The sequence below is a fragment of the Abramis brama genome, assembly GCF_963993115.1.
Source record: "Abramis brama genome assembly, chromosome: 13".
Classification (NCBI taxonomy): Eukaryota; Metazoa; Chordata; class Actinopteri; order Cypriniformes; family Leuciscidae; genus Abramis; species Abramis brama.
This window is the reverse complement of record NC_139975.1, coordinates 1,278,707-1,350,795: the sequence shown is the minus strand read 5'-3', so window position 1 is coordinate 1,350,795 and position 72,089 is coordinate 1,278,707. Positions and strand designations below refer to the sequence as shown.

General features: G+C 42.1%; 3 protein-coding genes across 3 annotated transcripts; 1 reads left to right on the top strand and 2 right to left on the bottom strand.

Moving 5' to 3' along the window:
* Window positions 1-36,690: 36,690 nt before the first annotated feature.
* LOC311095513 (uncharacterized protein) lies at window positions 36,691-39,991 on the top strand. Its single transcript, XM_084134045.1, has 2 exons — window positions 36,691-36,745; window positions 38,482-39,991. The coding sequence occupies exon 2, from the start codon at window positions 38,493-38,495 to the stop codon at window positions 39,171-39,173; it is 681 nt and encodes a 226-aa protein (XP_083990171.1). The 5' UTR covers window positions 36,691-36,745; window positions 38,482-38,492; the 3' UTR covers window positions 39,174-39,991.
* Window positions 39,992-47,013: 7,022 nt separating this feature from the next.
* Window positions 47,014-50,472, bottom strand: LOC311094958 (uncharacterized protein). The gene is made up of 4 exons (XM_084133219.1): window positions 50,405-50,472; window positions 50,220-50,327; window positions 49,384-50,139; window positions 47,014-49,146 (listed from the first exon to the last, which is right to left on the bottom strand). Exon 4 carries the CDS (start codon window positions 48,889-48,891, stop codon window positions 47,809-47,811), a length of 1,083 nt encoding a protein of 360 aa, XP_083989345.1. The 5' UTR covers window positions 48,892-49,146; window positions 49,384-50,139; window positions 50,220-50,327; window positions 50,405-50,472; the 3' UTR covers window positions 47,014-47,808.
* Window positions 50,473-55,010: 4,538 nt separating this feature from the next.
* Window positions 55,011-68,735, bottom strand: LOC311094850 (uncharacterized protein). Its single transcript, XM_084133027.1, has 4 exons — window positions 68,567-68,735; window positions 57,686-58,362; window positions 57,362-57,522; window positions 55,011-57,188 (listed from the first exon to the last, which is right to left on the bottom strand). Exons 2-4 carry the CDS (start codon window positions 58,346-58,348, stop codon window positions 56,288-56,290), a joined length of 1,725 nt encoding a protein of 574 aa, XP_083989153.1. The 5' UTR covers window positions 58,349-58,362; window positions 68,567-68,735; the 3' UTR covers window positions 55,011-56,287.
* Window positions 68,736-72,089: the final 3,354 nt, after the last annotated feature.

Sequence of the window (72,089 nt, the reverse complement as noted above, 5' to 3'; positions counted from 1 at the left end):
TATGTTTAAATTATATGTTAAAGGCAGTGTTGGAAATAGCAAATGTAATTTATATTATTGAATTTGAATTATATTTTTTATCAAAACATTGCATATGGAATAAAAACTGTAAATTTAAATACAGAAATGCATTGTCATTTTACAAATTACATTTCAAATTATATTTTGCTGCCCACATGCCTCCATAAAAGTGCTAAAGAAAACAGCAAATCACACCTATTACTGTACATACACACTGCTGCACTACACTATATTTACACTGTTTACAGGAGTGCATCTTCACATGTGACCTTGACTATTTTTAAGAGTGTGAAAAATAGCTCAAAACCATCTATAAAAAAATTATGATTAAAACAAACCATTCGATCTGAACATTTATTTATTTATTGATTGATTTGTTATCCTGTGTTGCAGGTTAAGGCAAAATGGCAGGCATTATTCCCAAGCGCAAAATAAAAGGTGTTGATTTCTGTGGATGTAGGACCAACTATTTCATAATCCGCTCTGATCTCGGCTGCTATATGAGGTCAAGTGATTTCAAACAAGGGTTAGACCTCAGTATTCATGCTCTACACCCCTCCTGCCAACATGGAGACCATTACTTTGGTGACTATGATTGGTTTTACATCATTAAGGGTGATGAATACCGCAGAGTCACTGACCTGACAGAAGACTATGAGTCCTCGGTCTTCACCCTTCATCCCAACTGTCGGGGCGGAGACCATTACCTGGCAGCTTTTGGCTGGTTTTACATCATCTTCCAGGGAAAGGGCACTTACAGAAGAACAGCAGACCTGAGTAATGACTCCAATTCTGAAGAATTTCCCCTGCATCCCAATTGCAGAGATGGTCTCTATTACTGGGGTCTGCCAGATCACTACTACTTCCTCAAGCCAGCCTCAGATTGGGGAGTTGAATACTACAAAGGGACCAACTTCAACAAAGATGAGTGCACTGCTGTCTATTCCATTCACCCCGATGTTCTGAACTTCCTGCCAGGCGGGCTGTCCATAACCAACGGCTCAGCATTCAGCAAGTGGGTGAGCATTAAAACGGCAAGTAATGACAGTCCCACACCAGTGACATGGCAAAGGAAAGTTACTAAAAAGGTTGGATACAGTAAGGAGAAGATGTCCCAGATCACACACAACTGGAAGATAGCAGCGTCAGCCACGATCTCATCTGGAGACCTCACAGGGTTAATTGCAAAGTGGCAGCTCTCCTTTTCGGCAGAATACGGAGGTGCAAGTGTGAACACTGAGAAGGAAAACTGGAATGAAGAGACTGTGGTGGAAGAGCTACTGTCATTTCTGCTGCAGCCAAAGGATCGTCTGTATGTGTGGCAGTTCCAGATGGGTTTCGGATCAGAACCGGTGTTGTTCTGCAAGGATTTGAAGATTACCGATAAGCCGGACACTCCGACTGAAGTCCCGCTGCCGTCTGCCTAAACACCGGCTACAAGAAAATACCTTAACTCTGACTTCTTAAGCAATCATTCATATATCTGCTGCAAGCATTGCTTTAATTACAGTACATACAAAGTATAAAATACAAAATTACTCATTATAGCAAATAAAAAAAACTGGCAAAATGCAGCTTTAAAAATAACTGCAGAAAGATATGCCACGTCATTAAAAAAAAGGCTATGTTAAAGTCGACATGAAATCAAAATTGACCCTATTTACTTTGTTTACCTTGTGGTGAACAATTAATCCGTGCAAGTTAATACAAAGAAACAAATTGTTTGCCGTGTTAATCTTTAATCAAAATCTGAAAAGTTACTTCCGGTCTGGAATGGCGTTCCTATTCTGATGACGTAGGTTTGACGGCTTGGGTTGAAAACGCTTACCCATTCCCCTCAAACCGCTCACACCAAACGCGAATAGAGCGACAAATTTGCGTCTATCACGTCTAGTTGGACGCTTGAACATTTTAAATCCATTCGCTTGTCCAGAGCCTCCCCTGACATGGTCTTATAGGCTTCATAAAACGCATAATTTTAGAGATATCATCCTCAGATTTGAAAAGAAGCATGACCACAAATGTGGCTACACTTTAGTTGTGGTTATAAGTTGCAATACTACATTCACATAATACTTTTATACATTTAATAAATATATTCTTAATATTTGTTGTTTATGTTTGAGCTTATATATCTCAATATTAATAACAGTCTGATTAATTTTGAGTCTTGAACTGTAAACTCTCAAGGGTTGGCTTTCTAAATATATGTTGGTTGTGTGTCTATTCAGAATGACTTATGAGCAGCAACCTTTTTATTTTAAGTATGGCATTTATGCTCCATTTGCCAAAATGGGGGTGTAGAGTAAGGGGTATAGTATATTAGTTGTCCCTATATATGTACAATCGAGTTAAAATGTTTGATGCATAAGTCATAAAAAAAAAAAAGTACTTTTTTTTTTTTGTGTGTGTGTAAAACTTTGGGCTTCACCTGTATCCAGCATAATTAATAATCTACTGTTAATAATCTGCATTAAATAATTATATTAATAATTTTGTAATCATATTTTTGATCATCATAAGATTTTTATTCATTACTTTGTGTCACACACCCTTCCATGGTAGCACATCAATTAATTCATAGTTTATTATTAATAGTGCCGTTAACACACTAACAGGCCATAAGCAAATACTGGTAGTGAGTTCTTCATTCATTGTCACTGTGATTAACAATTCATTTTTTAATTAGCTCATATGTAAAGATTTAAATAATGTTTTTTTTATCCTTTGTTAACAACTTGATAAATACACCTATATGATGTATTTTAAACCATGTATTAAAGTTGTTAATGTTCATCAAAACATTAAGAAGTTATTAATTCATAGTAAATAAATGCTCACGTATAAAGGGAATTGATGCAAATTGAAAGCTTAATTAGTGTCTAACTGTCATCTATGTGTCCTCTTTTTATTCTTTTAATTACATTTTAAATCAAATTTAATCAGTCTTATTCTTTGTTCTTCTTATTTCCTAAGCACTTGTTGTGATTAGTTTATGATTCTTTTTAAATCCTTTTTATGTAAAGCATTGAATTACCATTGTGTATGAAGTGTGCTATATTAATAAACTTGTCTTGCCTTGATGTTTGTGTGACTGAATCTAAAGTGAGAAGTGCCCTAATAAAACATTTATTAAGGATAAATACGAAAATCCTTATTCCTGACACCCAAACACTTCTTCCTCTTCTGTACTGCCAGAAAAAAAAATCAATCTTTATTAAAATGCATTTGTCACAATGATGATGTTCGTGGGCCCAACTGCGGAATACAACGTAGTCAGCGAAGGTATAATGCGTATGTCTTTTCAGCGCTCCAGTGAAGTTCACATAATTTTTAGAATTTAGTTTAAATTCTTTATCGCTGTGCTTAATCTGACTCCAATTTCAAATGATTATCACATTTAGATTGTGTTTCTTATTAGAAAATAATCATAAATATTGTTTATGATTTAATTGAGATATTTGATTATTCTGGGTATCCCATACTTTCAATTATTCGTTCATTAAGGGATCAGTCAATAAAGACGGTGAGTCATGTTATCTTGTCCTGTTATTGTCACTTGCACTTCATGCCACATGTATAGCATAGCCTTCTCTGTCAGCACTGAGGGCTTTACATGTGATAAATGCAGGGAGACAGTCAGGCTGACAGAGAAGATTTCAGAAATAGAGACACACATCCAAACTTTAATTGAGGATAGTAAGAGTGCAAGGGCTTTAAAACTGCTTTGGATGCGACTAGCTTAGTGAACTCTGTACATTGTTCAGTTCCGGCTGTAGAGCCCGTGCAGCAGGGCAACTGGGTGACCGTGAGACGCTGTAATCGTGGGACAAAACACCGCTCTTACATTCCGATTACAACATTAAACAGGTTCTCCCCAATCCTGCTGATTGTGCACTAGTTATTGGCGATTCTATTACACGAAACAATAAAATAGAGACACCAGCCTCCATAGTCACATGTTTGACGGGAGCCAGAGCGCAATTCCCGTTTCTCTTGTTTGTTTTCTGTATTTACAGTAATCTGTTTGCCGGGTCTCCGGAGGAGGGGCCTGCAACATGCACGTAATACAGAATACACACAATATAAATATACACAGGATTTATGCAGTACAATATACTGTACACATAATATACACAAAGTCTACAAATATGCACAATAATGTTCGATGTAGAGTATTGTCATAACACAGGACAGGAGGCACAGTGGATCTTTATTAAGTCAAATCACCTTATAGATTGTTTCACAGCAGCTTTACAGTGATAACAGGAAATTACTGTAACAGAGAGTGTTTTGGCTTTACAGCAGCTCTAGAATAAAGTTATTGTCCAGCTAAAGTTAGTTTTAATTGACTGATTTACTTGCATTGCAAAGATCATTAGTTATTAACTTAAGGGGCCGCTCACACGACACCGTTCTAACTGAAAACCGTCAACGTGATCCGGCTGCTCATCCACACAAAACAGTGCCTGGTGTCTCGAGAACGCAAAGCCTTGATTTGTGCGTTCAATTTAGAATTTTGCACGCGTAAGTTGAAAGGCATTTGGTTGTGGATAGTAAAACATATCTGCAACATTTATGAATAGTTACAAGTTCATGAATAATTGTGCTTGCAGTTGTTAATCATTTTGATACTATTCATCCCATAGTGATCTGGAGGATCTTCAGATAGGTGAGTGATGAGCATAAGCAGCTCAAATGATAGTCACAGTGGTGGACCAGGAAGGATTCTGGGAAATGTAGTGCTGAAGGCACACTGCTTTGTGCAGAGGTCCTGAAGGGAGGGATGCTCACATCCAACAATGTGAGGGTGCTGTTCCTACACCAGGCAGTGATGAAGCCAGTCAAGATGTACTGATGTAGAACGAGCTGAGGATTCAGAGGCTCATTCCAGATTTCCTCAGCCGTCTCAGGAAGAAGAGACACTGCTGTGCTTTCTTCACCACTGCCTCTGTGTGGACTGGCCATGTGAGGTCCTCTGTGATGTTAATGCCAAGGAATCTAAAGTGGCTGACCCCGTCTACTGTCGAGCCATTGATGGTGATGGAGGTGTGCGCTCTGTCTCCTGAAGTCCACCACTAGCTCTTTGGTGTTTCTGACATTGAGTGAAAGGTTGTTCTCCTGGCACCAATGTGTCAGGGTGCTCACTTCTCTCTGTAGACTGTCTCATCATAGTCGGTGATCAGTCCTACTACAGTCATATCGTCAGCAAATTTGATGATGACATTAGAGCCGTGCAGTCGTAGGTGTAGAGGGAGTACAGGAGTGGGCTGAGAACGCAGCCCTGAGGAGAAGAAGTCGTCTTGTTATCCTTTCTGATCAATTGCCGTCTGCCTGTCCAGAATCCAGCTGTTCAGACTTCAGACAGTGTGTAATGTGTAGACTATGTGACATCAGTAGATGCCATGATATGTAAACTGCAGTGGATCCAGTGTAACAGGGAGAGGGGGAGATTGAAAATGTCAGTAAAAACAGCTGCTGTGCGCATGCTCTGAGTATGGACCTGCGGTTATGTGGATATTTACTCACTGGAAGGATCAGGTTACATCAGCTACAGAGACCAGGAAAGTCTGGCGTATAATGTATTTAGCTTCTTCCCCTTTAAACCTGTGATATTGTTGATCCCCTGCCACATGCCTCTAGTGTTGTTGCAGTCAAACTGTCTTTTCACCTTATCCCTGTACTTGTGTTTGGTTGTTTTGATGGCTTTCCTGAGGGTATATCTGGTATGTTTGTGTAACCGGTGGCTCGCGACACCAGTTATAAACACTTGTCTACGTTGTGTAGTAGTGAGACAGACACGGGACAACAGGCGGCGGTTTCACTGAATTTGATCTGATGTAAAGAAACAAATAGAAACAGCCTCTGAGTATAATCACCCTTATTTTTCTCTATAAAACAAATGTGATGTAGATTTAATTACCATGTGCTTTTCATCTCCACATATAGGCCAAAGACACAAATATAACTTAAATTGGGCAAAATGACAAAAATAACCACACAGGTAAGTAAAATAACATAATACACATAATGAACATAAAAAACCTATCAGTGTGTTGTTTCCTACATAAAATTGTCATTTTAGGCCAATAAAGTCAGCAAAGGGGCAGCTGTGGCCTACTGGTTAGGGCTTCGGGCTTATAACCGAAGGGTTGCCGGTTTGATCCCCGACCAGTAGGAAAAATGTGGGTGGATAAAGTAGAGCACTGCTCTCCCATGTCCACATCCATGGCTGAAGTGGTCTATCTATAAAATAAATTGAAATTGTGTTGTTTGTTTGTGAAAATGTTAACTTGGTCCATATATCAAACACACTTGCACATTGTCGGCAATTTTGATGAGTGTCCTTCCATTGTAAATTCCCTGGGCAAAGAAAAAACTAGAACAAACAAGCTTGAGATTAATTTGGATGATTTATTTGTAGCAAATCTTCAGAAAAGACAAAGCAAATGTGGCAGTATGAGTTAACTCGTAACGAGCTGGCACTCTTTTGGCCAATCACTGCCACAGGCTTCCCCCCATAAATACAGGTAGTGGGCCTCTTGACTGCTCTCTTGCTCGCTGGTGACGGAAGTGCGTCATACTTCCGGGTCACTCACTCCATGCGTTGCTCTGCTGTTCTACAGGTAAAGTAGTGGCTCTGCTGTTGCTGCCTTTATTCCATTGTTATCAGCTGCCGTTATGTTCACTATGCATTGAACGCTCATAGATCTCCGGTTGGCGGGCTAGTCCTTCACTCCGTCGTTCAACGCATTCAAAAGCGGATGTTACTGAAAGCTGCCTGTACTGTTTGTACCCTTTGAGCTGCCTCCTCCTGGGTGATACAAAACGCTGCTTGATCGGTATGTAGGATATATAGTGCAGGATTTATTTGTTTGATTTGGGGTTAATTCATTTTTTTTAATAAATAACAGGAACCGGGCTGGTTCAACGGGAGATCGACTTCAGTTGCAGAGCATTCATTCTCTAGCTGCTGTTTTGCCTGGATTGCTGTTTGTTTAACGCACATTTTGAATATTGTACAATCAACCTTAACGTCATCTGATTTCTGCACGTCCGTCCTGGAGTGTTGCTTGTTTAACGTGTATATTTTGAACATTGTATCAGCAACTTTACTCGATCGCGCTACCTGCTCGTCCTGGACGGCTGTTTCCTTGTGTGTTTTGAACATTACGTACCAGCAACTCTAACGTCACTTGACCACTGTACAGCTGTCTCTTTAATGCAGATTTTGAACATTGTATCATCAACTCTACTCGATCGCTGCATGCCTGCCCTGGACAGATGTTAATGTGTACGTTCTGAACATTCATACCAGCAATTTTACTCGATTGCACTACCTGCTCGTCCTGGACAGCTGTTTCCTTGTGTGTTTTGAACATTATGTACTAGCAACTCTAACGTCACTCGATCACTGTACAGCTGTCTTTTTTTTAATGCAGATTTTGAACATTGTATCATCAACTCTACTCGATCGCTGCCTGCCCGTTCTGCCTTCACGGCCACTGGGCAATCACGGCCACCGGACACTCACGGCCGTACGTTTGACTGTGCAAGCCTCTAGTTTGACGTGGGCCAGTGTTTTAATTGTTTGAAAGCAGTTGAAGGGGTTGGCTCTTTACAGTTATAATTTGAGTTAAGTGTTTATATTTCTTTTTTATTATTTTGTTTTTAATTTAGTTAATTTGTGTTTCTAGTTTTTTTTCTTTATCAGTGATTTTAGTTTATCTCGTTAGATAAACTAATCCAGTTAATAGATTTTATTTATATTTTGTTTTCTTCTGTCTTATTACTGAATTCGTTTTCCTTGTCCAAGGTTTCATTGTACTTTAATCCATGTTTATTTTGTCTTTTTTTTGTTTGAGTTGAGTGAATCTCCCTTGATCGTGTGTGTCTGTTTCAGTTGCTGAGAGCCGAAGGTGGTGGTGTTGGTGTCTGGGTGGTGGTATCCCCCTCCTGTGTGCTGTGTTGTCTACCCCGTTTTCTTTGCTGTGTTCACTGTGTTTTTCAGTGTTTGTGTGTGTTCACGTGGTGACCTTTCCTGGGATTCTTTCGTGCCTTGTGACTCCTTTCTCCTCCACTGGTAAGCCTCAGCAGCAAGTATGAATGTGTTCTGAATTGTTTTATTTTATTGAATAAAATTTGTTATCTCTTTTAAAAATTGAACCTCGTCTCTGGCTGAATTGTTTACTTACCTGTGTGTCCTTAAGGGATTAATAGTATTGCAATTAGGAAATAAAGAATCATTCTCTGGGTGAAATTCCCAGGGTGGCGTAGTCGGTGTTTTTGGGGCAGGTTCCACTTAGACTATAACCTCCTCAGTACTGTTTGGCTCTCTGTATCGCCACACAAAGAAGAAAATAAAGAAGCCAAGAAACGACGAAGACAGAAGACGGGGAGTTCCTCCTCAGGAGACAACCGTTTCCACAGCAAGAGATGCGAATAATTAAACAAGAGCGATTGAATATAAGGATGATGAATCTTATAAAACAATCAATTGATGAAGAACATTTTGAGGAAAATAGTTTGAAATATAGAACGGACAAACTAGTGGAGGGTGTGGACTTTCATTTGAAACTTGACACCGCCGGCTGAGTTTGTTTCTGGTAAATCATGAAGAAAGTGTGATGGGTAACTCATATATGCTGATAAATGTGTTTTTTTACATATACCATGTTGCTTAAAGAGAGATGAAGTTTGCAAAACTGCTGATAAGGGATTTTTACATATAACATGTTGCTTAAGAGAGAGTACTAAACTGCTGATAGCCGCAAGTGCGTTTCGGTAGAAGAGTATATGAAGCAACCGAGACAAATATAACTTCTGCTTTGCTGATAAACATGTAGGCCTACTGTATATGTTACAAGTGTGAAGGCCAGGAATTGTTGTCATGAAACCTCCAGCAAGAGGAGGTCAGACACATAAAGTTGGTTTTATATTTGCACTTTCGCGGATTTCCGCGTTCAATAACTCGCAAACTAAGCGTTGTTGCAACACAAATAACGCCTAACACATATAACTACACATATAACACCAGCAGCAACAACCTAATTTTCCTCGAAACGAGCTTTCCTTAGCCATGGACAAAATACATTGATCTCTATGCGCAGGCTGCTGGGAAGGGTCCGTCTGCAAAGTGCAAACCCCGAAAAGTGTTACTACAAAATATTTTTTTATTTGCTCTGACTTTACTCCAGTTTTGTGATCTAACAGACACCCTGTAGAAAGTAACATGATTAAGGTACAGCAATAAAGAATACGAAAACTTTATGGCGCTTTATAATGTTTGTGTGCCTTTTGTGGGGCTTAACAATAACACAGAATAGTAGCCTATAGGCTACGCACAATATCGGATTTGGAGATACCCGATCCGGCAAAAATGGCAGTATCGGAAAATAATGTAACAAAGCTTGTTTCTAGAAGAAAACATCGTCCACCTTAAGTAAGGCAGATCAATAATATTGTTGAATATTAAATGTCCCCAAATAAGCAAGCCAGAAGCCAAGGCAACAGCACTCACAGAACTGATAATTTCTCGTATGGCACTTCCTGAACTCTCCGCATTAATCCCGTAGCAAAATTACATTTGAAATGTAATATGTATATGTCAATGCATTTCTGTATTAAATGTACATTTTCCATAGCCTTCCATGTGCCTACCATGTTTGGAGCAAAATGATAATTCAATTTCATTAATATTATTTATTTTTTGCTATTTCCAACACTACATTTGCCAAATAATTTAAGCATATATTTTAACAAATTATTTGCTAAATTAAAATGTATTACAGAAATTATTTGATATGTTTAGCAAACATTTTTGCAAAATCACTTAAATGTTATTTTTCTTTATTGCATTTACAGTCACAGTTAAGACACTTGCGATTGCATTTTCATTATATGTCCTGCAATGAATGTAGCCAAACTCAATGGAGAATTGAAAATGAAAATTGAAAATGCTTTGCAGCAGCTTACTTTACTCACAGAAATAAACTTAGACAACTGTCTCAGATTATTGCTTGCTCTATCAGTATGTTTTTATTGTTTTAATTTTTTTAATTCTCCATTCAATTTTACTACATTCATTGCAGGACATATAATGAAAATGTAATCGCAAGTGTCTTAACTGTGAGTGTAATTGTAATAAGGAAGAATAACCTTTAAATCATAATTTTGCTATTTTTGCTTGAACATGTTGAACATATTTAATCATTTCTGTAATGCAATTTCATTTGAATTTTGCAACTTTTAAAATGTTAAAATATATGTTTAAATTATATGTTAAAGGCAGTGTTGGAAATAGCAAATGTAATTTATATTATTGAATTTGAATTATAATTTTTTATCAAAACATTGCATATGGAATGAAAACTGTAAATTTAAATACAGAAATGTATTGTCATTTTACAAATTACATTTTGCTGCCCACATGCCTCCATAAAAGTGCTAAAGAAAACAGCAAATCACACCTATTACTGTACATACACACTGCTGCACTACAGTATATTTACACTGTTTACAGGAGTGCATCTTCACATGTGACCTTGACTATTTTAAAGAGTGTGAAAAATAGCTCAAAACCATCTATAAAAAAATTACGATTAAGAGCAAACCATTCGATCTGAACATTTATTTATTTATTTGTTTTGTAGGCCCCCCATCCCCTCCATTTTTTAAAAAGTGTAATATCTAGGTAATCTACATCACAGAATGCATTAGTTTCTTTCGAGACCTACAACAGTGAGTTTTTTAAATAATGTTTTCAATTTTAATATTGTTATTAACATATCACTGAGGACATAAACACAAGACACTTTATTTAACAACCACACGCAGCAACTAAATTTCAACTTTATGCAAATGAGAAGCGATTTTCGTGAGCGACAACCAATAGGAAAGAAGCCTTTCAGTGGAGCTCAGCTCCCGTCACCGTCTCGAGTGCAGTGCAGGCAAGACAGAAGAGTTCAAGGGCGATTTCACTGTTTTATATGATTTGACTGTAACTAACCACAAACATGGATATAATAAAATGATGCACGGAAAAGAAACTATCGACAGTCTCAGTGAGTTTATGCTGGATTTAGTGCGTAAATCATTTTGTTTACAAATTAGATGCTTTGCAGTTGTTATATAGCCTACATGTTAAAGATTTTATTTTGGATGTGTTCATTGTGATTATATTGGCTGGGTTTATAAAAGTTAATACAATTTAAAGGATCATTGCTTGGTGCATTTGGAAACAAAGCTTGTCTATTTCTAAATGTAATCGCGTGCATCGCTGATGATTATACTGTCCGTGTGTTGAAAAAAACTTCGATTAAACACACTTGCAACAGACACACCACAAAGCGGAGACGTTAGGCACTGAGAGGACTTTTGCCACTGTAGTGGACACGCACCGTATCGCCTCATTCGCGCCGCGGGACCTCTAGACGCGCGTAAACGTGTCTTTGCATTGACTTAACATTGAAATCACTCGCGCCAGACGCTCTATTCGCGTTTGGTGCGAACGCACCATAACAATAACATTAGAGCGACAGCACTACCAACGTCCACAAGCGACTAGCGACATACTGCGACAAAATCTGACAAGTTAAAACAATATGACCTTTTCAGCTCATCATAAACTTGAACATGGGACTGAGGCCCCTTGATTTGGGAGGCCCCTGGGCTTCAGCCCAGGTAAGCCCGTGCATTAATGCGGCCTTGTTAAGGGTAATGAATACCGCAGAGTCACTGACCTGACAGAAGACACTGAATCTGCAGTCTTCACCCTTCATCCCAACTGTCGGGGCGGAGACCACTATCTGGCTGCCTTTAGCTGGTTTTACATCATCTTCCAGGGAAAGGGCACTTACAGAAGAACAGCAGACCTGAGTAATGACTCCGATTCTGAAGAATTTCCCCTGCATCCCAATTGCAGAGATAGTCTCTATTACTGGGGTCTGCCAGATCACTACTACTTCCTCAAGCCAGCCTCGAAGTGGGGAGTTGAATACTACAAAGGGACCAACCTCAACAAAGATGAGTGCACTGCTGTCTATTCCATTCACCCCGATGTTCTGAACTTCCTGCCAGGCGGGCTGTCCATAACCAACGGCTCAGCATTCAGCAAGTGGGTGAGCATTAAAACGGCAAGTAATGACAGTCCCACACCAGTGACATGGCAAAGGAAAGTTACTAAAAAGGTTGGATACAGTAAGGAGAAGATGTCCCAGATCACACACAACTGGAGGATAGCAGCGTCAGCCACGATCTCATCTGGAGACCTCACAGGGTTAATTGCAAAGTGGCAGCTCTCCTTTTCGGCAGAATACGGAGGTGCAAGTGTGAACACTGAGAAGAAAAACTGGAATGAAGAGACTGTGGTGGAAGAGCTACTGTCATTTCTGCTGAAGCCAAACGAGCGTCTGTATGTGTGGCAGTTCCAGCTGGGTCTCGGATCAGAACCGGTGTTGTTCTGCAAGGATTTGAAGATTACAGATAAGCCGGAACCTCCGACTGAAGTCCCGCTGCCGCCTGCCTAAACACCGGCTACAAGAAAATGCCTCTGACTTCTTAAGCAATTATTATATATCTGCTGCAAGCATTGCTTTAATTACAGTACATACAAAGCATAAAAGTAAGTAGTTTGATGCATAATTCATAAAAAGCTTGTTTTTTTATTTGCTTTCTGTGTAAAACTTTTGGGCTTTATCTGTATCAGCATAATTAATAACCTACTGTTAATAATCGGCATTAAATAATTATTTTAATCTTTATTAATTCATTTTGTATTCATCTTTTTGATCATCATAAGTTTTTTATCCATTACTTTGTGTCTTACACCCTTCCATGGAAACACATCAGTTAATTCATAGTTTATTATTAATAGTATCGTTAACACATGAAGAGGCTAAATACACGTTAGTGAGTTCTTCATTCATTGTCACTGTAATTAATTAATTTTTTTATTATATTAGCTCATATGTAAAGACTTAATATTTTTTAATACGTTGTTAATAACTTGACAACAACTTTAACAAACAACTTTAAATGTATTTTAAACCATGTATTAAAGGTGATAATGTTCATCAAAACATTAAGAAGTTATTAAATCATAGTAAATAAATGCTCATGTATAAATGGTTTTAAATTTAAGGTTTAACTGTCATCTATGTGTCCTCTTTTTATTCTTTTAATTACATTTTAAATCAATTTTAATCAATGTTCTTCTTATTTCCTATTCACTTGTTGGGATTCGTTTATAATTTTTTTTAAATCCTTTTTATGTAAATCACTTTGAATAACCAGTGTATGAAATGTGTTATATTAATAAACTTGCCTTGCCTTGACTTTTGTGTGACTTAATCTAAAGTGAGAACTATTTACCCCTAATAAAACATTTATTAAGGATAAATGTAAAAATCCTTATTCCCATAATTTCAATTCTACATTCATTAAGGGACCTGATATTGCATAGTATGGAGGGATTATTGGGTCAGATTTAAAACTAAAAGTCTAAATTTGAAACTAAAAGTCTAAGTCGAAAATGAATTTGGTATTTAGGATTGGGTTAGGAGAGGAGAGGAGAGAATGATCAGATATCTTGAAGAGACACCACCCAAAAAGGAGAACAGAATTCTCCTAACAATTTAGAAGACATTTAAAATGATACCAAACATGAAAGGGAATTAACAATAGATTCACAATATACATCATATGTAATGTATAGATATTCTCAGTGAACTTTTAATGACTTGAATCAGGGGGAAAGGATAGGAGTTTCCTTCTTTTTTTGATCACATGCCTACACTTCTTTTTGTATTAAATTATTTATGTTTTAATTATTGTTGAGCTGCAGTGACTGCATTTATTTTAATTAAGAAGAATTCAGTTATTTATTTTATGGCATACATTTTGTTCCAAATATTCTATATTTTTGTTTTATACTTGTAAAATTGTTTTAACCTATTTTGGCGTCAAAATACTACCAGTGCAGAAAGGAAGTCGTCCTGCGAAGCCGTAGCCCAGGAGTAAGCTGGGGAACAATAGTCCAACAAAGGTGGGGAAGAAGGGTTCGAATCCAGCTAAAGCCAACTTTTTGTAATATTTATTTTTTAATTAAATAAGCATTCTTTTTGAATGCATACTGTTCCAGTGTTAATAAAATATACATATGTAATTTGTTTGTTGTGTTTTATTGATATTCTTTCATGAAAAATAATGTTATTTGCATTATTATGCAATAAACAAAGATGCAACCCATTAAATAGTAACTAATAGGCTGAAAAATGTCTGTCACAAGAATAACAAAATGTACAAATTATCTGTTTATATACAAATGTTATATTGCTGCAGTGTACTTATGAAATAGTGTTATATGAAAGTAAAAGTCAAAAAGCAATTACTTGCCAATTTGTTTTTATTTTACAATCATGCCAACAGAACAGTAATGAATATTAAAATGTTAAATAACATGTTTTAAAAATAAATAAATAAATAAAATGAAATAAAAAAAATAAAAAAACAAGAAATAAAATGTTAAATAACGTTTAAAAAAACATAAAAACATAAATTAAAATGTTAAATAATATTCTACACAAGTAATTACCAATTGTGAACTATTTAAACAACTGTTCACATGATATACACGATGCTATATACATTATTTGGAAAAGGTTCTCCACATTTCCTCTAGCCACTCCTCTTTTGAAAGCGTCTCGGTCTGTGGGCAGTGCACCAGTTCACCCTGCCCCTGTGCTGGCTATGTCCTGTTGCACTTGTTTTGAATTGGCCACATTTTTTACAAGTGTTGGCCTCAACAGTTCTCCTGTAGGGTCTCTTGGGCATGGCGTCTGGATTGGCAGCTGGTGCAGCGGGTAAGCGGGTGCCCTGTACAGCTGTTGGTTGTAACAGTGGCTGTATCAGTTGCATTCCCTAGACCATTGGGATTCCCTGGGTCATTGGCACACCCTGAAACAATGGCACACCCTGAAACAATGGCACACCCTGGAAACCTGGTGCTGCTGGCATAAGTACATTTGGCACCATCTGCAGTGATGCTCCAGGTGCTGATGGTGTCAGCAACATCTGACTCTGCGCTGGTGCCTTGGGTCTGAGAGGGGCTCGCCCAACAGAAGTCTGCCTCTGCTTTGCCTGACCAGCTGGGCTCTCTGGTAGCTTGTACTGGTGCTGCTCCCCTGGTTGTTCTAGCCCAGTCCGTAGACGTTTGGCAACCTGGAGAGGTTCATGAGCTTCAGGGAGGGGCTGAGGCAACTGAATGCCCTGAAGCAGCACAGACAGCTCCGTCTGAATCAGGGTGTTCTGGTTAACCTCCACCAGCTGCATGGATGTTCCTCCCATCCCCAAGCTGTTGCCCAGTACAAGCTGCCTTATCCTGCGATAGTCTTGCAGGATCAGAGACCATCTCGACAGGGATCCCTTGCCTTTTCTTTTGGGGCTTGGGTGGACAGTGCAAAGTCTGATGAAGATGGTCTCCACCAGACGGCAACAGTCAGGCCACTGAGCAGGAGTGCACACATCTGGTGGTGCTCTCGACTCCAGGGTGAGTGGACCTCTTGGGTACTTTGAAGCGTCCACTCAGCAGTCTCTTACGGCATCTCTGCTTGGAGGTCTTTTGGAATGCACTTTGGCAGCCTCTCGAGGCAGGTTTCCATCCAAGGCATACCATGCTCTCTGTATTTCACCATATTCCTTGAGTACGACAGGTCTAGCTCTTCAATTTTTGCACATACGTCACCAAGACAAGCTGCGGCACGTGATGCAGCTGATGGCACTTGGGTAGGACGGTACAGCTCTACATAGTCCTTAAAGTTCCACCGTGCTTTTTTGTTACGATTCTCGTCCCAGTACTTTATTTTGGGGAAAAACTTGAGCTTAGACAACCCAAATTCTAAGCTCCGTACTGGATCGAGACTGAAGGACGTGACCATCTCCACAGCCCTGCCGAAGGTGTGTGGATATCCGAATCCTCTGCTATCACAGACCTCGCGTGACAGCTCCCCAACCGACCGGCAGTCAATCAAACGTCCAATAGGGCGGTTAGGCCCTTTCCACGTGTCCATAGGAACACGATCATTCCTCTCATGTAAGTCACATAGAAGTATCTTCACCAGCTCTTCTCCAACTATCTGTGCACCGGCCAGAAGACAGTCTGAGAGTGGAAAGAGGCGCAAAACTCTTTGACGCTGGAATTCATCCTTAATCCATGTATCCAGTGGAGGAGGACCCTCACCGACACTGGCTGAGCCTATGGGACTAAGGCCAAGAACTCCCCTCATCCGGGACAAGCTATTTGAATTTGTAGAGCAGACACCAAGCGGTGAGGCATACTGCCTCGATGTTTTACACATGGGCCGTCCGAAAAACAAACACTCTAGGGCCAATTCAAGTTGGAAGGCCTTCCACGAGTTCTCGAAGCCCCCGAGCCCCTTCTGGTGGTGCAGAAGATCATGGAGCGTGCTGCTCAGGTACGCAGCAATGGGCTGGACAACATGCCTTAAACCAAGGCCATCGTTGTTGTCTTTAAACGGTACCAGCATTGGTACGGTCTCAAGCAAATTGTCAAGCATCATTACGTCGAAAAAACTGAGAGCATCCACAACCTCAGGGAACCCTGGCCAAACAAGGAAAACTCCCTCCAGTCGCACAAAGGTCCTTGCACTAGTTTTGATTGTGAGATCGTCCATGTGGTCCACATATGCCTTTGCATCCTTGAGAAGCATCCGCCGATGCTTCTCGATGTGGAGATCGCATGTTGTTATCACCCGGCTCACAGGGTGTTTGGCAGGGCTGGTCTGGTGGCAGTGAGGAGTGACTGCATACAATTGTAAAAAATTAAGCTTACAATTGTCATGTCGCACGACCTGGTTGAGGATATCGCTGACATCCATTGGCATGTGGTCCAGGTTACTTTGAAAGTTGGCACTTTCAGCATTGGAGTATACTGGAAACAAAGTGCCACGTTCCCCAACCACCTCCTGGAGCCCACATCTTGACCACATGAGGTCAACACTTGGATCCTGACAATGAATGTTGCAAGCAACATGGTACGATACATTGACTATGCCATTAGGATGCACTAGCTTACTGAGATCAAAGGGGCGTTCATCCTTTTGACCGAATTTACTGATTGTGAGAATGATCGCCATATCAATATCCTCATTCACAGCCAGGAGTGATTCGTGGAAAAGCCGTAGGATGAATGTTTGATCCTCATGCAGAATATTCATCTTACATAAGTTTGTGAGAGGATTCTTCATTATGGTAGGTCGCTCCAAATCTCGTGGCGACAGACTTTTGAGTCTCAACGAGAAGTGATTGAATACGGCATTAATAAGGCCAATGGCATGGGCCTTCACAACCAACTCACTCCTAAACATAGGGTGAGCGGTGTTCGGATTAGCAGGGACACAGGTTAGGTTGAGGAAATATCCTCCGTCAACAAACGCCAAGACAGTCCCAACACTTTTTCGGAGCGCACTGACCCCGTCAGAACTGTAGTGTGTAAGGTCCAGATGTTTCTTCAACAAGTGCCAATGGTTGGACACTTTGGACCCGTCAACTTTTCCGACAAACAGGTAATGAACCCCAGCAGTGATATAGCTAACATCTGCAACCTGAACCACAATCCCGTCAAAGTCGTACCTGTAGTGTAGCGACTCTGAAGCATCATCAACAATTGAGGCGAAAACTGGAATCTGGACTGACTCATCCCTCAAAAATTCTTCAGCGTTTCTGAAGATGTAGTAAGAAGTCATCAATCCCTTTGTATTCTCTCGGGAAGCCACATTAAATGGCTCATTTTCGTCGCTAAAGGACAAATTAAACATGAATTAACAACAAATGTTGTTACACTACACTATTAAAAAAAAAAAAACACTAAACATTTAATTTATAGTGTTAAACAACCTTTGAAAGATAGCTGATATGTTTACTTTTACTTTCATTTTCAATTTGGGCTTAAATCAACACAAGCCACAGAAAAACAGCTCATTTTCATCCATAATACGCAAATTAAACACGAACTAGATGAGAAAGTTCATCGATTCAATTTAGAGTTTATAAGTCTATAAATTGATGACTTTATAATTAAATAAAGCAGTTATTAACACACTAGTAAACCACAAGTACCTATTACTGTATGTCTGAATAATAATATGTATTTAAACAGTTTATTTATCATTTACTTACACTTTTTAAGTAATGTTATGAACCACTGACAACACCTAAACAACTACTTTGTAAATAATGCAATACTTCAATTAGAAATGATAAATTGATCATTAATAAAGTATGAAAATACAATTACTAAACACATTATAGATACACTTATACATCTAGAATAAAGCATTTATAGCTGTATTTATAAACTGATTATTAATGTCTATTAATGCTTTATAAATGATGAATTAACTGTTTACTAATGCTTAACTAATGATTAATAGCGTGCAGTTATTATAAAGTGTTACCAAAAAATGTAATATAATTTTACATAAAGTGTTATAATTGAATGAATTGCATTTTTTGTTACAAATTCTGTAAAAAAAATAAATAAATGTGTCCATAAGCAGATGGGGAATTCACATGCCTCTCCATAGAGAACTGTAGATGCCATCTAGTGGTTACACCATGGTTCTACGCTTTCTCACCAGATGGTTCTCACCAGATGGTGCTAATCTGCTTCAAACACTTTTTTTTTTGAAGGCCTAGACTCTATATTAAACCAAAATACTACATAAATAAAAAATTAAAAAATACATATATTTATATATTTTTTTATTATTAATTTCAATTGCAAAAATAGAACATAAATATTGCATAAATATTAATAAATTAAATAAAATGATCTCAAAATACAAAATTAAAAAGAATAAATATTATAGTACAAAAATAAATTGCATTGGGTTTACTGGGATGGAGGAAGTTTCATTTTTAGGCCTCCAGTCACTTCTGACTGATGTGACTCTGAAACGAAGACCGTCTGAGGGTTAATTAACAACTGGGTTTGTCACACTAAACTAATCCTACCCTTAACCTTTTCATTATTGATGTTATTCACCCTTTGAAAGATCGCTGATATGCTTAATATTTTTTTCCATGAGTTGGTCACAATACACTATTACATATGATATGTAATTATTTTCATCATTTTCTGTCAATCATCATTGTATTGCATTTCATTTAATGTTTTTCCCGCCATAATTAAAGGTTTTGAATTAACATCCAGTGCTTTAAATCCAGACTTTCCACATATTTTAAATTTTAAGTACAACCTAAATTAATTTGTAAGCTGCAAATACACATCAAGTCAAGTCATCTTTATTTCTTTGGTGCTTTGTAAAGAACATGTTAAGAAAATGCCAAGAATGGCGCTCTCTGCTTTGTACTATACAGATTGTGTTAAAGAAGCTTTACGGTGATAAACAGCAAAACAACACAATCAGTTATGGAATTATGCATTAGACAGATGTGATGTAATAATTGTGTTGCGTGTTTGTGTTTTTTAATAGGCTGTTGACTACCAAAATGTCCCGGTTATCAACATGTGGACCAGCTGGCAGAATATCTGGTGGATCTCCGGGCCCACACAGCCCTCAGCCTGACCAACCAGAAGCCAACACCATAATCGCTCTTTGGCAGAACCTGGACGACCGGGACAAGGAACGGGTGATGTATGGCAGTCGATGCCGTAAGAGACGTAATGCTCTTTCTTTACACATGCACAGTGTGTGTGACAAAGACATACCTGGGATGAAACGGTTCAGGGCTCGAGAGAGCCTCTGGCACATCTGTATGTCTTCAGAAGCACGCCTCCCTTGGTTAACCCTCTGGGGTCTAAGGTGTTTTTGGGGTCCTTTAAAATGTTCTGACATGCCCTGACATTTGTGCTTTATTCAGTTGCTTATAAACATATTAATGGCAAAGGTGTAATTACACTCTATTTAGCACAAACAGGGCTACCATAATATGTGAGCAACATATATGTACATGTTTGTATTTTTGAGAGAATAATGTTTATGCATGGTTATTGAAAAAACTAAAAATGAAAGTTTCTGAAATAAGGCCACAAAACACATACTAAATATGTGTCAATAAGACTTTTGAATAATGCATTTTGTCGCCTAGAGTTTTTTCTTCAAAATGATGTGAAAATCGTCCTTCCTAATCATTCACATAAAACAATACATTGATTTAAATTTTGCAAGACACTTTTTGTTTGTTAAGGCAATATGCGAGTGGACGTCAGCGATCCAACACCATCATGCATATAGAGTAGTTCACACCTGAGAATACAATGCCCTGCATAATGGGGCTGCATACTTAATGAGCCTTTCATTCAGGTGTGTCACTGAGCTACAAGAAAGAATGCAAGGACAATATATATATATATATATATATATATATATATATATTGTTTTATGGTGTTCAATTTAATTCTCTCTATGGTTATTAAATATTCACACCTTCTACCTTATTTTAATTATTCTCAGGTTAAGGTAAAGTAAGTCAAATTCGTTCTAAATAATAAGTATTTAAATGTCCATACTCACAATTCAGACGAAAGACTTCTCCGTGGTTTAGTTCAGCTCAACTCTTTTATAAAGCAGAGACTTGTGGCAAGTTGGTTCTTTTTATATCAATTATTAGTATTTTATTTTTCCTATAACAATTGTTTTACATACAATATCAAAAATCAATATAAAGTTCAAAAGTTGTCAGTTCACAAGCTTCGTCAGCAGGTGGCAGGCTTGGACCATCAAACAAGGGAGAGGCTGTCTTCCTTCACAGCATCTCCCTCTCATATGTCTCACTGTACTTTTTTATAATTCATTTCATCACACCCCTTCATTACATATTCAATCACATATAGACAATTTATCCAATCCCAGATCTGGAACTATTGTCAACTCCTTCAGTCTTTTTACAACTTCCATAAAATACGCCTTCCTTTGCCTTGTTTTCCTCTTATGAGCTCGGACCCTCTGCCGTCTTCTCCTCTTGGTCTAGAACACAACAACCAGGTAATACTTTTTCTCATTGAATACATGCTTTCTAATACATATTATTATTTCTATCTATCCTATTTCTTCCTTTAATAAATGCTTAACACACAGTATACATTTCAGTCATTTCAGTATTGTATTACTTCAATAAATGATTTTTCCACAAATGGTTTACATTGTCTTTTTTCTTTAACCAATCAAATTTATCAATAAAACAATTTTATAAAACATGTCTCAGTGTCTTTTCTATAAACCAATAAAACAATTTTAAATAAAAACATTTCTCAGTGTCTTTTCTATTAACCAATAAAAGATTTCCCTTATAAGAAATCTATTACAGTGTTTTCCTTTACATACAGATTTCCCGGTAACACTTTAGAATACTGTTCCTTCATTAATGAATAACTACACAGGAACAAACGAGTAACGCATTATTAACATTCTAGTAACTACTATTAACTAACAAGAAACTCTGATTAACGAATTAGTAAGTAATAGCGCTCAGATGAATGTAGTAGTTCACTATTAGCTAATCAATAACTACTATTTTTTTCATACCTCCCAGAGAACTACTATCTACAGGTTCATAATTAACATGAATAATGCATAATTTATAATAAAAGGTAACGTAACCCACTAGTAATGACTCAAGTATTACTACATCATTTAAAAGGAACTACTAATTATTTGGATCAGTATCTAAAGTGAAGATCATGGGAACACACTAGTAATGACTAAAGTGTTACCAAATCCATTGGAAGGAATTGATATTCAAAATCTTACAAAAATCTCAAAAGCTTACAATGACTTCAGTCAATATTAGGTAGTTATCATGTTTTTCACTTTAGATACTGATCCAAATAATTAGTAGTTCCTTTAGAATGATGTAATAATACTTGAGTCATTACTAGTGGGTTACCATTACCATTACATTATTCATGTTAATTATGAACCTGTAGATAGTAGTTCTCTGGGAGGTATGAAAAAAATAGTAGTTATTGATTAGCTAATAGTGAACTACTACATTCATCTGAGCACTATTACTTACTAATTTGTTAATCAGAGTTTCTTGTTAGTTAATAGTAGTTACTAGAATGTTAATAATACGTTACTCGTTTGTTCCCGTGTAGTTATTCATTAATGAAGGAACAGTATTCTAAAGTGTTACCGATTTCCCTTATAAGAAATCTATTACAGTGTTTTCCTTTACATACGGGCATTATTATAGCCAATATAAGCCTGTTTATATAAGTCATAACAGAATCAATTGCATGTTTCACACAACAATATATATATATAATTGGTTCACAGTTGGAAACACAGTTGTTGTTGTTTTTTCACAAATTGTGCTTGCAAATTGCATAATATCCAAGGTAAACATTTCTAGTAATTGTGCAGTTAATTGTTCTCATACTGTATTTTCAGAAAGTTTTGGAATATATTCTCTACTCAAATGTGTCACTAATAAAACACAATAAAAATTATTTAAAGAGAAGGCTTATATTGACCTTTTAAGAGTTTATTTACATCTATCCTTGTGTATATATATATATATATATATATATATATATATATATATATATATATATATATATATATATATATATATGCTATTTTATTAAAAAGGTTATACAATTACAACAATTAAAATTTTAACAACAACAATTTTCCAGTGTAATCTTTCTTTGTAAAAACTAAAGTATACATTTTATCATATTAACAAACACTATAACATCTTAGTTGATGACTTTATTTTTAACAACAAAACATTTGCGTTTGAATAGTGCGCGCTCTCCGTGGGCGGAGTCACATTAAAACATAATGACCTTAGATGAGAACGACTGACATCTCTCTCTTTTCATACATATTACATAAACTGTGAATATTTGTTTTTTTTATAAAAATTACTTCATTTAAAAGAAGAGAATTCAAGCTTCATGCCTGTGTGTCTGTATGCAGTTACAGAGTTACAGTTCATTTTCGGACGCGTTTCAGAATTGACTTCACTGACACAGAGTAGGCAGAACTCGCATCATGTTTATTTTTCTTTATTTTTTCAAAAAGCACAACACTTTGTTTTTATTGTGAGTATACACAAAAATAATACACACTTAACAGGATCGATTGATGTGTGAAATTTGTTTGTAAAATCAAAGTCAACAGAGTATTTTTGAATCTCTTTTGAACTGATAAGAAAAAAAGCGAGCTGGTATCGCCGGCGATACCGCCGACCCCAGGGGCTTAAGCTCCCCGTCTCTATATAGAGCACAACACCAGGGGGGTCTTAAATGCATTTCACATGCTTCTTCTGGACATTCCAGATGTGCTCCATCCTTTCTCGGTCCAGGAGAGAAACACCCAGGGAGTCTTTGCCCTTGCTGCTCAGGAGTTCTGTAAGCAGCCGCTCAAGGAGAAGGATGGTAGTCTCCTCTCCACAGGTCCTCCTCCGGCAATGGAGTGGCAGATCCTCCCTGGTAAGATGCTTGATGACATCTTCATCTGACAGCACAGGCCAACCCTGGGATACTAACAGCTCTCTCTTTGCTTTGCGAAGCAAAGAAACATCAGCCGCATCCCACTCAAAAATGCACGCTGACAGCCGTGACATGAAGATGGGATACAGCTGATGGGCATCAGTGTTACACCCCATGGCAATCCTGCGCATAAAATGCCAGATGTCCAAGCGGATCATGAGATCAGGCCAACCTCTGAATCTGGTCTTGAGCTTGGTCTCACCCACATCAGTGCAGCAGCCACAGTCCACGTACAAAACAGCAGGTGGATCCACACTAGCCTGCTGGTACCTTTTCACCAGACCATCTACCATCATGTCCAGTCCCGCTCCTTCCTGCGCTGTCAGCACACTTATGAGTACCTGACCAAACTCATTGCCAACAGAAGTAAGCCAGAGTCCTGTTCCCCTCGCCGTCCCAGCCAGCTTCTTAGTGATCTGCAGTAGATGACAGGAAGCATGCAATGTAATGAAACATCACACCATGTAGAATAATACGCATGCTCTGATAATGATATAACAGTAAACACTTTCTCTCAAGTGCTAACCTTTTTAGTGGAATCCATCTTCAAGACTGAACCATACGTGGATGTTTTCCTTGCATGGATTTCATCCAGCCTTGTCAGGATGTCTTGGCTGTAGACGGTGAGCAGCCACTTGCAGCTTTTTGCAGAATTTTATTTGCGAAACCCCGGGTCCTTTGAGGAAGTCCACACATTGGGTGGTGTACCGGGCCAGACGCTGGAGCCACTCCTCGCTGTGGTTCTCACGCAGCTGTTTAATGACCCGTGTGGGACTGTTGCCTAGACCAGGAGCCGAATGACTCTCATATCACAGGCATACCTTAGGAAAAGCAAAATTCACACATTCATATATTTTACATATTTGATTTGTAAAGTATTTGCAAACATATGTGATATCGGGCTATCAACTGGCTGTGGAATGAAAGTGTACTTACTTCCGCGTGAGGATGACCCGAAACTCAGAGCGATGGCCCAGATCCAGCTGTTGCAGGACAGTCTGACTCCAGGACACATGCGAGGCTTTACACTTGGTACAGATGAGGGTTTCTGTGACCATGTTGTACATCCTGTCGATGTCCAAAACCTGCCGAGCCCTTTTGTGCAGACGCCTCCTGTCAGCTGATGCTGCCCGCAGGCAGAATTGGGACAGAGTACCTTGACCTTCCACAGCTTGTACAGCATCCACAGCAACAGAGCATGGCAAAAAAATCTGTCTGGAGCTGGAGCCTGATTTAATATAAGTGCTGGCTGTGGTGGGTAATACCAGAGCTGTAGGTTGTCTCGAAGCTCTGGTTTTCCCTTGGGCCCCTGTTACGGAAAAATTCAGTATTTCTTATATTCATTTGTTTTCAAACTGTTAATTCCATTTAATCATATGTTTCTGTGAGGTTTTCCAGCAGCTGAGGAGGGGACAGGAAAGAGCAGGCCAATAAAACAGATAGATGGGAAGATAGTGAAATACCTGAGCACGAGAAAGAGTTTGGTTAGAAGAATACAGGGTTATTTAACTAATAAAAGAAGCACCAGGCCCTCTCCTTAGGGAAGCGGGAGGCAATTTAGGTCATGGATGAAGGCCTTTGGGTGTCTCAGGGACAAAGAACAGTGTGACCTGCACCGGGGGGTAGAAACCAGTCCGAACTAGCTGAAGATAGGGGGTATCTTTCTGGAAATTTACAAGAAACCTGGAAGGAGGAGTTTTTTTGCCAAGAAACTGTATAAAATGTCTATGCTTTATTGAGTCTACAGGTATTCTGTTTCAAAGCTGGGTAGCTGCGGCTTTTGTGAAAAGAATCCTCATTGAAATAAACCTTTTCTCTTTAAAACAATTTTGCCTCTTGAAAGTTCTTACACCATTGATGCTGTTTGTTATTAACTTCTGAAAATTGCTATTACACCCCATTTTAAAAAGCCTGCTGGCAATCCACCTGTGATCCTCTAGGGGCAACGTCTCCGACCACAAGCGATGCAGTCGAACTGCAGATGAAGATTGCAATATTGCCCCCGAAGGAGCAGTTTGTGAAGGAAAAAGACAAAACATTTAGTCTAGCAGGTCATTTATTTAATTAGCGCATTATCTATCCAAGACTACCCTCACATAAAACAGAAAATATTGGATGTCAAATACATACTTAAGGTAATAGAATAAAATGTATACATTTGTTCCAAAAGTTTTCAGAATTGTGTCAGCTGCTAGCACTATTTTGTGTGACTCTAGTGAGTTGTGACAGTTAATATGCAAATTCAATTATTTTTATTTGATATAATATATAATCTATATATATATATATATATATATATATAATCTATTTCATTCAAACATTCTATAGTACTGTATAGTATTGCTCTTACTTCATTATGATAAGATTTCCTGGAATACAAATGTTTCTAAAACATGCACAGATGTGGAATGTGTCTTCATAGAATACAACGTGGATTATGCCACTAACGGTACTTACAGAGACAGTGGTGCTTGGTGTAGGGGCGCTGGACACTGCTGTGCTGGGCTGGTGTAGGGGCGCTGGACACTGCTGTGCTGGGCTGGTGTAGGGGCGCTGGACACTGCTGTGCTGAGCTGGTGTAGGGGCGCTGGACACTGCTGTGCTGAGCTGGTGTAGGGGCGCTGGACACTGCTGTGCTGGGCTGGTGTAGGGGCGCTGGACACTGCTGTGCTGGGCTGGTGTAGGGGCGCTGGACACTGCTGTGCTGGGCTGGTGTAGGGGCGCTGGACACTGCTGTGCTGAGCTGGTGTAGGGGCGCTGGACACTGCTGTGCTGAGCTGGTGTAGGGGCGCTGGACACTGCTGTGCTGGGCTGGTGTAGGGGCGCTGGACACTGCTGTGCTGAGCTGGTGTAGGGGCGCTGGACACTGCTGTGCTGAGCTGGTGTAGGGGCGCTGGACACTGCTGTGCTGAGCTGGTGTAGGGGCGCTGGACACTGCTGTGCTGGGCTGGTGTAGGGGCGCTGGACACTGCTGTGCTGGGCTGGTGTAGGGGCACTGGACACTGCTGTGCTGGGCTGGTGTAGGGGCACTGGACACTGCTGTGCTGGGCTGGTGTAGGGGCACTGGACACTGCTGTGCTGGGCTGGTGTAGGGGCACTGGACACTGCTGTGCTGGGCTGGTGTAGGGGCGCTGGACACTGCTGTGCTGGGCTGGTGTAGGGGCGCTGGACACTGCTGTGCTGGGCTGGTGTAGGGGCACTGGACACTGCTGTGCTGGTCAACAACCTGAGACGGTCTCCTAGCCACACTCAGATTTGGCTTTGCAGCAGCAATGTGGGACCCACCAAATCGTGGCTTGGTAAACTAAAAAAGGGCAAAACATTTCAACGAAAAGACAAATTTAATGTAACAGCACATTGGCAAAAAATATATAAAAATGTAAAATTAGTAAATGAGAAAATATCTATTCTTCCTATATTTCATTGTATAACTAAAGGAACTGCTTTCTTTCTTTGTCTTAATCTTCTTCTGTGTATGACCACCCTCTGCTATTTATACAGATTGAAATAAGCACAGTTAGAATAGAAAAATGTGTGGAAAGGTATTGCTAGAATGTGAGTATATTGTAATTCAACAGGAACCTTTTAAAATGACTTAAAATCAAAACTAGTATGCACATAGTTTGTAAGATAAAGCATTTATTAACAGTAATGAAGGTTACACTTGAAATGGCTACAAAGCAGATGCATGATGACTTAATTAATAATACGTGTATAATTAAATGTGCATAAGTGGAATATTACCTGAGAGATACAGAATGAAAGACGTAGCTTCAATAGCCAGTTGAAAAAGATCAAGAGTGAGTGTCCTTTAACCAATAATGGCAGAGCCCAATTAGAGAGGAAGAGGAGAATACGAGAGCAGAGCCCAGAGAAGAAAGAGAGATCACATAGGTTACATTGTTCTTTCACCATTTTACTTGATCATGTGACTAAACCCACCTGAGACGGTGAAACTGACCAATAAGCAGACTACAGTCGCCCCTGTACAGCTGGCAGGTAGGTGTAAAAACAGGTTAAATCGTTTTGGACAAAAATTGTATTAATAAAAATGATTTCTTAAAAAGAAAGCACACACGACATATTACATTATGTGTTCTTACCTGTTGTCCAAAAATACAGTAAAAGTTACAGAAAAATATGTTTCGCGGTCCGCCGTTAAAATGATGCTGTCTGACTTCCGTGAGAGTGATGCTCAACGTCTACTGAACTTTTTGACCTCTGACACGCCCCTGAGGATTATGTCTTTACTTCGTACACCTTCGGCTCAGTTCGGCAACTTGACTGACACTTGGCTAGCTTCCTGACTTCACCTAGCGGTGATAAACGTAAACGTGCCGTCGACATTTCCTTGTAATCCGATTGGTCAAATGTTGAAAATGATAAGAAAATCTTGTACTCTGATTGGTCAAATGTTGAAAATTATAAGAAAATGTTAAGAATGGCGCTCTCTGATTGGCTGCAAATGTTATAGCGCTTCGACGTGATTGGCTGTGGCGTTCAACATTGTTCAACATTAGCCCCATATTGTCGGACTATCCTTCGGCAGCATTTGAAGGGAGGGAATTGTACTGAGACTTCAACTGTTCGAACACAAGAAGACAGGCATGACCTGCGTTGCGGTAGGTAGAGATCTAAATTACGCGTCCTTCACGTCAAACGCTGCAGACCAATCTCGGGGACGGAGCATGGAAAATGCGTTTCTGTGTTTGCAACTTGAACGAAAGCTTTGAAAATGGCCCGATTTTTAGAGACACAGGTCCAAGATGGTCGTAACTCACCACATACTTGAGTACAATGAAGTACGGGCTACAGAAGCCAGTCTTCATATTGGCTGGAGGGACGGCTCAATTGCATCCTTCGGCAGTAGGATGGACACCGAAGTGTAACGAATAGCACTGAGCATGGGCGGACGCCGTGCGAACTGAATCGCCTAGCCGAGTCTTCTGCTACGGTGGAACCGGCTGGATCGTTCAGGAGCACCTTTTAGTGCTTCAACGAACCGGCCCAGGGGTACCAAGGGTACAACAGACATACTCTCGGGTGAGGCAGCGAGGTATAGAACAGGGACCCGACTCGGAAGGCCCGAAGGCGGCACGAAGGGAGTGTGTAGTGCAACACTTACCTGTCTCTACATGACGGCAGAGAGTGCGTGAGAAGGCATGACCGGGTCCTCGAACCGCACCCAACAAGTGTGGGAACTCATTGCATTTTCGTGAGCCGAGCCGCTTTTTTGAGAGCCCCCGGCGGAACAGACACACACATAAACAATGAACTCCTCCCGGCCCTCCACCGAGGGGAGGGTGTGGATTGGTGACCTTCTCCAAGAGCTCTCTCCTCAATCCCTGAGTGGCCTGCTCTTAGCGCTTGCGCTGACTCTGGTCACCTGGCTTGGCAGCGCCTGGCTGGGTGCCCCGTCTGCGGCCGGGTCCACGCTGAGGCCTAGGTGGAGGCTGCTGACGTGGCTGCCCCAGGCGGACAGGTGGAGGCAGCAGCGGGCCGCCGAGGCAGGACCTTTGTGCCCCGGAGAGGGGAGACAAGGATCCCCCTTCCATGAGGTAGCGGTTCCAATCCGCCCAGCTCTCCCTCCGATGCTGCGATGGATATCCTGTCCTCTGCAGGGGCCCCGAATGAATCGGCTGGTCGGTCCACTACAGAGGGACCAGCGCGTTCATAGGGGAGCTCCACCAGTTGCGGTGTGAAGGAGGAGTGAGGGATCCACAGGGCTTTGCTGGGCGGATTACTCCTCACTGTATTCCTCAGATCACCCAACTTATGCAGCGACCCAGCTTTCTTCTGGGAAGTTGGCCCAGAAGAAGCACTAGAGCGGGGCATGGGAGTGGGGACTCCACCTTCACGTTTAACGAAGGCGAGTCTCGATCTCAACACCGAGATGACCATATTCCCTCAGTGGGAACATGAGTCATCCACGAGAGCTGATTCAGTGTGCTGTAAGCCCAAACACGTGATGCAGGTATCGTGACCGTCAGAGGGGGACAGAGCCCTACCGCACCAGTGCCATAGCACACAGGGGAATGAGCGCGGCAACACTGAAACAGCGAACTGAAACAATGAAGCACTCACTTCTATGCCCTCTAACCAACCATCAACAACTCATAAATTTGATGCTGTTAAAACAGCAGCTGAGAGCCAGAAGCTCGCGATCACCGCTGCACTCGCTGTAGAAACACCAGCACTGGGAGAGTCTTCCAGTAGAACACAGACACACTCGCTCGTTGTAAACACAACACTCTTCAGAGACATCAGAAACCCGATCGGCTCCGAACCGAAAGACAACTGGTGTGTGCATCCACTTCCGTATTTATACCCGCTCTGCGGGGCGGAGCGTGTGATGCAGTTCACGCACGCCAATGTGCATTGGCTCGTTTTTACAATACTTGAAGATGACAGGCTCTCTAAGCGTGATCCCAATCACTCTGTGTGTCCGACTACGTCGAACGTGACTGAATTGAAAGGGAACCAACGAGAAAACTTAAAAGTGCCTTACCACTTCTTCTTCTTGCTCTCAACGAAGGCAGTCGCATTTTCTTACCCTCCTCTCCCTTATCTCCCCTGCTTTGCTCCTCTCGTCTCGTATAGTCTACTTGTACTTTGAGAGACTCTCTCGGCACTGCTCTCCAAACTAAGAAATTATGGATTTGATCAACTGGTCTCTCAACGCAATTGACACCATCTTCTCGACGAGAAGCTTGGGTTCGGGGGAACCTGACTGCCCTGCCGGAACGTTCGCAGCTGGCTACACGATTGACGCGTGGGAGAGGTGGCGGGTCGTGTGTCTGGCGGCTCTTTCCGTGGAGGACATTGAAGATATCTACCTATTTGGAACCATGATAATAGGTTTTCTGCTGTTTGGATTAGGCATTGCCCTGGTTTATCGAGGAATTAAGAAGACGGTGACAGCTGTCCAAAACCCCATAAGGCTGCCCGTCATGATTGAAGCAGTGGGCAGAGCTGTCAGCACTCAGACTGTGACTTTGGTGACTATGAACCAAAATATGGATAACATCTTGGAGAAGCTGACAGCTTTGCAAAGGCAAATGGATCGTTTCGGAGACCAAAATGGGCCAGGAGAATAGCCGTGTAAATTGAATGCAGCTTCTCGTCTCAAGACCAAACAACCACAATCTTATCTGCTTTCGGCCCCCCTCAACCAGCACTGGCCTTGGACGAGGCTGCTGCTGGGACTACAACTCCCCCGGTGGAGCACTGCAGCGTGACGCTCTTGCGTTCCTTCCCCCATCCCCCACAAACACCTGCTGATAGTTGACTCTGTCTGGGACCTGATCAAGGCTGTCTCCATAACAATTGCTGTGTTTCGCAATGACATCCTGCGGACTGAGGCTACATTAGGATGCCAGACGCAGCGGCTCTCCAGGCCTACACATACACGCACTACATATATACAGATATGCAATCACCACCCCATACCCCCATCCCTCGCCTTCGACGCTACATACCACCAGTCTGGCAGGCGGGTCCGACCAGCGCCGAAGAATGGCTGCAGGAACCGGATGGCTGCTTGCTTGTGCTGGGTTACCTCCATCCCCCACTACCCTCCCCTGTTGCAAGTCTTGTGTGTTCATGTTGTGTACTGATTATGTGCAAATGTTGCTGAGGTGTTTTTTACTGTCCCCAAACTGGACTCCTTACAGGAGCGTAGTCTGGGGGTGGCCTTTTTTTCTCCTCACCTCTCCTCATGTTTATGCTGTATTCTTTCCTAAAATGCTCTGTCTTCCTGTCCTGTCTACCCCCTTGTCATATTGTATGTATGTTTGTATGGACAGGTTGATGGCGGAATTTCGCTGGTACTTGTGACTAGTGACCAATAAAGTTATTCATTTATTCATTCATTCATTCATTACCAATGCTGCAAAATGAATGGCTTACCGTTCACACTTTCCCATCAAATGATCGTCTCAGTTTCTCGCACATGGCTCTCATGATCTCACTCAGTGGCCCACGGAAGAAAATTAATAGTTGAATAAAGTCGTTATTTATTTATTTTTGCGCACAAAAAGTATTCTCGACGCTTGATAAACTTAAGGTTGAGTCACTGTAGTCACTTGGACTATTTTAATGATGTCTTTACTAACCTTTCTGGGATGACAGATCTCGATTACCTAGAAGCCTATGAAGGAGTGAGCCAGCTCTCAGATTTCATAAAAAATATCTTAATTTGTGTTCCGAAGATGAACGAAAGTCTTACAGGGTTGGAACAACATGAGGGTGCGTAATTACTGACAGAATTTTCATTTTTGAGTGAACTAACCCTTTAAGACTTTCAGTGGCAATCCTGATATTACTCAGAATGATGTCAGATTTAAGACTGCTTTGATTTACAAATGTGACACATTCACCCGTTCTGCTGTGACAATGTTTGTGACACCTCTCTGAATATAGTTACATTATTACTAATATGACACAGTTTTACAACAATAATGCTAATGGGGAAAAAATGCATCCTGTGTCAGTAATAAATGTTAAAAAGCATAGATTAGAACAGATTTCTATTAGAAAAAAGAAGACCATGATACTGGAGATATAGTGGAGAGACCACCTCCTTATAATGCCTGATAATCTCCCAGTATGTTACTAATGAGCAAAGAGGGCCATATTTCTAGAGTATGCAAATTTCCCCTCAAAAGAACAGGTCCAAAAATATATTTAAATCAATTAAAGCCACAGTAAATAGATTAAGGAGAATGAGGAACTGAGTTCTAATATGGAGAAGCAGAGCTCCCAAGCCAAGTCTTCTTCAGCATACACTCTAAATAACACTGGGTTAAAAACAACCCAAGGGCTAGGTAAATATAGGACAGAACACATGTTGGGTTAATTTTACCCAGCAAATTGGGTAGTTTATTTAACCCAGCATAATGGGTTGATTCATTTTTACTTTAGTAGTATTTTTTATATATACAGTATATATTTTACTTCATACATGAATTAATGTTTACAGATTAATCCTCTAAACTAAAAAAAAAAAAAAAAATGCTCCACACAACCACTGGTTTGCATGATAATTCCTTTATTTTTGATCATATTTTACAGTATAACATATTTTATATAGTTTTGAATACATATTGCCTACATTTAAGCTTGTTTAACAAATATTAGAAGTAAAACATTAAACATTTATAAGGGACAGTTCTGTATTTATGGACCACCGGAGGAAAATAGGGGAGGGTCATGTCTTTTTATTCTTTGTAGAGGGGAGGGTCATCCAACTTTTTTAGCCTAGGGGGAGGGTCACCCAACTTTTGTATTCATGAAAACAGCAAAATTTCAAAGTGGCTTGTTTGGTGCATATTTTTCCATGTAGCTCCATAGCTCTCTCAGTCTCGGCTAGCAGATGGGTCTGACCCAACAAAAATCAGACGCAAGTCCAGTTTGGCGCTGTTTGACAGTTTGCGCGCACGCACTCAGAAAAAGTGCATCATGCCAGAACAGAACACCAATGAAATGTTTACCCGGCAAAGCTTTAAAGCACGAGCAAATAATGAACTTTTGTGATTGCGAATAAGTGCAGTGTCCTGTGAGTGTAACTCTACCGCTGCATTAACATGTGATGTGAATGTACGTGGAGTTTTACAGTATTGGGACTGAGGTGCCAGAACTGCAGCTGATAGAATGTGCGCTGTAGCGCGATACTACCATATTTCTTCAAAAGCAGATCGTGGAGACATTAAATCATCCATGATCAAAAATTGTGATATCGCTTTACTACAAGTATAAAACGACTGTTATCATGTCTGAAAACAAACACAAGTAACGGAGTTTAGAAAACTGTATCGCATGCGTGCTACAGTGGCACATTTATTCATCGCACAGACCAATCTTTTGGTAGATATATGTCGCACTGTACAGCCCTGTACAGGACACTTTTTAATGAACGTTTGGTGTAGGTCTACTAGGCATAGAGATATCTGAACATCTTTGTCAAGCACAAACCAGTGCAGAAGTAATCAATAAATTATCGGGGAGGGTCATGCCTTTTTTCACAATCATTTTGGAGGGTCATAGAAAAATGTATTGCTGGCGAAGGGAGGGTCAAGTCTATCAGACTATAGATCTCAAAACTCCTCCAGTAGCCCCTTAAATAAAAAACAAACAGGCCCTAAATAATTCAAATGTAATGGACCAGTCTCTGTTGTCCTGTCTCCACCGTAACGACACTGGATCTCATGCCGGAGCTTGTGTCATGTTCAGCGGAGGAACTTCTAACTTCAGACGCCGCCCTGCGTTTCACTCGTAGCTGAAATATGCTGTGACTCCATAACCTGTCCATAAACAGTCTGTCACAGTCACTAGCTGGTGTGCCTAGGTTGACCACTAGAGGGCACTCCTTCTCTGACCTTTGCCACTCAGCCATGAACTTCAGTCCCCATAATCCTTTGCCCGGACTCATCATGAATTATTGCATTCACCTGTTTGTCATTACATTGTTTGTCTCCCGCTACTTATACCATGTTCTCTCTGTCATTTCTCATCAAGGTTTTGTTATTGTCACACTGCATGTCTGAGCACTCTCCCTTGTCTCTTGTATTTTTTGTCACGGATTCGTCTGAGGCTTAAGTAAGATCCAAGTGCACCTTTATTGGAAAATCCAGAATCGTAGTCATGCCAGGCAGAGTGTCAAAACACTTGCAAACAATCCACGTAAAATATAGGAGACAAGGAAGAGTGCCTTACGAAACAAAAATATATGTGAATATATTAGAGGATATAAAGTGATATCTTAAACAATACATTTACAATATTCTGAAATATATGCATGAACCATGTATGGCAATATAGTAATACATATAAAAAATGTATAGCAATAAGACAAAAACTGTACAACATCTGTACAACATCTAATAATGCAAGGCAAGGCAAGTTTATTTATATAGCACATTTCATACACAATTGTAATTCAAAGTTCTTTACATATAAGAAATTAAAATAACAAAAGAAATAAGAATAATTAAAACAGTTTAGAATTAAGAATAAAATAAATGGCAGTACAATCAGTCAGACGAACAGTGGCACAGTGCTCATTCAGTAAATGCACAGCTAAACAGAAGTGTTTTGAGTCTGGATGTGAATGTGACTGTAGGAGCACATCTGATCTCCTCTGGAAGCAGTTCCAGCATAATAGCTAAAGCGGACTCGCCATGCTTAGAGTGAACCCTTGGTGTTTCTAGCTGACGTGATCCTAATGATCTGAGTGATCTGCTGGGTTTATATTCAGTGAGCATATCTGCAATGTATTGAGGTCCTAGGCCATTGAGTGATTTAAATACCAGTAATAATACTTTAAAATCAATCCTAAATCTAACTGGGAGCCAGTGTAAAGACCTGAGGACTGGTGTGATGTGTTCATATGTTCTGGTTCTGCTCAGCGTTCCGTATGAGCTGCAACTGTCTTATGGTCTTTTTGGGAAGGCCAGTGAGGAGTCCATTACAGTAATCCACCCTGCTGGTGATGAAAGCATGCACAAGTTTCTCTAAGTCTTGTCTGGAAACAAAGCATCTAATTCTTGCAATATTTTTCAGATGATAGTATGCTGATTTAGTTATTGCATTGACATGACTACTGAAACTAAGGTCTGACTCTAGTGTCACACCAAGATTCCTGACTTGATGTTTAGTTGTTTGACCCCTAGAGTGAAGGTATGCGTTCACCTTGAGAACTTCATCTTTGTTTCCAAACGCAATGACTTCAGTTTTGTCTTTGTTTAACTGAAGAAAGTTTTGGCACATCCAACTGTTGACTTCATCAATGCATTGGCACAGGGAGTCAATCTATATCATTTATTTAGAATACATACAAATGTAATTTACGTCTTTTAGTTTGTCAAGAGATTTAAAGCATAGTTTTTGAAGAGTGTGCATGAGCTCTAGTGAGTAAGAACCATAAGAACAAGCCTATGATTGAATCTGGAAGTAAAGCAAAATAACTGAGAAAAATGAGAAATAGTCCTCAGATTCCATGTCCGTATTATTCTAACACCTGCATGACACATTAACCGTCGTGGTTGAACAACCAGTTTGTGACAATATGGTATTGGGCAACAGTCGAGGCTATCCAGTTGATTTCTTCAACGATGCATCGTAGCCTACTATAGTAGTGAAGCAGCGAGTGTAAGGGAAACACACCTGATCCGCACTTCTCTTGCCAGATTGAAGCCACGATAGCAGTTTCATTCAACTTTACATCATTTCATCATACACCAGAAACATTCATTTATATTTAATTATAAACAGAACCAACGAGTCCAGAACCAACGAGTCCAGAACCAACGAGTCCAGAACCACTGAGTCCAGAACCACAGAGTCCAGAACCACCGAGTCTCTGGATGATCTTGTCTTTCACAGTCTCTGGTTTGGTGGATCAGTCTGGTTCCTGCACCTTCAGAGGAACCTTTTTTTAAGGGGTAATAAAATAAATAATCAAAAATGTTTTTATTTAACTTTTGTAACATTTTAAATGATTATTATATGATATCAATATCAACCGTTCACCCTCCAACTATTTAAGTCTGTCCCATGACCAAAAATGGATAAAAAGGAGAAGGTAAAATGATAAGCTTAACCTATTATTTTTATCACTGTAAGTCTTTAATTTGATCAACACATTTAACAACGGCTATCTTTGGTTCAACTTTGCATTTCAGGGCTTGACATTAACGCCTGTTTGATTGTCTGGGACAAGTTTTTTTTTTTTTGAAGGGGCAAGAGTGTGAAAGTGAATTTTACATGCCCGACTGGACAAGTAGCTTAAAACTTTATTGATAAAAAATAACTAGGGAAGCATGGAAACGCAAATGATTCTTATTTTACCAGCTACTTACAGTGTAAAAAAGCGATTGATAATGGATAGTAGGCCTATATCTGGTAACAAGGTTGCACTGATGTCTGTCTCTTTATGAGAGAGTTTTTTTTAATTTATAGCAACACAACAGCCATAATGTAGTAATAATCTGTGTTCTCGAGTAGGTGCGCAGAAAACTATACGGAAACTCCCGAGTTGGAATAAGTTGTGCATGTAGTCCACTGTTCTGCCTTGAGGCTCGTGGGTGTGTTTGCCTCTCTGGAGTTGTATTTAAGGCAGCAGTCAGATATCTCTCTCTCAGACTGAAGCTGTCCGTCAGATCCAGTGCTGATACACGCGTCCAGGTGAGTGTGTTTCTAATAAAGAGCATTAGGAGCTCATATGAAGACCTGTATTTGTGTTCATGTGCTTGTGGGTATAGGCCATTTTTACATGACATATTTCATTAAAAAAAAAATGTACTCAGAAATATTAAATGCCATTTTGTTACCATATTTTTTAAACAGATATGTATTTGTTGTGTAACTTTGTAAGCAAGGAGTCGACAGGGCATCTAACATATGTATGGAGGGCAGACATTCTTAATGTACAGATGAAAAAGGATTTCTGGGGAAGTGATTGCATTCCTTATATTAAAAGGACAAGACGATATTGAATACAAATAAAGTGCTGTAGAAAAGACAAACAAATGAGCTTTTCGTTGAAATGTTATTTACAAACATTAACAGGCACAGCAGCCTACAAGTCAAGTCAGCTTTATTTATACAACGCTTTTTACAATACAGAATGTTTCAAAGCAGCTTTACGAAGATAACAGGAAAATAATACAACAAAGTTTGTTTCCAGAAGAAAATTGCATCATCGTCCACCTTAAGTAAGGCAGATCAATAGTATTTTTGAATATTAAATGTCCCCAACTAAGCAAGCCAAAAGCCAAGGCAACAGCACTTATATTTTCTCATACGGCACTTCCTGAACTCTCTGCATTAACCCCGTAGCAAAATTAAATTTGAAATGTAATATGTAAAATGGCAATGCATTTCTGTATTTAAATGTACATTTTCCATAGCCTACCATGTTTGGAGCAAAATGATTATTCAATTTCATTAATATTATTTATTTTTTTGCTATTTCCAACACTACTTTTGCCAAATAATTTAAGCATATATTTTAACGATTTATAAGTTGCAAAATTAAAATGTATTACAGAAATTATTTAATATGTTTAAGCAAACATTTTTGCAAAATTATCACTTAAGTGTTATTTTTCCTTATTGCATTTACAGTCACAGTTAAGACACTTGCGATTGCATTTTCATTAGGCTAAATATCCCGCAATGAATGGAGAATTGAAAATGCTTTGAAGCAGCTTATTTTACTCACAGAAATAATCTTAGACAAACTGTCTCAGATTATTGCTTGCTCTATCAGTATTTTTTTTTTTACAGTTTTTTTTTTTTTTTTTTTTTTTTTTTCAAGTCTCCATTAAGTTTTGCTACATTCATTGCGGGATATATAATGAAAATGTAATCGCAAGTGTCTTAACTGTGAGTGTAATTGTAATATAAATAACCTATAAATGATAATTTTGCTATTTTTGCTTGAACATGTTAAACATATTTAATAATTTCTGTAATGCATTTTCATTTGAATTTTGCAACTTTTAAAATGTTAAAATATATATATGTTAAAAGCAGTGTTGGAAATAGCAAATGTAATTTATATTATTGAATTTGAATTATCATTTTTCTCAAAACATTGCATATGGTTTGAAACCTTAATTTAAATACAGAAATGCATTGTCATTTTGCAAGTCACATTTTAAATTATATATTGCTGCCCACATGCGTCCATAAAAGTGCTAAAGAAAACAGCAAATCACAATTATTACATACATACTGCTGCGCTACACTATATTTACACTGTTTACAGGAGTGCATCTTCACATGTGACCTTGACTAATTTAAAGAGTGTGGGAAAAATAGCTCAAAACCATCTATAAAAAAATGATGATTAAGAGCAAACCATTCGATCTGAACATTTATTTATTTATTGATTGATTTGTTATCCTGTGTTGCAGGTTAAGGCAAAATGGCAGGCATTATTCCCAAGCGCAAAATGAAAGGTGTTGATTTCTGTGGATGTAGGACCAACTATTTCATAATCCGCTCTGATCTCGGCTGCTATATGAGGTCAAGTAATTTCAAAGAAGGATCAGACCTCAGTATTCATGCTCTACACCCCTCCTGCCAACATGGAGACCATTACTTTGGTGACAGTGATTGGTTTTACATCATTAAGGGTGATGACTACCGCAGAGTCAGTGACCTGACAGAAGACACTGGTTCCTTAGTCTACACCCTTCATCCCAAGTTTCAGGGCGGAGACCACTATCTGGCAGCCTTTGGCTGGTTTTACATCATCTTCCAGGAAAAAGGCACTTACAGAAGAACAGCAGACCTGAGTAAAGACTCACATTCTGCTGAATTTCCCCTGCATCCCAATTGCAGAGATGGTCTCTATTACTGGGGTCTGCCATATCACTACTACTTCCTCAAGCCAGCCTCGAAGTGGGGAGTTGAATACTACAAAGGTAAGGACTTCGAGTATGACAACTGTGTTGCTGTTTATTCCGTTCACCCCGATGTTCTGAACTTCCTGCCAGGCGGGCTGTCCATAACCAGCGGCCCCGCATTCGGCAAGTGGGTGAACATTAAAACTGCACATAATAAAACTCTCACACCAATAACATGGACAAAGGAAAGTTACTAAAAAGGTTGGATACAGTAAGGAGAAGATGTCCGAGATCACACACAACTGGAAGATAGCAGCGTCAGCCACGATCTCATCTGGAGGACTTGCAGAATCAATTGCAAAGTATCAGTTCACCTTTTCGGCAGAATATGGAGGTTCAAGTGTGAACGCTGAGAAGGAAAACTGGAATGAAGAGACTGTGGTGGAAGAGGAACTATCATGTGAGCTGAAGCCAAACGAGCGTCTGTATGTGTGGCAGTTCCAGCTGGGTCTCGGATCAGAACCGGTGTTGTTCTGCCGGGATTTGAAGATTACCAATAAGCCGGACCCTCCGACTGAAGTCCCGCTGCCGCCTGCCTAAACACCGGCTACAAGAAAATGCCTCTGACGTCTTAAGCAATTATTATATATCTGCTGCAAGCATTGCTTTAATTACAGTACATACAAAGTATAAAAGTAAGTAGTTTGATGCATAATTCATAAAAAGCTTGTTTTTTTATTTGCTTTCTGTGTAAAACTTTTGGGCTTTATCTGTATCAGCATAATTAATAACCTACTGTTAATAATCGGCATTAAATAATTATATTAATCTTTATTAATTAATTTTGTATTCATCTTTTTGATCATCATAAGTTTTTTATCCATTACTTTGTGTCTTACACCCTTCCATGGTAGCACATCAGTTAATTCATAGTTTATTATTAATAGTATCGTTAACACATGAAGAGGCTAAATACACGTTAGTTAGTTCTTCATTCATTGTCACTGTAATTAATTATTTTTTTTGTTATATTAGCTCATATGTAAAGACTTAATGTTTTTTAATACGTTGTTAATAACTTGATAAATACACCTATCTGATGTATTTTAAACCATGTATTAAAGTTGTTAATGTTCATCAAAACATTAAGTTATTAAATCATAGTAAATAAATGCTCATGTATAAAGGGAATTGATGCAAATTTAAGGTTTAACGGTCATCTATGTGTCCTTTTTTATTCTTTTAATTACATTTTAAATCAATTTTAATCAATGACCTTCTTATTTCCTATTCACTTGTTGGGATTCGTTTATAATTCTTTTTAAATGCTTTTTATGTAAATCACTTTGAATAACCAGTGTATGAAATGTGCTATATTAATAAACTTGCCTTGCCTTGACTTTTGTGTGACTTAATCTAAAGTGAGAACTATTTACCCCTAATAAAACATTTATTAAGGATAAATGTAAAAATCCTTATTCCCATACTTTCAATTCTACATTCATTAAGGGACCTGATATCGCTTGTATGGAGGGATTATTGGGTCAGATTGAAAACTAAAAGTCTAAAACTAAAAGTCTTAAACGAAAACTAAAAGTCTAAGTCGAAAATGAATTTGGTATTTAGGATTGGGCATTTGGTCATTTAGCCATTTAGGATTTAGGATTGGGGATTTGGGGATGTAAGGGTGGATTTCCTGCAGTGGTTCAGTCTGCAAGAACTGCCGAATGACTAAAGAAACGTTATTGGCAAGATGGTATAAAACTGCACATTTCTTGTCTATTACCACCCACTGCCACTTATACCAACGACGGCAGTTACAATAGCTTAATATTTGTGGGAGAGCATTGCTATAGATAGTGACGATATTGTATTGCAATATGTAGCACTTCAAAGTCAATACCAAAACAAACTAGTTAGTACATTAGATGAAGTTTTATGTAATAAAGTTTGGGAGGAGCATGTTCAGGTAGTCATCCAATCAGCACAAGAAGAAGCCAGTATAAATAAAGCCTTCCCTTACCTCCTGTCTCATGACAAATTTCTCAGCATCCCGCCACCACCCCATCACCTCACATTCAGATGGGTCTGCTCATAGATAAGTAAAGACATAATCCTCAGGGGCGTGTCAGAGGTCAAAAACGTTCAGTAGACGTCGAGCATCACTGTCACGGAGGAGACAGCATCATTTTAACAGAGGATGCGAAACATATTTTTCAGTAACTAACGGTATTTTCGGATAACAGGCAAGAACGCATAATGTAATTGTATATTTTTGAATATGTCATGTGTGCTTTTTTAATCCCATAAAGCCATGTCGGACGCTGACTGGATTTCAAGGCGAAAAAAGTTTGCCATAAGTCAACAGGCCCGGTGTCGTCCTGATGCAGGTCCGGGAAGAGAGGTACTGGGGGCGAGCGCTGGTAGTGCAGCAGGGACCAATCGTCCAGCGCTCCGGGGAGGACGGGCCACTCCAACCAATGCTCTCAGCTGCCCGGGAAAGCATGGCCGTCAGCTCTGGATCTGACTCGACTAACGCTGGCACTCCCGAGGGCGGCAACGTTTTACATACTTCGTTTGTAGTAGTCTGAGGAAGACTATAGGTGTGTTCGACATCAGCTGGATGTTGTGTATTCGTTCACCCACCGAACTGACCGGAGTGAATATCCCACATCTGCAGTGACTGACAGCCGCACTACTCCTCAAACAGGAGATTCATCCGCGCTCGCGTTAAAGGAGCCGATGCACAACCCTCGTAAAGATGATGATTCTGCTAATAACTGCAATTGCAGGTTTCAAACAGAGATGGCGACAGAGAGGCTAAATTTACACACTGCCTGATTAAAATGAGCCCCACCATTAGACCTAGCAACAACTTTAAACATGAACACATACTCACTAAATATAATCCAGTAATATAATCTGAAATGTGCCATTCTGCACTTTTACTCTTGATATTTTAAGTGCATTTTGATTTGTATTTTACTTAAAAGGATAGTTCCCCCAGAAAATACATTTCTGTTATCATACTAATCTCATTCATAGCATTCCACACATATATGATTTTCTTTCTTCTGTGGAACATAAAGGTTATTTTGAGACTTATTATTCAAGACTTTTCCATGTCCCTCAATGATATGTGGCAGTTTGAGACTTTAGGTGAATTCCGACTACGCCACCCAGATGTAATCCGGGAACCCAGAAATAGTTTGAGTACATAAAGCACACAGGTACGCAATGGCTGAGTCAGATACCAGACAATGGTGAAAGTACAAACAGTTTATTGAAAAAGCATAATTTACTAAACACACTTTTTAATAAAGAATCTTAAAACCAGACACGTCACACATTACACACACACACACACACACACACACACACACACACACACACACACACACACACAAACACACCACTTCAGAACCTGGGGAATTTGTCCTGGCTATCAGATCAACACTGCAACCACTCGTGCTCTCTCACAACACTACACTCACTGTGAACACTGCAGACTGTCAATCAAACCACCACCACACCCAGAAGACTTCAGGAACCACGAATGGCCCCAGATTCTGAAGGAAAAGGACAAAGAATATTCAATACAAAAAAATGATACACGAAACATGCACTCTCACATCAAGGGTGTCAAAGAAGCATATACAAATCACACGCACGGCCAAACAGGCCAGTTTCTCTATAATGACCGTGCTCAGCACGTTAGCGGGGGATTCTAGACCACCCCACAAACTTCCTGACAGAGAAATGAACGACAATGTCACAAACAGTAGATCAGGTCATCACACAATAATGAATGCAGAATTCGGATTAAACACCCATATATAAACTATATAAATACAAGGGTGACATAGAGAATTTGTCAGTGTGCAATTATTTCCCCCCAACCTCAGTTCAACAGTCGAGGAATACTGTCACATTAAGGATCGATTTTAGAAATATCCGGGCAGGCTGTACGTTCGACGCGTGTTTCGATCGGCTTGAATACAGTCCACAACCGGATGGAAGCAGTCACACTGTTGAAATAGAATACAGCTTCTCAGATAATAGTAGACAGTTTGAGCAAGAGACGGAAATGAGGGCGAGCACGGTAATTTATACGTGAAACGCCACCCCATCCACTTCAGGGTCGTTTAGTATCACACGTAGACAAACAGTCAGTAAGTAGCATGAGCCGACAGCGTCTGCCAGTCTTCAAGGTCTGCCAAGCCTGCTGCAACACCTCCACGCTTGTATCGTTGTTAAAATATAACATTAAGTTAAGGAGATGATCCTCCCACTTTAATTGTTAGCTTAGGCATAAGAGAATATCACATACCTGTGGTAAATGACTCGCGGTGCTCAATGCACTCAATAACGTGCTAATAAAGAAAAACTCGTAGTGATATCTGTTTGCCTCTCGTGTCTGCTAGTCTCCTCTGCCGCACTGCAAGGTAAACGAGTCCCAAAATCACCCTTCCTGATCCGAACATTCAAGATGCGTTAGACGCAAAAAGCCCTTACCTCCTGAACCGAAAACGGCGCCCCGAAAGTGACGTCACTTCCCAGAAACGGAATAAACGCTCACCCAGATGTCCGTCGCATCTCCTTTTATCCTCGCGGAAACGCCATATTTGGGAATTAACCCCGTAATGGCTGATAACATCACCACAATCTACCCCCCCATTAGTCATCGTAGTCCCGACGATGAGAAAAAAAACTACTGGTCCCACGGTCTGAACCAGGCCAGGTCCAAACCAGAACTGGCAGAAATCTGATGGACTTCACTTCCTGCCGCTCGCGGCAAGTGGTGCCGATTGGAGTGCTGACCTGCCCCAACACGGCCCGTTCTTCTTGGGGCATCCCCTAATGAAGCGGACGGCCCCGAAGCTATAGACTCCAACTCTAACCGAGGGTCAGCGCCATGTCCTCCCACTAAAGGCTGGCCAGTAGATTCTTCCACTTCCGGAGCTAGACTGACCCTGGCCTCCAAGCGGGCTCTACCCCCCTCTACACCTCCTTGAGTACCCGACGGGGCCTCTACCACCACACGGGCCAAGTCCCCGTCATCCAGCTCGTCTTCTATCTCCAGGGGGGATGATGGTTCGACCTGCCCTACTAAGGGCTCAGTACAGGCTGGATTGTTCTGATTACGAGGTTTCAAGGACGCCCGGTGAACATGACGAACCTTCTCAAGGTCCTGTACCGGTGCAATTGTATACACTGACCCGCCATCTCGTGGAGTCTTGACTACCTGGTATACCGTCGAGCTCCAAAGGTCCTGGATCTTATGACGTCCCACGAACCCATGCTCGCGCAGATAGACCAGTTGACCCTTGGATAATGGCTGTTCCCTTACTTGGCGATCGTGCTTAGCCTTACGATGTTGGGCTGCCGCTTGCAACCGCTCACGGGCGCCATCAAAAGCTACTTGAAGCCGGGATTGATGCTCTTCCACCCAATGATGGACCCTACCAGCCACCGGCTCCTGCACCCGACCCAGCAGGAAATCCACCGGCAATCTAGGTTCCTGCCCAAACATCAAATAGTAAGGGGCTTCTCCAGTGGCTTGGTGGGGAGTGGTGTTATAGCAAAACAATACCTGGGGCAAACAAGATGCCCAGTCCCTCTTTCTTCCGGTGGGCAAAGTCCGCAACAAATTATGCAAGGTACGGTTAAACCGTTCGCACTGGCCATTGCCGGCTGGATGGTATGGTGTTGTGCGGGACTTGTCCACCTGGTAGAGGTTACACAGCTGCTGAATAAGACGAGACTCAAAATTTCGGCCCTGATCCGAATGGATTCGGCCAGGGACCCCAAACTTATAAAACCACTCACCCACCAAGACACGGGCCACGGTCTCCGCCTGTTGATCCCGAGTAGGGACTGCCATCGTAAACTTGCTAAAAACGTCTGTCATCACAAGTACGTTTTCTTGCCCAGAATGAGAGGGTTCCAAGACTGTGAAGTCAAGGGCCACGATCTCATTTGGACGAGAGGCCAACAAGTGTGCCATATAACTCCGAGCAACTGGTGCAGCCCCCTTGGCCTGTTGACACCGCTCGCACTGCTGTACCCATTGGGTTACGTCAGCAGACATCCCTGGCCAGTAGCATCGTTGTCGCACTAACTCCAGGGTGCGTTCGATGCCCTGGTGCCCATGGCCCTGATGTAATTGGGTCAGTACCTCCGCTTGTAACACAGCGGGCAGCACCAGTTGGAGCACCTCCTCACCACCATCGGGACGACGGACCCTTCGATATACCAGACCTTCCTGTTCTTGTAGACGGTCCCACTGCCGAAGTAATATTAGCACCAGATTAGGTAAAAATCGTCTCTCCTGAGGCCCTGGGCCTTGCCCTTGACGCCAATACCTAAGGGCTACACTAATAACCGGGTCCTCCTCCTGTAGAGCCACCAATTCTGGCCCGGATCGAGCTGGCATAGCCTGCACAGCTCTCACCGCAGTGGATCCAATTGGGCCTACACCCGCTGCGCGCCGCAGCAGCTCAGGAACCAGCATACCTGACTGGCTATTATCCCCGGTGGACTGTTCCACCGAAGGTAACCGTGATAATGCGTCCGCATTTTGATTAGACCTACCCGATCGATACTGCACTACAAAATCAAAAGCCGCTAATTCGGCTGCCCATCGCTGTTCGGTGGCGCCCAATTTTGCAGTGGCTAGGTGGCTCAGTGGATTGTTGTCGGTCCGGACAATACATCGATGACCCAGCAAGTATTCGCGAAATTTTTCCCCCATAGCCCATTTTAAGGCCAAAAACTCAAGCCGCATCGAACTGTATGTGGCAGTATTACGCTCTGCTGGTCGAAGACTTCGGCTAGCATAAGCCACTGGCCTCACCTTACCATCGACCTCTTGTGAAAGCACTGCCCCCAGCCCTACATGGCTGGCGTCAATCTCTAAGATAAACGGAAGTTTGAAATCCGCATAAGCAAGAACCGGCGCGGTAGTGAGTTTCTGCTTCAAAGTGTGGAACGCTTGATCGCATTGTTCTGACCACCATGGCGCTAATTCCTGCCTCCGACTACTCCCCTTCCCTTTATTTGCCTCAGTTACCAGCCGATGTAACGGAGCTGCTACCTGAGCAAACCCTTCTACAAACCGCCTATAGTAGCTAACAAACCCCAGAAAGGTCCGCAGCTCTGACACAGTCTTAGGACAAGGCCACTGTGCTACGGCCTCCACCTTTCCTGGGTCCGTAGCTACTCCCTGGGACGATATGACATGTCCCAAGTACTGCACCTTTTCCTTAAAGAACGCACATTTTTCCAGCTTCACTTTGAGGCCAGCGGCTCGCAGGCGAGCCAGCACCATCCTCAACCTCTGCAGATGGGATTGGACCGATGAGGAGTACACGATAATGTCGTCAAGATACAATAAGACAGACTGATGACGCTGGTCGCCAAAGAGCCGCTCCATCAAACGCTGGAAGGTACCGGGTGCATTGCACAGGCCAAAGGGCATACGATTCCATTCATATAACCCAAAGGGTGTGCAAAAGGCGGTCTTATAGCGATCGGACTCAGTAACAGGGACCTGATTGTACCCGCTGGCCAGATCTAATGTAGTGAACCAGCGGGCCCCTGTTAAAGAATCCAATGTTTCCTCGATTCGGGGCAACGGAAACGAGTCTCTTCGAGTCTTAGAATTGAGTTGACGGTAGTCTACGCATAAGCGCAGGCTACCGTCCTTTTTCTTTACCAATACTACCGGGGAGGCATATGGACTGCAACTCTCCTTGATCACTTGTGCATCCAAAAGCTGACCAATATGGGTCTTAACCAACTCATATTCAGATGGGGGGATTCGTCTATAGCGTTGTCGGACTGGAGTTTCATCCAATAGAGGGATGTCGTGAGACAACAGGTTAGTGCAACCAAGGTCTCCCTCGCCAGTGGAGAACACACTCTGGAACTCCCAAAGGAGAGCCCTTACCTGTTCCTGCTCTTCGTCCGACAACCCTTGCAGTTCTACCTTGTCAACGCATCCCGCCTCTGACACAGCAATCCCATCACAGGTTACGAGCCTAGCAGTATCAGTCGAAACCTCCTTCAACCCTACCGGAGGATCCACAAAATACACCTCCTGCAACTTACCTAGGATTGTTGTAGGATATAAAACCGCGTCAATTAGACCGGCATTAACCACGGGTACCAAAACTGTACCCCCGCTCACGCGCACTAAAGATGGAGAGGCTAATAAGCCCACGGGTAACCCGGTCTCAAGGGGCTCAAATAACACGGTCTTACCACTAAACACGGACGAGCACGTAGCAGCTACAAATTTCAGAGTGCCACCGGGAACCCGACACACTCGACGGCCACGGATTTTGGTATTACCTCCGCATGGAAGAACGCCATCCACTTTTTGACAGGCTTGGAAGGCCTGGGATAATCCCGCATCCCGTGCTACTAATGGTAGATCGAATAAGGCTGCTCCGTGTTGTCCGAAGAGCTCACTATAGCAACGACTAAGAACATTCATCCCCAGAATACCCGGAGTACTCGGATTAGCACCTGGGGGGTCGCGAACTACCAGTATTCCACAACCGGATACGGTGCGACCACACAGTCCAATGTCTAATTCCATATACCCAATGTATGGAATTTCCAGTCCATTGGCGGCTCTGAGGCGCAACCAGTGGCATGACTGCAACCGATCCTGGCCCCATGGTTCAAAACACGACCTAAAACAGCTCTCTGTAATGGTTGATACCATGGAGCCAGTATCTATCAGGCAGGGCACTGAGACACCCCCGATCGTAACAACAAGGTGTGGGCAAGAGGAGACTAGACGCGACGTGGAGAGACCATCAGAAAAGATACGAGAGCCATTCGTAAACCCAACCGGACTGTGGCTCTGCAGCCCGGTGGGGACTAGTTTTCCGACGGGCTGGAGAAGCCAGACCTCATGCCGCTGGATAACGAGTCAACGGGGGAATGAGTTGGAGGGCCAGGAGGGTGAAATTGCCGAGTACAATCTCGAGCAAAATGACCAGGCTGCTGACACCGTCGGCAAACCAGGGATGCAAAACGTGGTGAACGACCGCGAAACTGGGGGCTTTGGCTACGGGCTAGAACCTGAGTAAGTTGATCAATTTGCTTTTGCTGCTGCTGCAACATTTCCCGTAATTCACCTAATTCTGATGAACGCCTCCCATGTTCGGAATTTATCCCCATATCGCCTTGAACCCCAAATTGATTCCCGTGCACCAAAGGTGCCGATTGACTCCGGCCCCTAGCACCGCCTGGCATCCCCTCTCGTTCCCAGCGAATAGCTTCCTTTCGAACCTCCAAAAGTGTTGCAGCAGGCTGACGCCGCACTAGCTGTTTTAATTCTCGGCGTAACGCATTATCCAACACACATTCAATGAATTGATCCCTCACTATGACATCTGCATTCAAAATAGCATGCGGTGACTGTTGTTTAAGTTTATCGAACAGACCCAAAAGTACCAGGGAAAATTCTTGTAATGTTTCTCCCTCCAATTGTCGCCGCGAGTAAAAAGCCTCTTGAAGTGCAACATACGATACTGCACAACCATACAGCTCGCGCAGTGCTGAAATTATTTTTATTGGGTCATCTCTATCCCTACTTGGTCGATATTTAATTTCGTCTCTAGCCTCTCCTTCGAGATGATCGAACAAAAAGAAAGCTTTTTCAACAACAGTCATGGTCCGTATGCGCATACACGCCTCTGCTTCTTCGATCCATTCTTCAACGCCTATACCAGATCTACCGTTGAATTTTGGACAACGGCGTTCTCGCGGCACGAACACGAAGCGTTCGACGGTACCAATGTTTGAGTCGACGGAACTAGGTGTTACCGGTCGCGAAGCACTACCAGAGGCTGCGCCAGGATCAAGCAACTCAACCGGTGCCCGCTCCTGTCGCAGTCTCTCATTGTCAGCCTTTAACTGAATCACAAGCTCTCTCATTTCCTGTAATTCAGCCTCCATAATTAAATACTATAGGGGGGGGGGGCACTTACCAGACAAATCCACTGTATTGTCACCACTCGTACAAAACACACACAAAAACAAACGAAAAAAACAATCACCGTGTCTGAATCTGTCCGACAGCCACAACACCCTGCCGACTATACGCCAAATGTGGCAGTTTGAGACTTTAGGTGAATTCCGACTACGCCACCCAGATGTAATCCGGGAACCCAGAAATAGTTTGAGTACATAAAGCACACAGGTACGCAATGGCTGAGTCAGATACCAGACAATGGTGAAAGTACAAACAGTTTATTGAAAAAGCATAATTTACTAAACACACTTTTTAATAAAGAATCTTAAAACCAGACACGTCACACATTACACACACACACACACACACACACACACACACACACACAAACACACCACTTCAGAACCTGGGGAATTTGTCCTGGCTATCAGATCAACACTGCAACCACTCGTGCTCTCTCACAACACTACACTCACTGTGAACACTGCAGACTGTCAATCAAACCACCACCACACCCAGAAGACTTCAGGAACCACGAATGGCCCCAGATTCTGAAGGAAAAGGACAAAGAATATTCAATACAAAAAAATGATACACGAAACATGCACTCTCACATCAAGGGTGTCAAAGAAGCATATACAAATCACACGCACGGCCAAACAGGCCAGTTTCTCTATAATGACCGTGCTCAGCACGTTAGCGGGGGATTCTAGACCACCCCACAAACTTCCTGACAGAGAAATGAACGACAATGTCACAAACAGTAGATCAGGTCATCACACAATAATGAATGCAGAATTCGGATTAAACACCCATATATAAACTATATAAATACAAGGGTGACATAGAGAATTTGTCAGTGTGCAATTATTTCCCCCCAACCTCAGTTCAACAGTCGAGGAATACTGTCACATTAAGGATCGATTTTAGAAATATCCGGGCAGGCTGTACGTTCGACGCGTGTTTCGATCGGCTTGAATACAGTCCACAACCGGATGGAAGCAGTCACACTGTTGAAATAGAATACAGCTTCTCAGATAATAGTAGACAGTTTGAGCAAGAGACGGAAATGAGGGCGAGCACGGTAATTTATACGTGAAACGCCACCCCATCCACTTCAGGGTCGTTTAGTATCACACGTAGACAAACAGTCAGTAAGTAGCATGAGCCGACAGCGTCTGCCAGTCTTCAAGGTCTGCCAAGCCTGCTGCAACACCTCCACGCTTGTATCGCTGTTAAAATATAACATTAAGTTAAGGAGATGATCCTCCCACTTTAATTGTTAGCTTAGGCATAAGAGAATATCACATACCTGTGGTAAATGACTCGCGGTGCTCAATGCACTCAATAACGTGCTAATAAAGAAAAACTCGTAGTGATATCTGTTTGCCTCTCGTGTCTGCTAGTCTCCTCTGCCGCACTGCAAGGTAAACGAGTCCCAAAATCACCCTTCCTGATCCGAACATTCAAGATGCGTTAGACGCAAAAAGCCCTTACCTCCTGAACCGAAAACGGCGCCCCGAAAGTGACGTCACTTCCCAGAAACGGAATAAACGCTCACCCAGATGTCCGTCGCATCTCCTTTTATCCTCGCGGAAACGCCATATTTGGGAATTAACCCCGTAATGGCTGATAACATCACCACAGATATGATTTTTGGCTTCCTTATCATAAACACAATGGCTCATTTCACTGATTTACTTAAGTAAACTCAACACCAGTAATATTTATTATAACATATTTAGCCTACACTGTAAAAAGTGATTGTTGTGTAGTCACGTAAATCAAGAGATCAGATTCAGGTAACTCACATGTCTCTTTACTAGCATTACATGTTCTCTTCCCCTCTTACACACACACCAGTTCCCCACATAATACACCAACTCCCCCTAGTGGGCATTTACCCATCAACTTTATTAGTGAACACAACATCTCCCCAAGACTTGATTTATTTTTCAGTGACGTTTCACCAAATGCAGAACAATGCTCTAATAACCAAGCATGTTTAAAATGAACATTTTGTAACACTTTACAATAAGGTTCATTAGTTAGCATGAGTTAATGTATTAACTAATATAAAGTCAAGTCGGCTTCATTTATATAGCGCTTTTAACAATATAGATTGTTTCAAAGCAGCTTTTTAATAGGAAATTAAAGTAATAGAGATTGTTTTGGCTTTACAGCAGCTCTAGAATAAAGTTATTGTATAAAAGGCTCCCGGAGAAAAGAAGACTTCTATTGTGGGACTTTTATTTTGATAGTCATTGTAGAGTGTGATTCTCGATGCTGCCCCAGTGGGAGGCATTATTGTTATAGTTTGCTGCCTGCTGGGTCATTAAAGGCTGTGTTCTAGGCTACGTTTACACGTGGATGGCTATTTTCATAAACGGACATTTCTCCCCTCTTCGTTTTCAAAAATAACATCGTGCACACGAACCTGTGTATATGCTGTCAAGAGCATGCCAAACCTGTAGGTGGCAGTGTAACGAGAAGCTCAAGCCCACCTTAGCCAATCAGAATTCCGAAAATAGTCACATTCTGTGACGTCGCTGCCTAAAACTCCGTTTTTCTCTGTTTACATGCAAACGTGCAAACGAAGATTTTCAAAATCTCCACTCTGGCCGGAGTTTTTAGAAAGAATCGGTTTCATTGGTGAATCCTCCGTTTGCGTGTAAACGAAGGGTGCAAACGAAGGGAAATGTCTCCGTTTTTCAAAATAACCATGTACGTGTAAACGGGGCCCTAGTCCAACATTGTCTTTATCATATATCTATGGTCTTTATGCCCTTCACTCGCTAAACTCCCTCCATCTCGTTCACTCGGATGTGCGTCATTGCTTACGCTGCACGAGTGCCGTCTACTGGCGGAAGCTGCAATGGGCTGAACTGGAACGTGAGAAGCCCTTGATCACTTGAATTCCACTATGGGATTAATTTATTATTTATATTTTCCCTTAAAGGTAGGGTAGGTAGGATTTGTCTAAAAAACTTATTTTCCAAATTTGTTTAAACTTTATTTCTACATCAATACATAATTAAAATGTAAGTACTCTGAAAAAGAAAGTATAAAAATCGAGTGTCTGTAGACCTTTCACGACTGTTTTAAAGTCAGCTCATTATTTCCATTCACTCCACCCCCTCCCTTCTGGGCTCCTTCCAAAGCCACGCCCCCAAAACACATGAACGCGCGACTGAGCTGAAGACGGATTATATACCTGAGACGAGCGGAGAGGAAGGAGCACAGTGCATGTAGTGACATCATGTCAGAATCACATGTAATAAAAAAATCTAATGCTAATTGCTTATGAATATAAACAAATAAGATGTATTTTAGTACTCACTATCAAGCTAGCATATTGATATTGGTAAAGTTTCAATTTAAAAAATATATTTTTTGATTCGCTAACGAGCTAGTAATATCAGCTAAAAACAGGTTGCATTGATAAACTTTTTTCCATTACCATCAGTTACATTGTGATGAAGATGAATTTCGTGTAAGATTCATAACATGGTGTTTGGGGGTTGGGAGATATTGACAAAAATGAATATCTCGATATTTTATATCCAATATCTAGATATCGATATTCAGGCGATATTTTTGCCATCCTTCAAAGAAATATGTGCAAACTGGCAAAGAAGGTCCAGTTGGTCTTTTGACTTGCTGCATTTGACCTATTGTAGGCTATAGAAAAAAACAATAAAGGAGCTAACTAAACAGAATCTGAGGTAGCCCCTACTTTTTCCACTTACAAAAAAAAAAAAAAAAAAAAACTTAACTAGGCACTTCTTGCAACAGTGATTATTAAATCAAACAACAATATTGTTGATGATCAATTCAAAGTAAAAAAAAAACATTTTCAAAACGGTATAAATCCATCCATTTTTTCCCCAAAACGCTATAAATCCATCTTCTTTTTTTCAAAAATGTATGGTTTGTCTTTAAAAAAAAAGTCTTTTGTCTTTTATTTTTCGTGTTCGCATTTATGAGGAAAAAACAATATTACGTGACAGTTCTCCATTATGGACGCGAGCGCTCTGAAAAGCGGCACTAAGACTTTCAAACTTTCACAGAGACCTCAAAACAGAAAGCACAAAGCCTTTCTTTAAAACGAATTTCGTTTTGTATTAATTGTATCTTAATTTTAATATTTTTTTCATTAACCAATTTTCTGGATTAAATACATAAAAATAAATATAGGCTATCAATCACAACATAAGGTGCTTGAACTGGAGATTATATCATCATGAACCGAACTGTAGCCTCGCCTCACAGGCCTAAAAAATGTGAAATATATTTACAGAAATCTGGTTCTAAACAAAACCATCCAAAACAAAATAAATCTATGTAGCCTAATAAATGTGCATTTCTCCGGTGCGTTCACTAGCCTACTGCGAAGATCGCGAGTCTATCGTCAACTTCATCTTTGCAGCCGACACAGAAATTAATAAACAATTAAAATATCTTATTGCAATATTTTACATATTCATAATCATTACTTTTGCTGGTTCTTTGAGGCAGCTTTTTAGGTTGATGCCGTTTTGGAAAAGAGCTCTTCACGTACAAACACCGTTTCACCAGGGCACAGCGGCCCTTCAGCACATAAGAACAAAAAGAGAAAAAGCACAGACTTACTAATTACGAAACTTTGATGTGGTTGAACAGGTGAAACAGTCACAAACTCCTCTGCAACTCAAACCTTCTCAATACAAGTTATGAAGGAAGAGAACAGCATTACAGTTGTTTTCAGCGCGTCCTCCTTTGATTGCTGTGTTGTGACTGGAAAAGTGCGTGCAGGAGCACATGCGCAAAACGTAGGTTTGTAAAATGTCCTTTTGTAAAATAAAAATAATTTTAGGGGAAGCAGAGGAGGTTGTGCAAGAGGCCGTGGCGTGCAACTAGGGTCCGAGGAAGTAGAGGCCGAGGACGGGGTGGTCGCTGGAAAGCCACGCCGATATTGACAAGAGTTTTATTTCTTTGTTTATCCAAAGATTTTTTGTTCATTACCTTTTCTTGTACTGTCTTCTTTTTTTGCCTTGTTTGCCTTCGCTAACTGCATGTCGGTAATGTGAATTTTGATTGCTCTTTCTCTGCCATTGTTTTGCTATTCCTAGGTTCCATGCCTCTTGAATTCCTCAAATCAAACGTGCGCGCGCAAGTGGGCAGATCCCGTGGCAAAAGGGTGGTTGCCATGGTTGCGAGAGAGTGACAGTGGCCTAAGCCAATCCTTTGTTTCGTCCCGAATGGAAATAATGAGCTGTGTTTAATGCAGATTAAACGGTCTAGAGTCACTTGATTTTTATACTCTTTTTTTTCAGAGTACTTACATTTTAATTATGTATTGATATATATAGAAAGTTTAAACAAATTTGCATTTTTTGTTTTTATAAAATCCTACCTACCCTGCCTTTAAGAAATTGTTTAATGCAGCATTCAACATGTATATAGGTGTGTTTGAGATGTTTAATTGATTTTTAAAAATAATTAATATATCATAGAGCTGTTTGTGGTGGGGTAAATTAAACGCAATATGTGTTGACGTCACAATCGCGTTGCATTGTGATATATGGAATATATACTGCGTTGTCGTCGTGTCCAGGCACAGGCCCTTCATCAGGTCTGGAGTGTGTGTGTGTGTGTGTGTGTGTGTGTGTGTGTGTGTGTGTGTGTGTGTTTGTGTGTTTGTGTGTGTCTGAGTGTGTGTGTGTGTGTGTGTCTAGGCGCAGGTTTTTCATCAGGTCTGGTGTGTGTGTGTGTCCAGGCGCAGGTCCTTCATCAGGTCTGGAGTGTGTGTGTGTGTGTGTGTGTGTGTGTGTGTGTCAGAGTTTGTGTGTTTGTGTTTGTGTGTGTATCTGAGTGTGTGTGTGTTAGTACTGGTTGAGGACCAGCCTGTCTCAGAACTCAATGTGTGTGTGTGTGTGTTGTATTTTTCACAAATTCCAATGGTTGTGTGATGTTTCTTTCTGTCAAGCCATGTTAATAAAAATAAATTAGTTATGTTTTCTGCATCACTTTCGAAGTAATGGATCCTTAATAAATGTTTTATTAGGGCTAAATATTTCTCACTTTAGATTCAGTCACGCACAAGTCAAGGCAAGTTTGTTATTGGGTATTGACAAGTTTATTTATTAATATAGCACATTTCATACAAATGATAATTGAATTGTAATTCATGGTAATTCAACATGCTTTACATAAAAATTATTTACAACAAATAATGTAATAAAAATAAGAAATAGGAAAAACAAAGAATAAGACATTGGTTACAATTGATTTAAAATGTAATTAAAAGAATAAAAAGAGGCCACATAATGATGTCTTTTAATTCTACCATTATTATACATTAATTTTATGAATAGTAAGTGTTTCTATAGACACTAATCAAGCTTTAAATTTGCATCAATTCTCTTTATATGAGAGCATTTATTTACCGTGATTTAATGACTTATTAATGTTTGGATGAATATTAACAACTCCTTTAATACATGGTTTAAAATAAATCAGATACAAGTTCTCAACAAATGATGAAAAATCATTATCTAAGTCTATATGAGCTAATTAAAAAATGTATAATTTGTTAGTTATAGTAACAATGAATGAAGAACTCACTATTTGTATATAGTCTGTTAATGTGTTAGCGATACTATTTATAAACTATGAATTAACTAATAGTTTGCAAATGATTTATAATAAGTTTATTAATGTATAAATGTTACCATGAAAAGAAAGTTCACGCCAAGAATGATAATTATGAATATAACTATAACTGTAACTATATAGCTATAACTATAACTATATCAGCGTCTACACCAGCTGTTTATTAAAGCTTGTCTGTCTCTTTAAATGCTCGAGCTCGTTACAGCACACTGGATTCTGATTGGCTGGCAATGTTTTTATCGTTCATCAGCTGATAAAATCACTCTGAAAGTAATTCCAACATTATTGTTTTTCTGTGTCATTGTTGTTATAGTTGTGGTGTGAACTGCTATTCTTTAACCCATACGGTTTACACAGAAAGCAAATAAAATGAAAAATAAATGTGAATTTAATTGAATTGGAAATAGAAAAGTAAAAAAATATTTTAACTGAAATATTTCATGTTTGTTTAAATGCAAACCACATTTTTTGTATAATGTTACAGATGGAATTAGCATAGCACAATACTTGTTATGTAATTTGTTATTTATCTTTATGTTTGTGGTTGAAACATGTCAGTGGTGTATTATGGTATAGAAAGACCTGAACTGTCACTTCCTTTATATAAGTTCTTTTTAACATGAATAAAATGGTCTGGTCTTGGTCATTAAACTGCTCCGCTCCGGGTCGCTCTCCAGCCCTGTGTTTACTACACATCAGGACTGACCCAGAGGCCGTTCAGCTGATTTATCTACGGTCTCTGTCAAACAATGATCTGAAGGCTCTGAATAACTCAGAGTCCACGTTCCTGTTACGCAGGTTCACCGTCATCATGGTTCCATCACAGGTGTAGGCATACTGTGTTCGCCACTGTACTGGCCTTGCTGGACTATTTTCAAGTCGGCTCAAACTAGCCGCCAGGTGCACAGTAGCTGTTTTATTAAACGGCATGAGTAAAATTGATGTCGCAAATACTACCATGTACAGGGGGATCTCTCCGAATGCATTTACCCGATCTTGTGGGACAACATATGGAATAATAACACGGTCTTCTCTTTCCACACCTCTGTTCTGCCATAACTGGTGAAAAAGTTTCCATGCTCCTTCTTCAGGGGTCACAGGGGATAGATGGATCTCTGGGATGTTGTGGAGAGATCTTCGCATTCTGTTCCAGTGATCTCCTAAAGGAATCGGCTGACAGTAAGCTGCACTTCTTTCGTTGTTATACTCTCTGTTTGCCTCTTGAATGGTCCCCTGAGCAATTGCAAATGCAGAGTTGGCATCAATTCTGCAGTTCCACGGAGAGTAGAGAATGGTGTCTCTGATGTTCAGTGTGGGCACCAGTCCTCCTGCTGGCATAAACTGGTCGACTATTCTGCCATGAGCCACAAACACAATGTCTATGTGATCTCTGCCAGGCTTACTCAAATCCTTAAGAAAGTGATTCAACCACTCCTGGCATAATTGTAGAAGATTCACAAATTCATTCGGATTAGGTAATCCCTCAAGCCAGGAGAGAACTGTGTCGTCTGTACATGTTCCCATTATATAATCAATTATTCTCTGTCCATTTTCAGTCATCATGAGAGAATATCCCCCTAAGTTCTCGATGATCCTCTTCATTTGTAACAATTTTGGGATGATTTCGCTGTAATGAGAAAAGTTGTACAGCGAGTCAGTTTCCTTCAGACATTCATTATTATTTGCGTTTTCAATATTGCAGTAATGTACAATCAGATACAAAATACAAAACATTTTGGCTTTGGCCAAGACAGATAAATTAATATTGATTTAAAATGTGTAGAAAATTAAATATCATACTGCATTGCATCCAGCTGTTCCTTTAGCTTTTGTTGTCCGTCCAGTATTTCCCTGGCTGAATCCCGTAAGAACTCGCTGGCCTCCGTGACCCGATTGACCTTGACCATTTTTTCACTCTTGCCAATCAGTTTGCACAGAGAGATGCCTAAACCAGTCGCACCCTGTACAGAGAAAGAGGTCACAATCACAAAATCACTGACTAACATACTGTATCAGGGCAATTCAGTGAATATTTCATATTGTTCTCTTGAATAGTCACTGCAAGAGAATTTCAAAAGTCGTAATTTTCTTCAAATGTAATGCTTGAGAACAGAAAGCTGGTACCTCTGATCCTGCTTCAGCAGCTTTAATGCCAATGAGTTCGATGTTCTTCATCATTTTTTTGGCCGACACCTTCAGGCTACTCGTGATCACAGGGGAACGATCGAGTCTCAGAGCTTGGCAAATAAAGTTCGAGGCCTCGGCTGGAGCCAGTCCACCAGGTGTCATGTGACGAAAGAACGTGGCCCTGTTGAAACCTCTGAGAAAGTCTAGGGGTACGGGAGTATTACTCCTTCTGGCCAGAGCCCACATAAGTAGAGTGGTGACCTCACAGTCCAACTCATCAGCATGAGTCCCCAGCAGTGTTTCTCCACACCCGTTCTTCAGATCTCGCAGTAGCTCCTGAATGCTAGTGCCAACCTCTTCATCTTCCTTAATTAATTTAGTAGTTCTAATAAAGGCACTGCTGGAGACACCCGCCTCTACCAGTGTGGAAGTGGGGCTGACCTCAGTGCTCTCTACAGTGCTTGCTAGTAAAAATACTTCGTTGGCCAGAGCTTGGAATGATCCTACTGCAGGTATTGAGGCCATAGATCTAACCTTCTTAACGATGTAGCTGCCCTGATCTTCCAGATTTTGTGCCAGTTTCTTCAGCTCTTCTGCACATTTCTTTCGGTTCTCCAGCCAGCGGAAGAGCGATGCACATAAAGTATCTGCTGCGTCCATGATTAGAGCAGGAACTGTGAAGAGAGAAAATTACATTCATTTCTCAAAAATAATAATTTGTTGATTACAGTAACAATGAATGAAGAACGTCTAGGTTACTAATGTAACCTCTGTTCCCTGAAGGAGGGAACGGGATTGTTACGTCAGACGTGAACTGATGAATTCTGGTCTAGGCTGAGAGCCCAATCACCTTTGAGTGTAAACTAAACGAGCCAATGGACATTGCCATGTGAGCTCTTCATCGAGCACCCGCCCCAAAAAAAGAGTGTATATAAGGAAGCGCGCTTGCACACACACTCAGTTTTGTGCTGAGGAGCCGAGACGGTGTGTTCAGGGGTGGATCAGCAATTGTGGCAATGTTTTCCATTTTAATTGAGATTTTTTTTTCTTCCCCCATTGGCAGATATTTTTTCTTGTCTTAAGCAAAAACTCACTTGTTTTTTTTTATCAGGAAACAAGACAGATTTTCTTATGACATTTTACTCATCTAGTAAATGCATCTTGCTTTAGGAATATTTAAATATTTGGACTGGAAACAAGACAGAAATACTAAGTAAGAAAAGCATGTTTTGCAGTGTAGGGAACGAGCTGTTTATGTGCTGAAGGGGAAATGGCCACAGCACACACTGATAAACCAGATAAAGATAAAGTCTGCAGTGTTCAGCTGCTCTTTAAGCTGAACTGCAGTAAAGTGTAGGAAATGCTCTTTAACAGCGACCACCGCTGACGCGCCGTCACACCAACACTTGATTGAAGAGCTTCTTCTAACTCAGAGCACACTCGATGATGATTGCAGAGCAGAACAACACACACTCGGCTCTGAAGAGAAAGCTTGAATGTGCGAGTGCAAGAACGCCTCCTTATATTCCTCATATACTTCTCGGGCCGGGTGTGCCATGGCAAATCTTGCATGCCAATGTGATTGGTGAGATCCCAGTTCATCAGTTCATATCTGACGTAATGTTGAACGTGACTGACTGATAGGCAACTCGATATTTGAATATACCCTGTTAATATGTGAACGATACTATTTATGAACTTTGAATTAATAGTTTGCAAATCATTTATAACCACTTTATTAGTGTATGTGTTACCACTGAAGGGTGTAAGACACAATGTAATGGATAAAAAATTATGATAAAAAATTATACAAACAACAAGCTTTGGTAACTGTGACATTCAGCGCCTAGAGTGCCCGTGTGAGCCACTGGAGGGCGCCCCTTCCTAGTTTATGGTTTCATTTTATATTGTTATCCTGGACTCATTATGCTTTATGTCATGCACCTGTTTATGTCTTGCACCTGTTTGATGATTATGCTTGTTAGTATCCTTATTTAAACCTGTATGTTTCCTTTGTTCAGTGCTCAGGATTGTACGTGTCACACTGCATGATCTAGCTTTGTTTCTAGTTTCTAAGTTTCCTAGTATTTTAGTCTCCGTGTTTCTGACCTCTTGCCTGCCTGCTTTGATTACCCGACTGCCTGTTCCCTGTTTGTACTGCTGCTGATTTGGACTGCTTATCTGGACTCTGATTACTGCCTGTTTCCCCGTTTGTGCTCTTTGGATTATCCTTCGATAAAAGCCTGCATTTGGATCACCTGTCTGTTTCCCGGTGCAGTTCGTGACAGTAACACTTTATATTACAACCCGCAAACAACTGCGTAAGTAAACCGAAATTACGGTGTACGTTTCTGTAATTATAGTGTACTTCCGTGTAGGTACAAGGGAACAATATGTTACGTTTTGGGTAATAAAGGGGTACAACCAGATATACAAGCAAATTATTTATAATGTAATTATTTTAAAACTAACAGGTACCTATTCTGTTAATATATTCCAGGCAAAAATTGTACATCTGTTGTATATAAAAGTTTTTATCACATTTCTGGCAAAATATGTTCTTGTGCAATGTAGTTACAGGGTAATTTTGACATCTGTGGGTTGTAAATTAAACTTATATATATATATATATATATATATATATATATATACTGTATATATATGGCTGTATGTAAGCACAGTATGATAAAAATTGAATCTGAAACAATTTTATAAACAGCTGATTTTGAAAAACACTGGCAATGCTATTTATTGGCTTTTTGTTTTACTACTTAACGTTAAGCCAAGTAAGTATTGCAATGACACTTAAATGTCAGGGCAAATATACTGTGTAATTAAAAGGTGTTTTTTTTGTTTTTTTTTTTTGTTTTTTTTATAAGAGTACCTTTCTCTGTAATTACTGTGCAAATAGTGTTGTTTCGTATTGTTACATAGTAAGTAGTGTTTGTTACCTGTTTCAACTGTGTATTTACAGGATAACGTCTCGGTTACTGATGTAACCCTCGTTCCCTGAAGGAGGGAACGGGAGACGTAACGTCGACGTGACGACGTAATTGGGATCACTTCAGGGAGCCCTATCAACTTCGAGTGTCTACAGAACGAGCCAATGAACGTTGGCGTGCGTGAATCGCGTCACGCGCCCCGCCCCGCCGCGCGGGTATAAACAGGAAGCGGGCGCACGCACACATTGTTTTTCGCTGAGGAGCCGAGATTTGTGACGGCCATGCAGCGATGGTCAGCAACGGTGGCGACGGGACGTTACGTCTCCCGTTCCCTCCTTCAGGGAACGAGGGTTACATCAGTAACCGAGACGTTCCCTTTCAGTCGCTCACGTTCGACGTAACGTCGACGTGACGACGTAATTGGGATCCCATGGAAAACGCCACGGTTGCTGCCACATCCAGCGCCCTACGCAAGACTCTCAGACCCCCAACTGCTGGGGCGGAAGATCTGCGTAGAGGGAGTTCAACTGCTGTTCCATTATACCCCACACAGCGGAACTCTTGGATAACACTGGGAAAGCGTACCTCTCCAGGGGAAAGAACGCTGCGGAGCCACATCCTGCCCGAAGGGAGGTAACATGTGGAGAATACACATATGGACTGGCCGAAGGGGCAGTGCGACATATGGAATGTCACTGGGGTGGCTCCACCCGAAGGGGGAGACACACCGGACAGTGACGGCAGAGCAGACTCTGCCAAGGGAAGACACGGGCTCACCGCAGGGAACTGGTCGTGGAAGAATACACATATGGGATCGCCGCAGGGATCACCACATATGGAACCCAGCCTAGCACAAGTTACACAAGCATACGAGCACTAGGCCTGGCGTCGGACGCTCCGCAACGTCCGACTGCCGAAGGGGTGCGGAGGAACTCACAGGGTTCGCCAATGGGGAACTCGACTGGAGTAAAAAGCGCACGTATCCGTTCCTAGGAAGGGAGTGGCGCAGCAAGCCGACACTAGAGCGGGAACTTCGGTGTTACCGGCTAGTAGAAGCGAGCACACAGGAAGAAACCGGCTCAACACGTAAGCTATAAAACCTAGCGAACGTGTTAGGTGTCGCCCAGCCCGCAGCTCTACAGATGTCTGTCAGCGAGGCGCCGTGAGCCAGCGCCCAGGAAGAAGCGACACTCCTAGTGGAGTGGGCTTTCAACCCAGGCGGGCAGGGCACGCCTTGGGCTTCGTAAGCCAAGGCGATGGCATCCACTATCCAGTGGGCCATCCTCTGCTTGGAGACAGCCTTCCCTTTCTGCTGGCCTCCGTAACAGACGAAGAGCTGATCTGAGGTCCTGAGGCTTTGCGTTCTGTCCACGTACTGACGCAGAGCGCGAACGGGACAGAGAAAAGCCAGGGCTGGGTCTGCCTCCTCCGAAGGCAGCGCTTGCAGGTTCACTACCTGGTCCCGGAAGGGAGTGGTAGGAACCTTGGGCACGTATCCGGGCCGGGGTCTCAGGATGACGTGAGAGTTATCCGGGCCGAATTCTAGGCACGATTCGTCGACCGAAAATGCATGCAGGTCCCCTACCCTCTTGATAGAGGCCAATGCAACCAGGAGTACTGTCTTACAGGACAGAATTTTTAACTCAGCTGATTGCAGAGGCTCAAAGGGTGGTCTCTGAAGTGCCGAAAGGACCAGAGACAAGTCCCAAGAGGGTATAGAGAGTGGGCGAGGAGGATTCAGTCTCCTCGCTCCCCTCAGGAACCTGACGATCAGGTCATGCTTTCCCAAAGACTTACCATCAACAGCATCGTGATGTGCGGCAATAGCGGCAACATACACTTTAAGGGTGGAGGGAGACAGCCTTCGCTCCAGCCCTTCTTGCAGGAAGGAAAGCACGGCTCTGATCGAGCAAGATCGGGGGTTCTCCTCATTAGAGGAGCACCAGTCAACGAACAGGTTCCACTTCAATGCATAGAGGCGCCTCGTAGAGGGGGCTCTAGCGGAAGTGATGGTGTCAACTACCGCAGGGGGTAGGTCACTTAGAACCTCCGCGTCCCGTCCAGGGACCAGACATGGAGTTTCCAGAGGTCTGGACGCGGGTGCCATAGGGTGCCCCGTCTCTGAGAGAGCAGGTCCTCTCTCAGAGGGATGGGCCAGGGAGGGGCTGTCGCGAGGAGCACTAGTTCCGGGAACCAGGTCCGGTTGGGCCAATACGGCGCAACTAACAAGACCTGCTCCTCGTCCTCCCTGACTTTGCACAAGGTCTGTGCAAGAAGGCTCACTGGGGGAAACGCATACTTGCGAAGGCCCCGGGGCCAGCTGTGTGCCAGAGCATCCGTGCCGAGGGTCCCCTCGGTCAGAGAATAGAACAACTGGCAATGAGACGTGTCCGGGGCGGCAAACAGATCTACCTGAGCGGTCCCGAAGCGCCTGAAAATCAGCTGGACCACCTGGGGATGGAGTCGCCATTCTCCCGGTAGCACCTGCTGCCGTGAGAGCTCGTCGGCTGCACGGTTGAGCAGGCCCGGAATGTAAACGGCACGAAGCGACCTCAGACGCTTCTGACTCCAGAGGAGGAGATGGCGGGCGAGTTGTGACATGCGGCGGGAGCGTAGACCACCTTGGCGGTTGATGTACGCAACGGTCGCAGTGCTGTCCGTACGGACCAGTACGTGCTTGCCTAGTAGCAGCGTTTTGAAACGGCTCAATGCAAGACATACTGCTAACAACTCGAGGCAGTTGATGTGCCAATGCAGTTGAGGCCCCGTCCACAGACCTGAAGCTGCATGCCCGTTGTACGTGGCCCCCCAGCCGGTGGTAGAGGCATCCGTGGAGACCACAGAGTGCCTGGACACTTGTTCCAGGGGAACACCTGCCCGCAGGAACGAAGGGTCCGACCACAAGCTGAGAGTTTGGCGACAGTGCGGAGTCACTTGGACCCGGCACGAGCCGCTCTGCCACGCCCATCTCGGGACTCGATCGTGGAGCCAGTGTTGGAGCGGCCTCATATGAAGCAATCCGAGCGGCGTAACCGCGGCTGCAGATGCCATATGCCCCAGGAGCCTCTGAAACAGTTTCAGTGGTGCCGCTGTTCTGCGTTTGAGCGTGCTCACGCAGTTCAACACTGACTGGACACGGGCCTCGGTGAGGCGCGCTGTCATGCTGATCGAGTCCAACTCCATACCGAGAAAAGAGATCCTCTGCCCGGGGGTGAGTTTGCTCTTTTCCCAGTTGACCCGAAGCCCTAGGTGGCTGAGGTGACTGAGCACCATGTCCCTGTGTTCGCACAACTGCTCTCTCGACTGGGCCAGAATAAGCCAGTCGTCGAGGTAGTTGAGGATGCGAACACCACGCTCGCACATGGGAGCAATGGCCGCCTCCGCGACTTTCGTGAAGACGCGGGGCGACAGGGCCAGCCCGAAGGGTAAGACCTTGAACTGATATGCCCGTCCCTCGAACGCAAAGCGGAGAAACGGTCTGTGTCGAGGGAGAATCGAGACATGAAAGTACGCGTCCTTCAGGTCGATCGCTGCAAACCAATCTTGGGGACGGATGCATTTGAAAATGCGTTTCTGCGTAAGCATCTTGAACGGTAGCCTGTGAAGGGACCGGTTCAGGACGCGCAGGTCCAAGATTGGTCGTAACCCACCACCTTTCTTGGGTACAATGAAGTACGGGCTGTAGAAGCCGGTCTTCATATCGGCTGGAGGGACCGGCTCGATCGCGTCCTTCGCCAGTAGGACTGCGATCTCTGCCCTGAGCACAGGGGCATTGTCCGCCAGAACACGGGTGAACAGGATGCCCTTGAAAGCAGGGGGGCGCCGGGCGAACTGAATCGCATAGCCGAGTCTGATGGTACGGATGAGCCAGCGAGACGGGCTGGGAAGCGTTAACCAGGCTCCCAGAGACCGAGCAAGCGGGACTAACGGCACCACAGACGTACCCGGGGTGGGGCAGCGCGGCGGAATGCAGGGACCCGACTCGGACGGCACAGCGGCCCGAAGTGGGGTCTGAGTGTGTGGTGCAGCACATACCTGCTTCCGTCGAAGGGCAGAGTGAGTGTGAGGAGGCGAGAGCACGTCCGGAACACAGCCACTGCTGCTCACTGGCGATGAAAGAGGGGCTCGGGAGTGACAAGGCATGGCGGCGTCGTCGCCTGCCAAGCGCGCCCTCTTGGGGCCCAGAGGTTTCAGAAATTGCTCTTTTTTTGAAAATGTGGGTACCACTGACCCGTGGGTCAGTGGCGGAACAAAAAGAAAAGGAAACAAAAGATTCTCCGCCCGGCCCTCCACCGGGGGAAGGAGTGGCGCCTTCGCCATCTCCTGAAGAGCAACTTGATCCACCTCCGGGCCGCCCGTCTCAGGGTCGTTTGCACCGTCGCTTGCCTCCTGGTTTGGCAGCGGCCTGGACGGGCGGGGTCGGCTTCCTACGGCTTGCTCCGCGCTGAGGCCTGGATGGTTGCTGCTGCTGCTGGGGCTTAGCGGGAGCGGAGGACGCCGCAGAAGGCCGACCTCGGCGACGAGTAGACGGAGGGTCTGCGGCCGGCGGACGGGTGGGAGCAGCAGCGGTCCGCCGGGGCAGGATGTGCCGGATGGCCTCCGTCTGCTTCTGTGCGGCCGAGAACTGTTGGGCAAAGCTCTCGACCGCGTCGCCGAACAACCCAACCTGGGAAAGAGGGGCATCCAGGAACCGATATTTATCGGTGTCCCTCATATCCGCCAGGTTGAGCCAAAGGTGGCGCTCCTGGACCACCAAGGTGGACATCGCCTGACCGACAGAACGTGCGGTTTCCTTCGTCGCCCGGAGGGCGAGGTCGGTTGCCACACGGAGCTCCCGGAGGAGCTCTGGGTCAGAACCACCCTCGTTCATGTCCATGAGCGCCTGGGCCTGGTGGACCTGCAAGAGCGCCATGGCATGGAGGGCGGAAGCAGCCTGTCCACAGGCCTTGTAAGCCTTCGCCGTTAGACCGGACGAAAACTTACAGGCCTTGGACGGGAGGCGTGGATTACCCCGCCAAGAGGAAGCGGACGCCGGACACAGCTGCATCGCGACGGCCCGCTCCACCGGGGGGATATCCACATACCCCTTAGCTGCCCCGCCGTCGAGGGTGGCGAGGGGTGAGGAGCCACTAGAACGGCTTCGGGCACTATACGGTGCCTTCCACATCCTAGAAAGCTCCTCATGCACTTCCGGAAAGAAAGGTACCGGGGCGGCGCACTGAGAACCAGCACGGCCCGCCCCGAGAAACCAATCGTCCAACCGAGAAGGTTCGGGACGTGGTGGAGGATTCCACGCAAGCCCGACCTTCTCGGCGGCCCGGGAAAGCATAGCAGTCCATTCTGGATCCGGCTCGGACAACGCTACACACCCCGAGGGGGGCAACGCAGCCGAGTCGTCATTTCCAGAGGACAGCTCCCCCTCCGATGCTGCGATCGACATCTGGTCATCAGCCGGAGCCCCAAAGGAAACGGTTGGCCGTTCCGGAGAAGGACCAAGACGTTCACTAAGGAGCCCCAATGGCGACAGCGCTTGTGAGGCGTGAGGGGCCCGCGGAGGATGACTCGACGGGGAAGCCCTCACGGTAATCCTCAGATCACCCTGGTCATGCACCGAAGTAGGTCTATTCTGCGGGGCAGAATAGACACTAGATCGGGGCATAGGCGAGGGGACTGCACCTCCCTTGAGGTAAGCGAGTCTCGATCTAAGCGCTGCGATAGTCATATTCCCGCAATGGGAACATGAACTATCCACAAAAGCTGCCTCAGCGTGTTGAATGCCCAAACACGAGAGGCAACTGCTGTGGCCATCTGCTGGCGCCAGGGAACGACGGCATCCAGAAACGCACAAGCGGAATGACATCTTGAAAAAGACGCAGGGTCACGCTTGTGTTGCTCTTTTAGTAAAAATAAAAAAGGTTGAAAAAATACTCTCTCAGTGCTGAGGCACCCAGGGGTAGCCGCGGTGTGAATAAACACACAAGGAAACGCCCACCGAACCGACACACACACACACAAACACAGAACAATAGTGCTGTGAAAACAGCAGTTTGTGAGCTGCAATGCTCGCGGCCACCGCTGATCGCGCCGTCACACCAACACTGTAGGCAGAGAGTAGATCTCTTTGAAGTCTTCAAGGGCTGAATCTCTTTGTAGACAGAAGTCTCACGAAAGCTCGGCTCCGAAGTGAAAGACAATGTGTGCGTGCGCCCGCTTCCTGTTTATACCCGCGCGGCGGGGCGGGGCGCGTGACGCGATTCACGCACGCCAACGTTCATTGGCTCGTTCTGTAGACACTCGAAGTTGATAGGGCTCCCTGAAGTGATCCCAATTACGTCGTCACGTCGACGTTACGTCGAACGTGAGCGACTGAAAGGGAACTGTAACTCCTGCGGGCTGTAAATTAAAGTGGCGCTTGTTACCCCCTTGTTCTGTGTAGTTAGAGGGTAAGTGCAGTAAATATACAATAAAGGATCCCATTTAATTTCTGACTTTTATTTTACAAAAAAAATTCAAAACACTTTTTCATCTTAATAAAGCATTGTCTTTTCTACAGTATACTCAAACAACAAAGTTTAATTTACAACCCACAGATGTCAAAATTACCCTGTAACTACATTGCACAAGAACATTTTTTTGCCAGAAATGTGATAATAACTTTTATATACAACAGAGGTACAATTTTTGCCTGGAATATATTAACAGAATAGGTACCATTTTTAAAATAATTACATTATAAATAATTTGCTTGTATATCTGGTTGTACCCCTTTATCACCCAAAACTTAACATATTGTTCCCTTATACCTACACGGAAGTACACTATAATTACAGAAATGTACACCGTCATTTTGGTTTACTTACGCAGTTGTTTGCGGGTCGTAATATAAAGTGTTACCCAAGCTTTTTATGACTTCATTAAACACTAGTAGAATTCGATGATAAATGACATGCGGCAGATCCAGATCTTTTTTTAAATTGCTAAAACAAATAATGTTGTATTTTATAGCACTATACTGTAGTGCAGAAGTCTGTCTGTAATAGTTGTGATTTGCTGTTTTCTTCAACATCAGCATTTACTTGGTTAATGATGAGAGTTTATGAAGTGCGTATGAGGAAATATAAGAGCTGTGTCGGCTAATGTTCCTGATGTTACTGATGTTCTGCGTTAAAGCTTTCAACGAAAAGCTCCTTTATTCGTCTTTATTAAGACATTACAATAGGGGAGACTGGGGGACGATTTCCTTGAGTTTCTCAGAGACTGTTTTTATTGGAAAGCCAAAAGTTTATATGTGTATTTCTGAAATACATTCGGCTACATGGACACAGTCACCTCTGATAGCAGAGCACACTAAATTATAATGTAGACACATGCATTTTCTGTAAAGCTGCTTTGAAACAATGGCGTATGATGACATATATTTATTCAAAAGGCACAATATATCATCTAAAGATTACAGTAATGCATGCCTGATGTTATTTAATTCTACAGGTTGTAGATTTTGCTCTGAGCCACAGACACAAAATCATTCACGATTCGCAAAATACTCTACAACCAGAGTACTGTCCTCAGACAATTAGCAAAGTCTATTTAGGAAAAATAAACTAGTCAGAAATACAGATAAGAATTTGAAGCACGATAAAGAGTTAAAGTAGACAGGAGAATAAACGTAGTAGTCAAAAAAAACAGTTCAAATCAGCAACGGTGGATATAAAGAATAAACTGTGATGTTTGACAAGAAAATCCAGCTGAAGTCCTGAAAGTTCATCTAATAAACCCTGCCAGTGTCGGCAGAGCAGATATATCAGGGCAGACTTCAGTACTTTCACTGAGATCATGAAACAAACAATCGCAAACTGAGGTTTTGTTGCTTTTCTTTCTTTCATGTTATACATTAAATGTTATTAATAGTGAATAAATCTATGAACAATGTACTCACGTGTCTACTGTATCAGAGAAGTAATCAGTCTTCAAATGCCAGCAGTCTGAGAACACGAACCTTCACTCGATTTCACTGAATTACAGAAACCACTCCTTAAATACTTACAAGTTAAAGCACAAGTGTGTGTCACAATTTCCTCTGCATATGTTTGAGAGTATGAGGATGTCTGAGCTGGCCGGAGGAAGGGCAGAAAAACTGTGTAGGGGCTTTTTTTTAGAGATAGATTGAATACAGGAACCGAAACTCTTCTCTTCTGGTTTGCTTGTGTTCTTTGTGCCCTAATTAGGACCCAAGCCCTGAAAGGGTGAACGCCCTATTGTTTTTCTGAGGATTATTATTATTATTTTTATTATGAGGGCCCGAGCCCGGCTGGGCTGAAGCTAGTACCCGTGCGTGGGGGAATCGACAGCACTGGGTCTGAAAACTTGGTCCATTATTATTTTATTTTTTTTACCTTTATTTAACCATGAAGAGACTCATTGAGATTAAAAATCTCTTTTTCAAGAGTCTCCTGGTCAAGACAGGTACAAGCATACATACAGACAGACACAAAATACACAAAAATAATGAAAACATAAAACAACTGAAATAGCAAATCCCTTGAAGTCAACCACAATCCTCAACACATCAGGCAGAACATCTACAGCCAGATGAGGCTGACTCCAGGTCAGTTAAAGTATAATTTTGAAGTGCTTTAGATTGTTATTCAACTCCACTTCATCTCAGAGGCAAATATTGTAGGCTACTTTTTATGAAAAACTGTCTTTTTACACATGGATATTAGATTATGATATTAGATATTATTAAAAAAAATTAACAGTATATAATAGAAACACTAAAAATATGTCTTATAGATTAGGGATGGGCAACATCGTCCTCGAGGGCCGCTGTCCTGCAGAGTTTAGCTTATAGGACAGTTTTGCTTGTTAAAATATTCTATGGTTTGATTTTTCAGTATGCGAGTTAATTTCTTTTATTCTTCCCTCTTTCTGAGAACATCTCAGTGGCTGCGTCCAAAACCGCATACTTCATAGGAGAAGGAGGACAGAAGAGAACGAGAGAGACAAGCGAGGGAGGAGAGGCAAGCCAGAGAAGCAAGGGAAAGGGAAGAGAGATGGCGCCGGGAGGCAAGTGAAAAAGAGGAAAAGAGAGAGCGGGAAAAAAGGAAAGAGACGAGAGATTTCTTTCAGTTCTTGAGATTATTGCTAAAAAATAAATGAAAGTAATATATATATATATACACACACACACACACGCAGAGTACTGTGCAAAAATAGTAGGCCACCAACAGCTTTGTTGTTTTAGCTATGCTTTAATGAACATCCATAGTTTGCTATCATTATTAAGATAAAAACAGAAAATAAAGGAGATTTGAACTTAAAAAAACAAAACAAATCTGTACAAAATGGCTTCTTTAGGCAAACATCAGTAAGAATAAAAATTATACTATTACTACAACAACATCAAATGGTGGCCTAAGACTTTTGCACAATACTTTGTTTACAAAACAAACCATTTCTAGGCATCAACCATACATTATAGCAACAATTAAACTTGTAGTGTATTATGTGACTTCTAAATGCGTACAGAGCTCATGCAGGGATATTCAAGGCAGGTCATGGAGGGTTCAGTTCCAACACACCTGTCTGTAATTTACTAGTAGCCAGATATTAATTGGTTTAAATAGATTCAGGTGTGTATAATTAGGGTTGGAAAAACTAGGACAATGGCCCTCCATGACCTAAGTTGGACTCTTCACACAAATTATCTTAAATTTTGCATTACCTAAACCCAGTGAAATAGTGACTGAAGGGTTAGTGCACCCAAAGACATAAATATAATCGAGTATTTACTTTCATGTTGTTTGATTCCTCTGTGTGTGTTATTTTTCTCTCTCCTCTGAACACAAAAGGTGATTTTGGTCATGTTTGGTCTGATGGTTTAATACAATATTAGTCAATGGACTTTCAGAAGCTTGAAAAGCAATAAATAATGCCAGGAAGCTTCTGAAAGTTGGGCTCCATTGACCGATATTGTATGAACCGAAACCAGCAGAACAAACTTAACAAAAATCACATTTTGTGGTTTAAAAAAAATATATAAATAAAAAATAAATGAGGGATCTCATAACATGAAAGCAAAATTGTAAATAATGTAAAGAATTTAAAGATAGTAAATAATAGCTAAATTCATGTGTTTAGGTGAATTAACCTTTCAACCCACCAGATAGAAATGGTAGTAAATAAATATGTATGCATTTTGTATTATAGTAGTACCTTGAAGAAATAAGCTAAGAAATTAACAACTTTTAACTTTTATGCCTGAGACAATTCATGAAACATTTGAATTTTGAAATTTGGCAGATGTTTTTATCCAAGTGACTCTGTGCATTTATTACAGGGACAATGACCCTAAATCAACCTAGAGTAAAGAACCTTGCTCAAGGACACACTCGTGGCGTCGGCTGTGGAGATCGACCAGCAATCTTCTGCTTACCAGTTCAGTGGTTTAGCCCATTACACAACAAAAGTAATAAAGCTATTTAAAAAATGCATGTAATTGTAAACCTATAAAATGACATTTGGAAAGAAAAGGAATGCTGACAACATGAATTGTAAAACATTTTGATGTTTTTTAATGTTTTAAAGGTAGTCGTGCTCATGGAGAGCAGGCACAGGGATGTTTGGAGCAGACACAGCGGCAGCCAGATTGTCCCGCACATGTTCTCCCACTCTTGCTTCAAGGTTGTGGGGATCAGGGGGGCCGTCATCATGGTCTTCCTCATCCTCTGGCTCAACGATGTCCCCATTGACTAGAGCGAGATTGTGAAGCACAGCGCAGCACGCAACAACCTCAGGCACGAAGGCAGGCTTCACCTCCAAGGCCTTGAAGAAGATACAGCGCCAGCGTGTCTTCAGCATCCCAAAAGCTCTCTCCACGATGTTGCGGGCACGGGAGTGCTTGCTGTTGAAGCGAGCCTGCACAGGGTTCTGCACCGGCTCTCTGTACGGGGTGATGAGGCAGATGGGGGCACTCAGGCAAGGATAGCCTCCATCTCCGAGGATGCACTTGCCTGCAGAAGGATAAAGGCCTTCAGCATACACAGGGATGTTCCTCAGCACCCTGGCATCGTGCACAGACCCAGGATATCCCACAAAGACATCAAGGAATTTCCCCCGGTGATCAGTGATGGCCTGGAGTTGGATGGAGTGAAACAGCTTCCTGTTGAAGTAACAGTGGGAGTTATTTGCTGGCGGTTTAATACGGATATGACAGCCGTCTATTGCCCCAACTGCTCTGCTGAAAGCTGGTGATCCAGCCAGCTGTGCAAATCCTGCTCCCACTGCCTCCAGGTCATCTCCGGTCGGAAAGCAAATAACCCTCCTCAAAATTCCCATGATGGCCTTGCTCACTCTGTGCACAATGTCATGCACAGAGGACTTTGGGATATCAAAGGTCCGTGAAAGCATCCTGTAGGATGCTGCATGGGCCAGCCAGTAGAGGAACACAAGCACCTCGA

What these genes read in the sequence shown, in the direction of transcription:
- LOC311095513 (XM_084134045.1), top strand. Translation starts at nt 38,493, where the DNA reads ATGGCAGGCATTATTCCCAAGCGCAAAATGAAAGGTGTTGATTTCTGT.
- LOC311094958 (XM_084133219.1), bottom strand. Translation starts at nt 48,891, where the DNA reads ATGGAGGCTGAATTACAGGAAATGAGAGAGCTTGTGATTCAGTTAAAG.
- LOC311094850 (XM_084133027.1), bottom strand. Translation starts at nt 58,348, where the DNA reads ATGGACGCAGCAGATACTTTATGTGCATCGCTCTTCCGCTGGCTGGAG. An exon ending in CTGCTGAAGCAGGATCAGAG is followed by an intron (nt 57,523 to 57,685) that starts GTACCAGCTTTC and finishes TTCTCTGTACAG; the next exon opens with GGTGCGACTGGTTTAGGCAT. An exon ending in GAACAGCTGGATGCAATGCA is followed by an intron (nt 57,189 to 57,361) that starts GTATGATATTTA and finishes TTCTCATTACAG; the next exon opens with CGAAATCATCCCAAAATTGT.